At 41.9% G+C, this 72,089-nt stretch overlaps 1 long non-coding RNA gene across 1 annotated transcript; it reads right to left on the reverse strand.

Annotated features, from left to right (window-relative positions):
• Positions 1 to 11,458: 11,458 nt before the first annotated feature.
• Positions 11,459 to 35,856, reverse strand: LOC140595129 (uncharacterized). Its single transcript, XR_011996501.1, has 2 exons — positions 35,573 to 35,856; positions 11,459 to 14,533 (listed from the first exon to the last, which is right to left on the reverse strand). It is a non-coding gene; the product is annotated as an uncharacterized lncRNA (long non-coding RNA).
• Between the last annotated feature and the right edge of the window lie 36,233 nt (positions 35,857 to 72,089).

Raw genomic sequence — 72,089 nt, forward strand, 5'->3', positions numbered from 1 at the left:
GACCGTTTTTATTTTATTATTTTATTTTACTTTATTATTTATTTTTAAAGATTTTATTTACCTATTTGAGAGAGAGAGAGAGAGAAAGAGAGAGAAAGAGGCAGGAAGGGCAGGAAGGGCAGAAGGAGAGGGAGAGAGGATCTTGAGCAGACTCCGAGCTCAGTTCCCTTTGGATGCAGGGCTCCATCTTATGATCCTGAGATCATGACCTGAGCTGAAGTCAAAAGTCACTGGCTTAACCAACTGTGCAACCCAGGCACCCCTCTTCTGGACCATTTTAAATGGTCAAGCTTGAATTGTCACTAAGCTACTGAATAGCAGAGCATGGAGAGTACTAGAGTACCAAGCACATAGTTCTAGATGCCTTTCCACTGTGTCACTAATCATCTGGATGATTTTGAGCTAACTTTATTTATTTTAAAAAGATTCTGTTTATTTATTCATGAGAGACAGAGAGAGAGGCAGAGACATAGGCAGAGAGAGAAGCAGGCTCCATGCAGGGAGCCCAATGTGGGACTGGATCCTGGAACTCTGGGATCACGCCCTGAATCGAAGGCAGATGCTCAACCACTGAGCCAGGCAGGCATTCCAAGTTAACTATCTTTATATATAAGATTTGTCTTTGCTCACTTTTGCAAAGGTCCTAACTCCTCCCTCGGGGTTATGGTAACTCTTATATACCATAATGTGTATGGCATGTCCAGTTTTGTCTCTGACATAAAATACATGGTTAATAAATATGGATTCCCTTGCATGATAGCCGCATTTCTTTTATGCATTCAATTCTTTTGAGTAGGGGACTCATAATTATAGATAACTTTTATTGATTAAACTTCTTTGCTTTCTCGATGGCTTCAGGAGTTTTGATGAGGATGACAGCGTGAGAGATCTGGGGCAGTGTTCCTAAAAACAAGATCACCTGGGGATCTTATTACAAAGTAGAGTCTGAAGCCAAAGGCTGAGCTTCTGTAGTTCTAAAAAGGCCCCAGGTGATGTAGGGTTGCAGATCACAGACCGTCCTTCCCTCAGAGAGATCTAGGAGGAGGCTGGATATGTTATATGTGTGACAGAGACTGGCCAGATGCTTAGGGACTTATTCATTCCTTGTGGACCATCTGGGACGCAGAGTCCCTTGCCATACAAGCCATATGGCTGGTGTCTGGCCAGTGGAATGAGGGAGGAAGTGGTGGGTTCCTGGTTATAAGCTACCCAGTGATATTCTTCATTGTCTCTCCTTGCTTGTCAGTGTGCTATCTATAAAGGATCTAGTGGAGGATTCCCAGGAGGGTCTAGAAGATGATAGAGCCGTAAGAGAGAAGGAGCTGTGATCCCCAAACCACTCCTTAGAATGCCATTTGCTCCTTGGCATTTGCCAAGTTAGGCAAAGATCCAAATCAGACATACCCTAGGTTGTATTAATCCACCGAGATTTTGGTCATTTGTTATGACAGCCGGTATAAGCTCTGACTAATACAACAGGTGTGCTACTCTACTGATTCCCTTACCCTGGGGGTGAGCTGCCTGGCAGCCAGAACCTCTGGGCTCATTCCCTACAGAATCAAGCATTCTCCTTCATTCATTCCCCTGTGTTGGCAAAATATTAACATTTTTCTGTGGGCCTGACTTGAAAGAGTTGAGAAGCATTCTCTATGAAGAGAGACCGGACTCCAGCATTAGGAAAGTCTGGCACTCCATCCATTATCGTCGCCTTCCTTGGCCTCAGTGTCCTGCTCCACTGACTGTGGCTGTATTATAAGACACATGCTAGAAAACCTCAGTATGCTTGGTCGTGTCACGGGGAGGTAGATGGCAGTTGATTGTTTTATGGGAGCAGGAGAATCAGCACAGACACAGCATAGTGGACGGCAGAGGCAAAAACAGCCAGAAGACTCATGGGCTTGATTTACAAATGAGGAATGGAACTCATTTTGAGAAATCAATTGGGTGTCATGGAATATTTATGGGCCCCCGCTCCTGGCAAGCATTTCATTCAGCGAACGCACCCTCATTTACAGCCCAGCTCCCAGAGCTGGCACATGATCTCTGGCCCCCTCTCCTTCTCACCATTATGAGCAAGGTTGCTGGCTACTTTCTCATGGAACTTTCCAATTCTCCTTGAACGTTCTGGAATAATGGATTTTGTTCTCAACCATCAGACACCCTGGCATTTAGCTGAGTTTCAGGGCTGTCCTTGTGGGTGGAATCATTCAGGGCCTGTGCTTTACAGGCAGAAACGTATTTCATAGAAATTGTGGAATCGTAAACTCACGGTGCTGGAAGCTTAGCACCTCTATGCTTGACCTCTTCATTTCACAGATGAGGACGCCCCAGACGGGAAAGTCACCTGCCCAAAATAGTCTTACAATGGGACTAAGCCACCTCTCAGTTAACCACAGAATGTGATATCCATTATAATTTCATCTCTTTCTATGGAGAGCAATGACCACCAATGATGGGGTGGCATTCAGTAGCTGTATTTCCTATAACCCACTGTGCCTAGCCAAAAAGATGCTCCATAAATGCTGCTGAAATTAAAATCCCTGTACCTTTACCTGTTATAAAGTGGATCCTCCCAAGCAGATATCATGAAATATTTAGGGGGAATGTAAGAAAAAAAATGTATGCTATACAACATTGAGCAGAGAAAGGGGCACAGTTATTCACTGTTGGATTTTTACCAGATAAAGACATGTTCTCATTTAACTCTCTAAAGAGTTAATATTTTTAAGATTATTCAAAGAGGTGAAGTGGTATGGTGAAGCAAAATAAGTAATAAGGTAGAGGTCACAACCCAAAGTAAGATGTTCTGTGAGAATTCTTTTGCATTTTAGGGCTTTGGATTTGAAGATTAGGCCTTGGAGGACAAACTTTTCTGTCTACCTATAAAAACACACCACGTTCAATAATAAGGTTCTTTACTAGAGAACAAAAGCAGAGTTTCTTCCCTTTTTTCTTGAAGAAAGCCAAGCATGCCTGCCTTTGAGGAATAAGAAACAAGTGATTCTCTTTGTTGATTGAAAATAAATGATCTTTCCTTTTAAGTCTGTGGGCAAATAAGCTTTGAAAGGGAGTCCAAAGTATTGTAGACAAGGACAAAAGCATTAGAATCTTTAGATGAGGTCACTTGGCCCTTGGGAGGAGCAGTGGGCTCTCTTCCTGGCTTCCTCATTTCTAGAATAAGACAATCATATTAGACAAGGTTTGTACTTCCTTCCCACTGGAACATGCTCTGATGGAAAGTTGATGAGTTAGGTAAGCAGTAGCACAGTAAGATGGGTTTTCATGACAAGTACTGGAGTCACATGGACCTGGATTTGATTCCTGATTGCTTGAGGAGTAATCTTGGGTAAATTGCTTAACCTCCTTGAATCCTGAATCTCTCTCTTTTAGTTTTTCTTAAAATGGAGGGAGAGTATAAGAAAGACCTATCTTGCGAGGTGATTGTACAGCTGAATAACAGAAGGTTAATTTCCTCAGTGGGCGTGTGCAGAGTACCTACTATAAGTGGCTTGTCCCAAGTCACAGTATCTACCAGAGGCAGAGTGAGTACTTGAACCCATGTGTTCAGACTTCAGTGCATTAAGCTTCACATTATATTTAAGGCAGTTAGATGATATTAAGGATGTCAGAGATGACAAAAATAAGAGTGTTCAGACTTGCTGAGGAAATTTTTGCTCACGTTCTCAGTTCAGCCTGCCATTTACCTGCCCCACTTCAAGCCCCTGTGTTCTTGCTTTATTCCCCTTTCTAGTCTCCCCATCTCCAGTGTCTTCCTTGTAATGTGTACTCCACCCTATAGCCTGAGTGATCTTCCTAGAATGAGTCTGGTAGGTCACTCCAATGCATATGTACCTTCCAGGACTCCCTGTCAGCTAAGAATAAAGCCCAAGATCTTTGTTGAGGTGTCTCAGGCAGGGTCTAACTGGGACACTTGAGTATTAAGTACAGAGGATCTTGAATGGAGGGAATTAGTTATGGAGGTCATTGCATTGCTGAGAAGGCAGGCAAGGGACAGAGGCAACCCAGACATTGGTGATGGGGAGCACTGGTGCCAGCCCTAGGCCAGAGGGCTAAAGGGAGGAAGAGGCAATATTATTGGATCTCAGGGACTAATGTAACCTGAAAGATGAAACCATGATGGGAAGGTGAGTCCCATGATAGAGGGAGGCATAGAGGAGACAACAGCCACACCAACCTGCCATTGAAGCAGAGAGGAATGGGGAGAAATACCACAACCTCTCCATCTCCTTACTGCTACCCCACCCACCTTTCCCATTGTTTGAGTCTAGCTGGAAACCAGCTGGTACAGGAGCCTGCAGGGCCAGCCTCCCGAGGAATGAGAGCAAAACAGGAAGGATGAGGACTAGGTCTGAGAACTCTTTAGCTTAGGACCCATACTATGACTTATCAGGCCCATATCCCACATCTCAGGACTCAGCCTCCAAATCTCTCTGCTGTTGGATACCTTTAAACCTGATAAATACTCTTCCCAAAAGTTTCTCCTCCTGACTACCAAGATACGTAGCAAGCTTCTCAACTTTCAAGATGGGGTTTTTTATTTTTATTTTATTTTATTTTTTCTTTTTTTTAATAATAAATTTATTTTTTATTGGTGTTCAATTTTCCAACATACAGAATAACACCCCGTGCTCATCCCGTCAAGTGCTGGGTGGGGGGTATTTTTTTTTTTTTAAGATTTTATTTATTTATTCATGAGAGACTCAGAGAGGCAGAGACATAGGCAGAGGGAAAAGCAGGCCCCCTGTAGGGAGCCTGATGTGGGACTGGATCCCAGGACCCCAGGATCATGATCTGAGCAGAAGGCAGATGCTTAACAACTGAGCCACCCAGGTGCCCCTCAAGGTTGGGTTTTTTAAACATCAGTTCCTCTTCAAAGACTTCCTTGAACATCAGGAAAGCAGCCAGTCAGCCTCACTGAGTGGACTCGTCATGATGCACTACAATCTGTTTTCATTCACATCTGCATCTTATATTTGAAGTGAAAGACTCTATCTTCGTTATCTTGAATCCCCAGTACTGAGCATAGGAACTGGTACATAGTAGATCCTCAACAAATGTTTATGGAGGACGAACGAATGGTGACCGACTTCTCTGATCCAGAGTCAAGGTAATTGGACCCATAATAGATGAATTATTTGTCTAAATCCAATAATCACTGGTATTAGTCAACTAGGACAGCCATAAGAAAATATCAGACTGGGTAGCTTAGACAACAAAAATTAATCTCTCACAGTTCTGGAAGTTGGAAGTCTCAGATCAAGGTGCTGGCAGATTGGTTTTCTCCTGAAGACTCTCTTCTTGGCTTGCAGGTGGCTGCCTTCTTGCCATGTCCTAACATGGTCTTTTCTCTTGCGTGTACCTCCCTGGTGTCACTTCTTGTAAGGACATCTGTCATATTGGAAGGGCCTCATTCTTAATGACCTCATATAACCTTAATTACCTTGAAAGAATCTCTCTCTACCTGCAGTCACTTTGGGAGTTTGGGTTTCAATATACGAGTTTTGAGGCAACACAATTCTGCCCATAATACCACCCCTCTAAGATATCTTAAAAGAGACCCAGATGAATCTTGTTAGGAGTCTATTCTCCAAATGGTAGATCTTTGCTTTGAGGGTGTCCCCCAGGCCCAAATGTCGGGATCTTCCTTTGGCTTCCCACTGTCTACTTGCTGGTTGGTCAGAAGACCAAGCCTGCCAGGTCACCGCCATGCTCTGGGATCCACAGAGGAAAAGTGAGCCTCCCCACACTGTTCAGAATTCTACTGTCTGGCTATTCATTATTTCTTCAGACTTTAATAATGATCTCAGTTTGAGATGGGAAAGAATAATGAACCATTCATTCACATTCAAGACACTAATTAAAAAGGCACAGTTTTGTTTTTATGAGTTGTGCTGATGACTTAATTATAGCAAGACCTTGTAAAAAAAAGTCTCATTTTGAGGTTTAAAAACAACTGTAAAAGCACATAGTGGCTGCCTTGGGCTTGTGGGAGGATAAGGAAGAAGCAGGTAGAAAAAAGAGTAGGAGGTGGGCGTTTGGCTTCTAGTTCCATCTCTCCTCGTAATTGGCAGAGTGACCCCCAGCAAACCACTTCACCTTTCTGGTCCTGTTTCTTCCTAAGGAAATATGAATGAAGTCTGTCAGACGGTGGGAGATGATCTTGACCCTCCACAGAGGCATCATTGAAGGATCATAAGCTATGTCAAGTTACTGACTGTTGAGGCTGGTCCTCCTTTTGTTTGGGGTAGACCATGAATGATAACACTATGGCTATGGTTAATAATCTGAATGGCTGTCACTTGGAAACTGGAGAGAATATTATTGGATGATAAGCCTGGATCAAAGTAAATGGGAGCAAGTTAAAGAGGAAAGAGATTGGCATATACTGGACACCTTCCTTAAACAAGACCTCTCTAATGGTCTTACTCAACCTTCTCCACTGGGGTAAGCATTATTTCCCCTGTTTTGTAGATGAGGACTCTCAGGCTGTGAGGGTTGAGGCAGCTTACCTAACGGCGTACACCTGGTAACAGAAAAGTTGAAGTTAGAACCTAAGGCAGAGGGATCCTACAGCAAGTGTTCTCTCCACCACAGCATATTATTAAATGTGACTCAGGTGAATTAGTGGATAAAAGAATTTTCTAATAATTCCATCCAAGAACAAAATGGAAAGCTCACATAATAGTATGTTCCAAACCCTTAGGTGCATTGAATCAAACATCTAGCACCTCATGGTCAAGTGTGCTAGAAGGATTCGTGCCTCAGCATGTGGTGTGGCGGATACTGGCAAGATATTGAATTAGTGTGCTCTCTTTACTTACCAGACACTCACCGAGACCACTTTTGTCTCTTACAGTTAGGTGAAATGTAGGACTGAATTCTGGCCAATGAACGTTGGTGGAATTCCAGCTCCAGGCCTGGACTGTGAAGTCTACACAAAGCTCCTCACTCTTTCTTTTTTCTGCATGATTCCATTGGGAGATTTTTGGGGCATGAAGTATGGTTGAGTCTAGATGAAAGGGGTCTAGATTCTCTCCACACCCCTTAACCTGTGTAAGAGTGTGCAACCAGCAAAAGAATGAAACCTTATCCTGTTAAATCACTATGATGTGGAGTTGTTGATAATGGATGTTAGACTATCTTGTCTGGTACAGATGACCTCTAGTGTCCCTTTACCCTTGGCTGTTCTAGGATTCAGGGAAATTAATTATAATCTAGGGAAGCCCTAGGCAATGTAAGTAAATGGTTGGAGAAACACTGGGAAGCAAGGTAGGTAACACTTTCTTTTCTCTTTCCACGCCTCGGGCAGATTATTTGTACCATCCACCACACTTCAGTGAAAAATTTCTTTGTAAACATTTATTCATTTATTAATTCACTAATTTAATTAACAAACATTTGTTGTGTGGAAAGTTCAGGAACTCTGTGCTCTGGAGACTCGAAATACAAAGATAAATGAGGCAGTCATTACTCCCAAGGAGCTGGCATGACCATAGGCTTTGAAGGGACCCCAGATGAAATTCTGTTTAACTGCTTTCCTCTCTCAACATGTGCCCCTGAGCAATCTTATCAGTAAAAGACTTTGTTTACAAATTGCACCCCAGTGACTGTCAGGTTTCCATTTTTATCCTTGAACTCAGCAGGTACAAAGGCAGAAAGATTGGGAATTGGAACAAATGTATCAACATTTAAATTATAGAAATATCAAATGTTTGTGCTTATATAGAAACTCTTTCATTTTCAAAATAAAACTGGGAAAAAGAAGAGAGTATGACAACAGTCATAATCAGCATGGGATCCAGAAGAAGGATGCTGTGAATCAGGAGATGATGCTTAGGAGAGAGATGAAGACAGCAGTTGGACCAGTGAAGAGAATTTGGGATTTTAAGTGCTTTCATAGGGAAGACTCGAGTTTCCACTTATCCTAAGACACTTATCCTAAGTGTCTAAGAACAGGGCCTATTACATGTCCATAATGAATTATTTGAATGAATACACACATGTATATATATCATATATACGTGAAAAACATACATGTCATACTTACATGATTAACAAAATTATAATAAGGTAATAAACATATATTAAATGAATTCATTATTCCAGGTTACTGTTTCAAGCATGTTTGTCTTGGATCTGCCATATTGAGGCTCCTTTACCACTAGCAACCCAGGCCATATCCTGATTCTATTTTTATTTTTTTATTTTTATTTTTTCTGATTCTACTTTTTTTTAAAATTTTTTATTTATTTATGATAGTCACACAGAGAGAGAGAGAGAGAGGCAGAGACAAAGGCAGAGGGAGAAGCAGGCTCCATGCACCAGGAGCCCGACATGGGATTCGATCCCGGGTCTCCAGGATCGCTCCCTGGGCCAAAGGCAGGCGCCAAACTGCTGCGCCACCCAGGGATCCCCTCTGATTCTACTTTTAAAAATGTCAGTGCGATAGAGATCTCATTATATTAGAGGGGCAGAGAACAATAGGAGGATTCTCATGCTCTTTTTTTGCTAATAAACACAGTGTGAAGAAATATTGAGATATTACTGGTGCCATTTCCAGCCTTCACCCTAAAGGTAAGATTCTTCAGAATTTCAAACTTTAATTCCATAGACCCTGCCATCCCTTCTTTGGTGACTGGGGGTATAGATGACAGAAGTGTCTCCTATGGTTAAATCTCTGCCGGCTCAACGAGGGTGCCATCCAAATGGAGTGGGATCTAGGGGACGGTTCCCCTCATAGCTCTGAGGACAGAAATAAGGGACTCTGAGTTACATCTCATCTTGTCTCTACTGTCTCCCTCCCCATGTGCCTGCCTTATCTTACAGAGAAACATTACATTAGCAAGTGAGCATGGCCTCTAAATAAATGTTTAGAACATACAGGTTAAAAGTCAAGACAGTGTGGTACTGGCACAGAAACAGACACATAGATCAATGGAACAGAATAGAGAATCCAAAAGTGGACCCTCAACTTTATGGTCAACTAATATTCGACAAAGCAGGAAAGACTATCGACTGGAAAAAAAGTCTCTTCAATAAATGGTGCTGGGAAAATTGGACATCCACATGCAGAAGAATGTCACTAGACCACTCTCTTTCACCAGACACAAAGATAAACTCAAAATGGATGAAAGATCTAAATGTGAGACAAGATTTCATCAAAATCCTAGAGGAAAACACAGGCAACACCTTTTTTGAACTCAGCCACAGTAACTTCTTGCAAGATACATCCAAGAAGGCAAAAGAAACAAAAGCAAAAATGAACTATTGGGACTTCATCAAGATAACATGCTTCTGCACAGCGAAAAGAAACAGTCAACAAAACTAAAAGACAACCTACAGAATGGGAGAAGATATTTGCAGACGACCTATCAGATAAAGGGCTAGTATCCAAGATCTATAAAGAATTTATTAAACTCAACAGCAAAGAAACAAACAATCCAATCATGAAATGGGCCAAAGATATGAACAGAAATCACACAGAGGAAGACATGGACATGGCCAACAAGCACATGAAGAAATGCTCCGCATCCCTGGCCATCAGGGAAATACAAATCAAAACCACAATGAGATCCCACCTCACACCAGTGAGAATGGGGAAAATTAACAAGGCAGGAAACCACAAATGTTGGAGAGGATGCGGAGAAAGGGGAACCCTCTTGCACTGTTGGTGGGAATGTGACCTGGTGGAGCCACTCTGGAAAACTGTGTGGAGGTTCCTCAAAGAGTTAAAAATAGATCTGCCCTATGACCCAGCAATTGCACTGCTGGGGATTTACCCCAAAGATTCAGATGCAATGAAACCCCGGGACACCTGCACCCCAATGTTTGTAGCAGCAATGTCCACAATAGCCAAACTATGGAAGGAGCCTCGGCATCCATCGACAGACAAATGGATAAAGCTGTGGTCTATGTATACAATGGAATATTACTCAGCCACCAGAAATGACAAATACCCACCATTTGCTTCGACGTGGATAGAACTGGAGGGTATTATGCTGAGTGAAATAAGTCAATCGGAGAAAGAGAAACATTATATGTTCTCATTCATTTGGGGAATATAAATAATAGTGAAAGGGAATAGAAGGGAAGGGAGAAGAAATGGGTAGGAAATATCAGAAAGGGAGACAGAACATAAAGACTCCTAACTCTGGGAAATGAACTAGGGGTGGTGGAAGGGGAGGAGGGCGGGGGGTGGGGGAGACTGGGTGACGGGCACTGAGGGGGGCACTTGACGGGATGAGCACTGGGTGTTATTCTGTATGTTGGCAAATTGAACACCAATAAAAAAATAAATTTATTATTTAAAAAAAGAAAATAACCAAAAACAGTAAATACATGAACTAAGGAATAGAAGAAAACATTTGCAAACCACTTATCTGATGAGACTAATATCTAAAATATACAAGAAATTCCTACAACTCAACAGCAACAACCAAAAAGAAAAACCTAATTAAATAACCCATTAAAATAGTGCACAAAGGGTTTAAGCAGTCTTATCTCCAAAGAAGACATAAGAATGACCACCAGGTATATGGGAATGTGCTCAGAATCACTCATCATCAGGGAAACACAGATCAAAACCACAGTGAGATATCTCCTTGTACCAGTAATGATGGTTATTATCAAAACAAAACCAAAACCAAAAGATAACCAGTGTTGGCAAGGATGTGAAGACAAGGGAACCCTCGTATGCTGTGGGTGGGAATCTGTATTGGTAAAATCATTATGGGAAACAATATGGAGTTTCCTCAAAAAGTTAAAAATATGTATCTAGCACCCCCACTTCTGCGTATGCATTCAAAATAATTGAAATCAGTATCTTAAAGAGACATCTGCACTTTCTGTTTGTTGCAGCATTGTTCTTAATAGCCAAGACATGGGAACAACCTAAATGTCCATCAACACACGAATGGATAAAGAAAATGGGTTATGTACATACAGCAGAATATTGTCCTGTCTTAAAAAAGGAAGGGAATCCTACCATTTGTAACAACATGGATGTAATTGAGGACATTTTGTTGAGTGAAATAAGCCAGTCTCAGAAAAACAAATATTGCATGATTCCACTTAGATGAGGATCTAAAATGGTCAAGTGTGTAGACTAGAAGGGAATAGAAGGCTGGTTGCCAGGGCCTGGAAGAGGGGGGGAAATAATGAGAAGTTGTTGTTCAAGCAGGATAAAGTTCCATTTATACAAGATGAATAAGTTGTAGAGATCTGCGGTACAACATGGTCCAGAGAGTTAACAGCGTGGTATTGTGCACTTAAAATTGTGTCAAGAAGATCGATTTCATGATAAGTATTCTTACCACACATACACAAAAAAGGATGCAAGAATGAGCAGACAAGCACCAACCTGGCATGGACCTACCAAGCTAAGGTTTCTTCCAGAGGCCAGGCTAAACCCTGAAAAAACTTTAGCAGGGAAGGCACACAGGCTTATATGGTCATTTATTTACTTGGTTTTGTTTGCATTCATCTCTTTCACAAACACACGGTGGCTCTTTGCTACATTTTATAATTCACACAGAACTTCCAGTTATGTTTTCTCATTTTTCCTCTCAATAGTTTTATGAGCTAGTTGAGTTAGATGCTACAACTTCCATTTCACAGGCCCAGAAAAATTTCAGATTTGTCTAACATCATAGAGTTAGTTGGTTACAAAGACCTTCCCCAAATTCAGGACACTTGGTTGCAATCCGCTACACGGTGAGGTCCCTCTGTTGGCATACAGAACTCAGAGTGCTGCCTAAATGGTTAATGAATGAGCAGAATTAAAGTAGAAATCTGACCTTCACACAGCAAAGGAGGACAGAAGCTACAAAAGTGTAGGCACCAGGTTACATGTAGCCTAGAGAGATTATTAAACAAACCGTGATAGGACCCCGAGTGCATCTTTATATTGCAACATTGACAGTCATCATTATGGCAGCTTTGGGTGTGCAGATTCTAGAAGGCTAACTGAAAAAAGCTGCTCTGTCTTCTGACTCCCATACATGGCCTACTTTGTATGAGTCCCTGATGAACCTACTGAATGGATTCTGTACAAAGAATGTTACAAAGTAAGGGTTATTAATACAACACATTCTCCTGTTGGGCAGGAACACGGATATTCATGCAGTGTGCAGGTGAACCGTGGAGGGGTTGGGAGAGAGTTGTATTTGTGGAGTATTACTTTATGCTGAGTGTTCTGCATATGTTGTCTTTGTGACAGTCTGGAAAAATCGTCATTAAAGACTGTTGTTCCAGAGGATAAACCAGAAACTTACTAGGCATGGCTTTCCGCTCCAGCTCTGCCCTTTCGAGTATTGTGATTTGGGGTAAGTTGCTGTGCTGCTCAGGCCTTCTGTTCCCTTGATGTAAAACGAGCACCCACATATATACTCTGTTGGTGTCATTGTTGTCAGCATCCTACAACTGACGTGGTGAGCAAGAAGCTGCTCCGTAAACCCCAAACGGCTATCCTCACGTGTAGAGGAATAAGACTTGATGTTGTGTTTTCTGTTTAGAAACAATGACGACGGGCACTGAGGGGGACACTTGACGGGATGAGCGCTGGGTGTTATTCTGTATGTTGGTAAATTGAACACCAGTAAAAAATTAATTTATTAAAAAAAAAGAAACAATGAGAACGGTTATCATTGAGATCAAGCCTTTTTTGGTGAACTGCTGAAAAAGGAATGCAGAAAATTATAAAGGTCCGTTTAAAAGGCCAGATTTGTCCTGTGTGATTTTTTTTTGTAAGCAGTGTGTGTTAACCACGAGTGTTAGTATAAGGTGGGAAAGCAGAACAAAATAAGTTTAGTCTACGTTACCTTGAATTAGATTGGAAGTGACTTAAAAAAGGAGTGACTTATAAAAATTATATCTTCTCTAAGAGTTATGTTTTATCACTTTATGTGATTACCTTAAACATGTTTCCCAAAGTTTAACAACTTACAAACAACAGAGGTTCGCATTTCAGATGGCTAAAGATAGCTCTGTAATGAAGCAACTTGGCAGTAAGGCAGCCCTTCTTCTTTCTTTTTACACCGGATGCTAGGAAATACACCCCAAAAAAGCTATGTGAGTGGCAGGCAGAAAGGTCTTTCCGAGAACTTTCCTTCCCCATCTTTAGAAGGTAAATTACTTCTTTAAGTCTTGGGGTTAAAGAATCAGGGTACTTATTCTACCTTCAGAATATGAATAACCAATGCAATTTATCTCTGAGTATTTGCCTTGTGATTTTTTTTTAATTCCAGTTATCACATTCTTAAAGGGAGAATCCTATCTCTGGTTTTATATTATCTCTTTCTAGGCAGTGGGAGTTAGGATCACCATTTTAGCCATCAAAATAATAATCACCATCTGTATCAATCATCTACTGCTGCATGACAAATTATTTCAAAATTTTGTGGTTTAGACAATAATAAATATTAACGATACAGTGTCTGCAAGTCTGCAGTTTGGAAGCAACTTAGCTGGGTGGTTCTGGGGTAGGGTCTCTTGTGAGGTTGAAGTTAAGATGTAGGTTGGGGCTAGTTCCTTAAAGACTTGGCTTGGGGCTGGACTGGATTCATTTCTACTGTGGTTCACTCATCTGGTTGGCACTTGGTATTGGCCATCAGTAGGAGGCCTCAGCTCCTTATCATGTTGATCTCTTCATAGAGTTCTTCAAGTGTCCTTATGACATGGGGGCTGACTTCTCACAGAGTGAACAATCCAGGAGAGCAAAGTGGAAACTGTAATGTCTTTCACTGTCTGAATCACGGGAGTCTGGGTCAGTTCTATTTAACATGGGAGAAGTCTATTCGAGGGCTTGAGAACCAGGAGACATGGATCATTTGGGACCATTTTGGAGGCTGTTAATTAACCACATCACTGTGATAAATTTTTGAATGAAGGAATGACTTAAGAAATGAGAAATACACAAACATTTAAGAAAAATGTTCTCTAGGTGGATTTTCTTACAGGAGAAGATTATATTTGTAGATCTTCTTTTTTCACTCCTGACATGCCATTTTTTAGTTTTTAGTTGGAAGGAGGCAACAATAATTTCTATCTAAACTTAATGTCAATTAACACAGTAATTACAAGACAGTAGCTAGTCTCACATGATAATTGATGATAATTGCTTCCTGCTTTAATTGGTATATAAACAAGACTATGCACTAGGAATCCAAACATTCCTTCAAAAGGAAAAAGAAAATCAAAGAAGAAAATTTGTCAAAGTCATTTGTAAGCTGATAAGAAGCTAACAAATCCAGCCTACATGTCTACAAGGCATCAAAGCAGCTGCTGGCAATGCTTGGCACTTTCTCAGAGCTGGCAAGGATTACGGAGGAAGTGAGAGCACCACGCTGGCTGGCATCGGCTCCAGGGTGCTGCTGAGATGTGTGCTGATGCCCAGCTGTCCACGGCAGTTATGCCAATGTGCTGAAGTGCTTGAAGGTTGCCAACGTGACAGACCAAAGTAGGCTCATTGGTGAAAGATGGGATGATGCTTCTCCTCCGATTCCACCTGTGCTGTCTGGAAAGATGGGTACAAAGCAGAGTGGGGAAGGGATGAGGATTAGTTGTTTTAGAGATGACACACTCTGGAAATGCACATCATAGCATCTGAAAGCTAGGGGAAGTGTAAGTAAAGAAGTCACGTAATTTAGGTACACAGGTTGGCCTCCATTTGCTAGGCAGAGAAAAGGGCCAATAAATGAGGCAGGGGAAACTTCTAGAAACCCAGCTGCATCCCCCTAGAACAGTAGGAGGATGGCAGATGGAAATTAATTAATATCAGTATATCTAAGTAGAAAGGAAATAAAGGAAGGTACAGAAGAAATAATTGTTGTCGAAGACTAGAGGCTTTGAGAAGCTGAGTAGATACAACATCTTGAGGGCAGCAGGCAGAGGTAGTTAGCCTCCCTGAGCCCTTAGGGCCGTGGGCTTTGGCAACATCCGTAGTTCTGAATAGTTCCTATTCAGAAATCCATTGAAGATGATCCCCAGTAGGAATGAATATGGGAATTGGAGGGAAAAAAGATGCTGGGAAGTTGGTATCTCAGATCCAGGCAATTCCAGTCAGGAAGGAGAGTCAACGACCATTGGGACACAGGAGCAAGAGATTGTGGCGGTGACTTTACTACAGTGAGTTGAAGGGCTTATTCAGTTCTAAACTAGGTATGCCAGAGACAACTCAGAAGGGGAAGAGAGATGACGTTTTCTGAAGTTGCAGGATGGGAGGGAAAAGTGCCTTGAGAGAGTTCTGATGACTAGAGATGCCACCATTGTAAAATTTGTAACTTTGCTAAATAGCAGCAGTCTCTCCAGTGCTACTGTCTGGAAGACGAAAATATGTGCATAGGTGGGTCCCTCCCTGACATGGCAGATGGTACCCTAATGTGGTTCATTATGGAACCAGGGACATCACTCCCAACTGTGTTTAGTTTTCCAGGCCAGGAACCCTGGGCAGCCATCGTAAGACTGTGCAACAACCTGGCCAGGATGAATCTAAAAAGGATACCCTTTTCTCCTCACTTTCTCTCTTTCCTCTTTGATGGCTATGATCCTTAGGTTCTAGAAACATCATTTTGTTTGGCAAACTGCCCTAAAACTGGAGATGTACTTGTTTTCTAAATTTCATGAGTGTGGGGCCCGGACTGTGACAACCCAATGCACCCTGTTAACAGTTTGGACTCTTGGTTAATGAAGCTCAAGGAGATTGTTTGCTATGGTCTTGAATGAGCAGATCCGAGGATGAACAGCCCAGACTGAACTCTCGAAGGAGCCTCGATGCTACCTACACTTCTGAATGAATAGCCTGAAATTGAGCTTAGTACAGCAGAAATGAGGGTTGCTAAACTTTAGATTCTTTTCACTTTCTCTTGATCAAGTTAATGTTAGTTGCTGCAAACAGCAAACCTTAGACTTGTCACATGAAATACCATTCGTGGTAGCGATGTAGTGGCTGCTCCATACAGGGGGCCCTGGTGGACAGAGACTCAGGGAACTTGGTGTCAGTAAACCAGCAGGTAGAGGGGGAAGTGAGAGAGATAATGGAAGATCATGCCCAGGCTTTATATGAGCCTGGCCTGGAAATGGGGGCTCATATCACTTCTGTCCCTGTTTCATTGGCCAGAACTCAATTATCCGGCCACATTTTGATGAAAGGGAGCCTGGGTGTCATAATTGGCAACCACTTCCAAATACTAACTATATATTATGAAAGGGGAGTTTGAATCTCTAATGGATGGCTTTGCCATAGTCTACAGACTGTTAACTAACAAAGGCAAGATAATTTGATTTGGGCTTTTAATTTCTTTAGACATTAAATTCTTCAGATTTATATTGCTAAGGATTTTATCCTGAGAGTTTAATCTTTTCCTGCAAATATGATAATGGAGGTGGTTTTATTCAACTTAAGGACATTTCTCTGTGATTGGTTTTAAGTTATCAGAGTATCTTCCTGATATTCTTAAATCATATCACAGAACCTCCAGAAAGCTCTACTGGACAATTTGCCTGAACATAATTAAAGGCAAGAGAAAGAATTAGGGGTATGTTTTAAGTTTACATACAAAGTTTTCCAAGTTCCTGTAGTGAGTGGATTGCTCATTCTGTTTTAGGACTTTTTGGGGCCAAAATCAGAACTACTCATTGTAGTTCCAGAGGGACACTCAATAGAACAATGGCTGGATATCGGAGGTGAGGTCTAAGACGTAGCTTCATTCCTGGCAGGGTAAGATTAAAAATTAAATCTGAATGGATTAAGAGAGCCCATCCTAGGCCTGTTAGGGATCATTTGTTTCTTCCTCCATGTTTTTGCTTTTAGAAGTCTTCGATGGAAGGAGCATTGGGTATTATATGTAACTGAGGAATCGCTAAATTGTACCACTGAAACTAATAATACACTGTAGTTAATTAAGAAAAAAAAAAAAAGAAGCCTTCCCTAAGGCACTTCTGCTGACCCCGTGGCCCTTACCTACTGAACACTGGGGTGGAGGGCCCTGGCCTCATCTCTCCTTTGCACGAGGTACACCTGCCAAGAGAAAGCATTCCAATGTATGTCCTTTGGTAAAGTGCATCATGCAGTAAGGGTCTGCATTTTGGAGGGAGGGAAGCTTCAATTCAGAGGAGTATCATTAAGTTTGTTTGGTCATACAGTTTAGCCATGTCCTCCTGCCTAATTTTTCTGGTCATACAGCTGGCATTATGATTTCCATCTGCCTGACTCCATATGTGACCATACGTCAGTTGGTTTGAACTTGAGGGATGTTATCTTTTGACCCCATCAAATCCACAACTATAAGCTGGATTGGAATCCTGGCTCTCTCATTTATGATCTGTGTAGTACTGAGAAATCTGTATGGCCTCTCTGAGCTTTGGTTTCCTGCCGAGTATATAGGGGCAGTAATTATCTCTTTACAGTAGTGTTGTGAGAAGTAGATATGACGGTGGCTGTAAAATGCTCTGTAGAGCACCTGGCACACAGTAAGGACTCGACAAATTATATCTCTTATTATTATGACACATTTTTTCAGGGCGATCTTATATCATGTGTGTGTTGCATCCATAGCACTGGGAAATAATTAGCTTTCCCCTTTCCTTTTGGTTATTCATGGTGACACAATAATCAGTACCTGTGTTATCTTCAAGTACCAGAAATTAAAAATTCAATGGGGATGGTGGCAGCAGTCTCAGAAAGATGGCAGGACTGGGAAAAGGCTTCCCATATTTCAAGATGCATTTAAGCTGGGCAACTTTCCAGCTCGCCCTACCCAGCCCAGTAAAAATAAGCACACTCATCCAAATGGTCCCCTCACACCTCCTTTTTCATGTTTTGCCCTGTTACACTTATGTCTTTTTCATTTACAGGTTTGTCTGTTTTTGACAACTCTGATCTTAACGGGGACGGAATCTATCTCAAAGTCTTTGAGACTTTGGTGCTAGCCTACAACCCTGAGGACAGGGGAGGCTCACAGTAGGTGTCATCTTTCATCCTCTCATGACACCTGTGTACATCAGAAGTCCTCAGACTGTGCTTCTCTGAAAAACATACCTGAGAAATAAGGTAAAGTTCCGTCAGCACCTGGTCATTTTTATGGGAATGGGCAACTTCTGGAGGAAAGGTATCTAAAATCTGTGGTGGAGATAAGATGAATAAAAGTCATGTATTGATCATTGCCACAGGAGGGCTATCAGATAAGCCATCTCAAAGCATTTCATCTTACACGATGAAGTAGTAGATTAGCTGTCAATTTTTTTGTAGACGCTCTTTATCAAATTGAGGAGCTTCTTTTCTATACTTATTTTGTGAGTGTTTTTGTTTTATATCACAAATGGGTGTTGAATTATGTGAAAGCTGTTGGATTCAATTCCCTAACATTTTGTCAAGGATTTATATGTCTATATACCTACGGGACATTGGTCTGTGGCCTTCTCTTCTAATGATGTCTTTGTCTGGTGTGGATGTGAAGCTTCTACTGGTTTCCTAAAATGAGTTGGCACATGTTCCCTTCTTTTTCTATTTTTGTGGGAGGGTTTGTATCGAACTGGTGTTAATTCTTCTTGGAACATTTGGTAAATTTCTTTTAGTAAAACCATCTAGGCCTTGAGATTTCTTTTCAGTAGTTTGAATTCAATTTCCTTAATACTTACAGGGCTATGCAGCTGATGAATCACTAAATTCTACCTCTGAAACTAATAAAAAAAAATAGTTACAAGGCTATTTATTTACTTCATGTTGGGTAAGATGGGTTAGTTTATACTTTTTGAGTCTCATTTCATCTATGTTGTCAAACTGTGTAGAGTTCATAGTATTTTCCGACAGCCTTTTGTTGTCTACGGGGTCTATAGTAATATCCTTGTTTTATTCCCAGTATTAATAAATTGTGCCTTCTCTCTTTTTTCTTATTTGTTTAATTGAAGTATAATTAATATGCTGCTATATGAGTTTCAGGTATACAGTATCATGATTCGACACTTCCATACATTTCCCAGTGCTCATCATGACAGATGCACTCCTTAATCCACTTCACCTGGCTCTCCCACACCCCACCCACCTCCCTTCTGCAACCACCAGGTTAGGTTCTCTGTAGATGAGAGTCTGTATTTTTTATTTTGTCAGTCTTGCTAGAGGTTTGTCAATCTAAAGACCTTTTATTTTTTTAAAAATTATTTTTAAAGAAACCAGCTTTCCATTTCATTGGTAGGCTCATTGCTTTTTTTGTTTTAAATTTTATAAATTTTGATCTTTATCTTTGTTATTTCCTTCCTTTTACCTACTGTGAATTTATTTTGTGTTTGTTTGTTTTTAAGTCTCTTGGGGGTGAGAACTTAGATTATTGATTTGAGACTTTTCCTCCTTTCTAATGTAACCTTGCAGTGCTGTAAATTTTCCTCTCGGTACTGCTCTGAGACTCATTTATTTTCATATGTAATATTTTCACTTCCATTCTATTAAAGATATTTTATTCCCTTGAGACTTTGTCTTTCATCCACAAATTATTTTGAAGTGGGTTGCTTGGTTTTCAGTGTTTGAAAATTAAGTGTTTAGAATTTTCCTGTTACTTTACTTTTATTGATTTCTAGTTTGATTCTGTTGTTGTCAGAAAACGTAATTTGCTGACTTAAACTATTTAAAGTTGTTGAATTTTGTTTTATAGCTGACAATATGCTCTATCTTTGTATATGTTCTGTGGGGACATGAGAAGAATGATGGTTCTTCTAGTGTTAGCGGGACTTGTGTATGCATGACTATTATATCCTGTTGCTTGATGGTATTGTTGACGTCTATATCTTTGCTAATTTTTTTGTCTGATTGTTCCAATCAGTTGTTGAGAGATGGTTGTTAAAATCTCCAGTGATCATTTTGGATTTGTCCGTTTCATCTTTCAGTTCCATCAGCTGAATCAGTTCCAAATATAGTTTTCAACTTTATTGTTTGGTGCATATACATTGAGGACTGCTATGTCTTCTTGGTGGATTTACCCTTTCATCATTGTAGAATGTCCCTCTCTGTCTCTGGTATCTTCCTTGAGTTTATGTAATATTAATAGAGCCACTTCTACTTTTTTGTTAATGTTTCTAGGGTATATCTTTTTCCATTCTTTTTGCTTCAACCTGTGTAATTATTATATTTGAAGTGATTTTGCATAGGCAGCATATGGTTGAGTCATATTTCCTTCTTAATCCACTCTCCCAATCTCTGTATTTTAATTGGTACATTTAGACATTTTACACTTAATATAATTATTATTATATTAAGCCTCACATTTGCCATTTTATTTTTTGTTTTCTCTTCTGTTTTTTTCTTCTTCTTTTCTTTGTCTTACTTCTCTGTGGGTTTCTTGAACATTCTTTAGGATTCTAGTTTTGATTTAGCTGTAATACTTTTGAGTCTGTGTCTTTATGTAGTTATTTCAATATAGTATCACACTATATATACTCACATATATAATATATCATAATATATAATATATATCATGATATATATCACTTATCATGTGTATAAATCATATATATACACATATATAATGTGTGTATATATATGATTTATCATAATCTGAAGGTGTCAATAGTTCACCAGTTTGGGTGAAAATGTAGAAATCTTACCTTTATGTCCCTCTGTCCTCCCGCCTTTATTAATATAATCATCTTAAATATTTCCTCTGTATACACTGAGAACTGCATCAGGCAGTGTTACAATGTTTACTCAAGCCATCAAACATAATTAAGGAAACTTAAGAAGAGAAAGAAAATCTGTTGTATTTTGAAACCTTTACTCTTTTTGTGTTTCTGTCCTCTTCCAGTTTTTCTAAGAGTCCTTCTTTCACTACTTCCTTTCTGGAAAAGGGAATTTAGCCTTTCTAGAGGATTTCCTTTAGTCAGTATTTTTCAGTTCTAGAATTTGTTTGGTTCCTTTATCTTCTATTTCTTTGCTGAAGTATTTCATTTTTATATTTGTTTCAAGTGTGTTTGCAGCTGTTCATTAAATAATTTTTATAATGATTACTACAACATTCTTGTCAGATCATTCTAACGTCATCATCACCTCAGTGTTGGTATCTATTGATTGTATTATTTTGCACTCAGTCTGAGATCTTCCTGGTTCTGGAAATGAAGTACCATTTTCAGTTGAAACCAGGATATTTTGGGTTTTAGGCTGGGAGAGTCTTCTAAGGATGTTACTTATTTTTTTTTTTTTTAGGTTAGTGAGCACCCTCTGAAACTAGTGTGATGGGTGAAGTGTGGTACCACCTCGTTACTGCCAGATGGGGTGGAACTGTGGCTTCTCCATCCAGCCTCCATTGGCATCTGTAGGTGAAGGAGGTGCTCCTTACTACTGCTAGGGTGTGGGAGTTCTGGCTCCCACTCAGCCTCTGCTGATACTGCATCATCTGGGAGGGGGGAAGACACCTCACTGCTGCTCCATCATGGCCTTCCCTGATCCTATGGGTGGAGTACCTCAGTATGGATGATCAGTTGTGTGCAAATCCTGACTCTTCACTAGGTCTTCTCTGACACCAACCCAGTGCAGTGTGGGAGAAACTTCTCATTACCGCCTCCCCTGGTGGTCCCCACTGACACCTCAGAGGAGGGGAGGGGGCATGGACAGAGGGGCTCACTGCTGAGTCGTGAGGAAAGACTTGGCTCTCCACTTAGCTGTCTGGCTCTACCCCAGCAAGGGAGCTGCACGCCTTATTCCAGCCTGTCAAGAGTGGAGTCTATGCTGTCTACATGGCCTTTATTGGTGGGACTGAGAGTGGGTTCAACAGCTTTTTTCTGTGGTGTTTGGTGAGAGTAGGGAAATCATTGCAAGTTTGCTATCTTGCTAGGTGATCCCTTTTCATGTCCTTTGGCTAAAAAAGAGCAGGTTTTTCATGGGCCTGCTTTTTTTTCCCTCCCCTCCCCCTCCACCCATAGGAATTCTGGGTTGCTAGTTTCTTCAGTATCCAGTCAAGACTATAAGAGGCAAACTAACAGGCAAACCAAAATAACCGGGGGATGTATCACTCTATTGTTCCTCGGTCATGATGTTCCTGGCTTGTTCATTTGTCCATCTTCTTTCTACCCTTCAGTCTCTTTTTGTTTGTTTTATGTACAGCATCGAGGGTTCTTAGTTATACTTAGTAGGCGGAATAGGATAAAGTACCTCTCTATTCCACTTCCCTGGAAGCAGAAATTCTGCCCTTTTTTGATCATTAAAAGTGGGTTCCAGACTAAAACTCAAAGCCTGAAATCCATTTTTAGACTTCATATCAAATGACCTGACATGGGAGGGGTGTGTGATCATGTGTTCTGCATTTACGTTTCTCCTGGTCCTTTGGTGCCATAGCGTGTGTGTGTGTGTTAGTGATTGGAGATGGTAATCTTCCCTGTCCTAAAATGAGAAGACATTTCCTTCCCCCTCCTTGTCTAGGTCCAGCCTCTCTCAGTCTGGGGGAAGCAGAGATCCTATTTTGCAATTGACTATATATTAGTGATGAAGAGACATTCCTGGTCTGTCTCTTGACTTGCTCTTAGCAATTTCTTCCAAGATGGTGGCCTCTGAGGAGGCGTTTGTATGGTTTCCTAGGGGGTGTGCTTTACCCTGGCCATCTCAGAGGGAACAGGATCCACTCTTACCAAAAATGCTGCTCTTCTCACTTATAAAGCTTTATAAGATTCAACAACAGAAATACATGACACCCAGGTAAGTTGGAATTTCAGATAAACAACTAGGGCTGTTTCAGAAGTGTGTCTTACGTGATATTTGAGATGCTTCTAGTAAATAATTATTTGTTTAACTGAAATTCAAGTTTAACTGTATGTTCCGTACTTTATCAAGCAGCCAAACCAGCAAGGACAATTGCTCCTGCCCTTTCTCCCTCCCTTTGTAGCTCGGGCGGGAGAGTGGGATGCTTGAAGACTATTGTACAACAGGTTCTTCAGCCTTCACAAGCCCTGGGAGAGAAGTCCAAGTCTAATTGTTTATAGTCATCTTTAGAATGTGGGTAATTAGGGCTTCCTTGTTCTCAGCTCTAAGCCTTAATTCCTTGGAAATAAGAAGAGTCTTATTCAGCATCCCATTATAGGGAAAAGGATTACACACTCTATAATCAAATGGTAAACTAAATGCAATCACACTCCAAAATATATAATTCACGTTGTGAATGTGGAGTGAGAGCAGGAGAGAACATGAGGGAAGGCTGGATGTCTTTCCCAGGGCCTCTGAGCCTCTCTTTCCTCATGAGAAGACAAGGTGATTAAACTAGAAGACATCTGAGCGATGCCAGGTATTAAATGGGTTACTTTCTAGTGCTTCAGAGTTCTGGCTAAGAACCCACAGCCGAGGACAATCATAAAAAGAGCTGCTAACATTTACGATTATGGGCAGACACTGCTCTCACTTGTTTTAACCTTAACATCACCCCTGGGGTAGATACTATTAGGTTCATCCCCTTTTTACCAATAAAGAAACTAAGGACTCGAGAGGTAAAGCAAATTGGCCGAGGTCACATGGATGGCAAGTGCCCCGTGGGGTCAGAGGGCCCATTTCACCGTGAAGTGCACACACACATCCAGTGAGCATCGCCGTGCGTGGGAGGAAAGGCTGGAGAGCCACTGTGGAGGTGTCTTTGGAGACAATTCTGAAAAGCCGAAGACTTGGCAATCTGTCGTTCCCTCACCCCATAGAGGAGGGGATCGGGGCCCCCCAATCTAAGCCAATGATGAAGAACACGAAGACAGGACCAATTTGGATCCGGTCTGCAATAGCAGGGATTGGCCTGAGGCTTGGTGAACATGCAGGGTCGCCCTGCGGGTGTGGGCTGGGGGTGCTCAAAACCCTCAGAGTCCTCCCACCAGAAAGAGCTGGCCTTTGAATGTCTGCCGTAACAGGACACTTAGCAACCAAGGTGGCCTCACATACTCAGGCTAAATAAAGATCCTTTTTGCCTCTTTCCTCTTTCATTCCTGCCTGGACACGGGAGGAGCCCAGAGGGGCAGGTGGAGTGGAGGAAGACGTGGAGCGTGGGGTGGGAGGGAGGTGGAACCAGCTGTGCTCCCTGCCCCTGCTGAGGAGTGGGAGGGTGCCCAGAGCCTGGGGTGGTCAAGTAGGCTGGGTTTCCTGATTTCTGCAAATCCAACTGTTGTCAACAAGGTAACAAACAAGTAAATAAAACCTGCTACTGCACCTTATCAAATTACCTTGCTCAGTAAGCTAGTGAGCTGTTTGAGAGACAACACCCTCCTGCCCCCACCCACGTGTCTGCTTCCTTCTTACCAGGATGAGGCGGCTGCCTGTGGTGATCTCTCCGCTTCCTCCCCCACTTCACCATTCATTCATTCATTCATTCACTTATTATTAATTTATTTACTTTAAAATTTTATTTAAATTCAATTGATGCACATATAGTGTGTCTTTAGTTTCAGAGGTAGGGTTCAGTGATTCATCAGTCTTATAGAAGACCCAGTGCTCATCCCATCACGTGCCCTCCTTCATGCCCATCTCCTAGTTACCCCATCCCCCCATCCCCCTTCCCTCCAGCCACCCCCAGTATGTTTCCTAGGCTTAAGAGTCTTTTATGGTTTGTCTCCCTCTCTGATTTTACCACTTCCCCTTTTAGACAGAGGGTAAATCAGTGTAGCCCAGAAATCCACCTCCCAGAGGTTTAAGTTACGCACAGGCATAGTCTGGGGATAAGCTTTCCTTTCAGATTTAAACACGACTGTCTGAGGCCCCACACCATGCGGTTGTTCTCTCCCCTGGGGTTTCTGAGATTCCTGTGGTGATGAAGTGCAGCGGCTTACACACGCCCCTGCTCACTCACCTCTCCCACTTTCGGCTCCCCGAGGACTGTGGGTAGCCCTGGGCACCCACCTGCCTCCCAGAGTACAGGTGCTCTTTCCTTCCATTTGCCCAGGCTAGCTTCTGCTTCTCACTCTCTCACTCTCTTTCAAGGTGCCCCAGATGCTTTCAGGAAGCTACCAGTCATGACATGCTTTCAGATAAGGCTTTGGGGCGCAGTTGATCATCAGGGGGCACAGAGCAGCAGCACCAGGGTTCTACTGAGTGCCAGGAGCCAGTGCCCTTCAGCTCCTAGCAACCCCTCCTGCTGCCGGGTTGTTGGGGGTCTCTAACATAACCGCCCTCTACTTTTCTCCCTGTGTCTTAGCTTCCCAGGTTGCGGGGTCCTCCCATTAGGGTATAAAGCACACTGTCTCTCTCTTTGCCTCCCCTTCTGCTCATCTGGACTCGGCCTGGGGCACACGACTTCCTTCACCAAAAGGACACATCAATGTGTTCTCATAAACAGTGACACTGTCTCATCTCAAGATGAATCACGCCACGCCTGAGAAGGGAGAAGCAGCGGTGGGCTGTCTTAAATAGCGTGTTCCTCCCCCCACCCCAGCACATTGTAGGAGCCTGATAAGGATAATAATAGTACAACAATATTTCCAGAGCCATGAATTCCAGAAGTGGAGTCACTGAAAGCTCCCGATGTCTTGCAAATTGACTTTACCAGGAGAAGGCTATTGGTTGCGTATTCTGAAACAGGTACGGGTGGCATCAGTTTTCTTGAGTTTTGGGTTCCTTTGAACTAGTGTGTCCGCAAGGTGGCCTCCCTCTGTCCCATCAGCCTGGGTTCACTCTCAACATGACATTCTGTTCACACCACATCCGTGTTTTCCAAGCACTGTCATGTGTGTCCCCACACACACGTCTCAGGGCAGTGCTGTGAGAGGCATGATCCACAACCACTGGACATAGAAGACAACTGAGGCATAGAGCCTGAGGTCTGTAACTGATAGGTCCGGTTTAGGGCATTCAGATTTTCTGTCTTCAAATCCCTCTCCACATCTGAGATAAAATATGCAAACAAGTATCATTTATACACAGCTTAAGATAGGAGAGGAGGTGGTTCTTTGGGATCTGGGGTGATCCATTAAAGTCTTTGTTGAATTGGTGAGGGCCTTGAGAGGGACAGGCTTGCAACGTGCCTGTGCTTATCTCAGCGGGGGACACATGTCGCATATGATTTGTATGCGACCCATCCTGTAGCCAAGTACCTGTGCTATATTCTTGTTTTGTCGTAGGCACAGCATGGAACAGAACTCGAAATGCATTTGTAAGAATAATACATTTCAACGGGGATATGGGAGGTGATGTTTACTGAGTGCTGAGGGCTTCATCTCTTTTTTTCCTTACTTAATCTGCAAAATAATTAATGGCATTTTACAGACAAAGAGACTTAGAGAACGAGAGCTTATGTGATTTTAAAAAGGGAAATGTCCGTGAATAATGGCAGTAGCAAACATTTATTGAGCATGTAATCTCCTCCACACACTTTACATTTTCTATCATCGCAGTCATTGTCACCAGGATTGTACAAGGGAGGCACAGGATGGGGGCGGGGAGCTCGAGGGAGCCCCTAAGTAATGCAGAGCAGTGAGGCAGTGGGAGCAAATGGGTCCCCTAAAATACTGATGGATGCGGAATTCTAGAACAAGGCTTGGGGGGGGGGCGGGCAGCATTGGGCTTCCTCGTGTTCCTCCAAGTTAGTCCTTGGAGAAGCCCACTTGGTATTTGGGGCCTGTGGGTAAGACACATGGAGGATGATGTCCTTTCACTTATCCTGGTGAGATAAGGACCAAAAAAGGGATAGGACTTGTGGTGCTTGGGCTTTCTGATAGGTTAGCTCCACTCAGACAAAATCTGTATGGCACCAGCTGTTCTTCACCAGTCTGATGCCAAAGACCTGACATTCTGCACCTTGAGATGTGAAGGTTGTGCCACGTAACCCCACATTTCATGAGATGGTGAGAGGTGTTCTCATGGCCACTTGGCCACACCGGTCTCTACTGGGAGGTCCCCAAGCACTGGCCCAAATAGTATGCTCCTCCCTTCCCATATCTCCAGCACCAACGTGTCTTTAGCTAACTATACTTGGGTCCCCTAGGGGTAGCTGAGGGAGGCCCAGGTGCAGCTGAGAGCACCTAAGTATAGCTGAGAGGGCCCAGGTGTAGCTGAGGGGGACCCAGGTGCAGCTGAGAGGGACCCAGGTGCAGCTGAGAGGACCCAGGTGCAGCTGAGAGGGACCCAGGTGTAGCTGAGAGGGACCCAGGTGCAGCTGGGGGTGGGGGCCAGGGACAGCTGAGAAAGGGTCCAGGTGTAGTTGGCTAAGGATGTGTTGGTGCTGGAGATAAAGGAAGAGAGGAACATTCTACTTGAACCAGTGCTCCCAGTGGGCCACAGATCCCAGCAAGCCCAGTTTAGCGCCTGAACCTGCAGCTGCTCAGCTCAGTGGAAGCTCCGGCTGCACGGCTTTGAAGACTGTTTACTCGGCGGGGCAGTCTGGTGACACAACTTCCTCCCAACACATCTGAGGTGATGTAGCGAAACTTCGGGAAAGTGAAGCGGTGCTGGGAGAAGTGTATAACCTTTAACAGCCTGAATAAAGTTCACAGACGTTATGAACATTCTCAGGGAAGATAGAAAAGAAATGTTACAGTGGCTGCAGGCTTTTTAAAGTTAGATCAAGAATCCTGATACGCTTTCCCCGAGCCTCTTCTTTTAGCTTTCTCTCAAGGTACAAAGTACGGAAATGGCAGATATGTATTCCCCTTTGGGGAATAAATGCAGGTAGCATGCGGGTAATGTTAAATTAATGTTCCTTCCACACATTTATAGAGGGCCTGTTATTTCCCAGATGTAGTTCTGGGAGCTCAGGAGGATGAACAGAGAATAGAAATTCCTTATGGAATTGAAAGTATGGAAGGGGACACAGCTGTGTACACAAATCAGTGCCGTGTTGGGGAATAAAATGTAGGTTGTGTTAGAGAAGTGAGCAAAATGCCACGAGAACCTAGTTGGGGGCAAGGACATCTGAACAGGGGCGTGAGGGAAGTTTCTTGGAGGTGGCCTCTGAGAGGAGGGTAGAGGGGTTGCATGACAGGTAAAGGTTAGAGACACAAGACTGGGGGAGACTGAGTCTTGCCTGTCAAGCATCCAGTGGCCCCCTTTGCATTTCCAAGAGAAGTACGTACAAGGAACAAGAATAGGAATCAGAACCAGTTGACTAAGAGCCACGCCGTGTGCAACACCCAGTACAGAGATCTCTCTCAAAGGCTGAACTGGAGTAAGCAACCAAGGCTCAACGCAATGATGGGGCTTTTCGTTTTGCTCTCCCTCACCATCCTTCCGCCCCTCCACCCCATATGTGATTCTAGGCATCTGCACACTCAGGTTATTTGCAGAGAGAGAGTGAGGGTATTCACATGAACTCGGGTCCCAGTTAGTCACCTAATTACATGGAATCTGCAAGAGGGAGGCAAAGCAGAAGCAGGCCTGTCCTGAGACACCAGGGCCTGCCACCATCTGCTGATCATGAGCATGCCTGGCCTTAGTGATGACACCACCACCGTGCCCCAGTGAGCATAACCTGGCCAACATTTCAATCGTTGGCCAGGGAGATGGCCAAGTTCTGTAAGAGCTGGGAAAGGTTGCACTGAGGCTCACTCTTCCCACCCTGAAGGAGCCAGAGGAAAATGCTCCCTTTTCTCCAGGGAACAATAAGGGAGAAAGGCATCCCCACCTAGGAGGGGAGCACATGTTGTATCCCAGATGTGTGAAAGAGCAGGTGGTGTCTGGAGACACACGGGTGTCCTACTACCAGAAGGATGAGGAATGCACTGGGGTAGCGATGGGAGATGCAGGTTTAGCTGGAGAGCAAGATCTTTCCTGCTCATGCCCTGTTCTCTGTGGTTCATAGGCTCTTTGTTTGTTTACATTTTATTTTTCATTTATTTGAGAGAGAGCACAAGTAGGGGGAGAGAGATAAGCAGACTCCTGGCTGAGCAGGGAGCCTGATGCAGGGCTCGATCCCTGGATCCTCGGATAATGACCTGATCCAAAGGCAGATGCTTAACCAACTGAGCCACCCAGGTGCCTCTCCACATTTTTTAGATTTTTCATTTATTTGAGAGAGAGAGTCCAAGGCTCTGTGAAACATACTTTTTTCATTCATCTTTCACACATGTCAAGAGGCCCCTTTTACAAATAAGAACACTGAAGCTCAGAGAGTTATCCTAAGCAACACAGTTGTAATTGGTTGAAACTAGTCATCGGATTGTATTTTTCCTGGTCCAGTGCTCTTTCACTCATACATAGTGCCTCAAAGCCAGAATATGATCATCTGTTAATTCTCAGGGACTAAAATATAAAGTATAAGAATGTACCCACATACCTACTCACACTTATTGACTTAGGCATGGAGCCTGAATAGGAATACTAATCATTAACATTCTGGGTCTTTCTAGGATTATGCCTGCTGTCCCAGCATGCTATCTGGTTCATCGTGTATCCTGGGGTTTTGATTTTTAAGTACTGTTATTAATAATAGTTCCAATGAAATCATCTGGGCGGGTTTTATAGAGTTCATTTGTTGTTGTTTTTGGCTTTTTTTTTCTTTTATTGTTTTTGTTTGTTTATAGAGAGTGTGTGAGCAGGGGAAGGGGCAGAGGTAGAGACAGAGAATCTCTAGCAGACTCTGCACTCAGCATGGAGTCCAGTTTGGGGCTCCATCCCATGACCCCGAGGTTGTAACCTGAACTGAAATCAAGAGTTGAATGTTCAACCGACTGTGCCATCCAGGCGCCCCTGTAGGGTTCCATTTTGTCCTCCTAATTTCTACCACAGTCTCATCTTTGCAGTGGATGGAGTTCTCTCCTGTGGAGTTCACATGTGGTTAAATCTGAAAGGCAGTCTGCCGTAATCCACCTTTCTTGACCCTTTCCAGGAGCCATTTAGGGAAGACAGTCAATTGAGATCTGACTCAAGGGATTCCTTTGGTCATGCGTGGCAGTGGGAACCTGTGTACCTTCCCGCCACTTAATGCACCGGCCAGCTGTGCTGGGTGCTATGGCAGGTACAATGCCCACAGCTGTCACAGTGTCAGTGGGGATGTCAGCAGAGAGCATGGGGAAGTTAGACTACAATAATACAAGAAAAAAAATATATATATATAATGTGGAGGCTGCAGTCCTTCCACAGAGAATATGAGAAGCGATCTGAATGCCTTTGCTCCCTTGGTTCTGCCATTTATTATAGGGTGTATGGCTACAATAATTTTATTGCTTTACATTTGGTGAAATTTGGTTATTTGTTTTAGAACAAACTGTTGATTCCAGCAATAATCCCCAAAACTAACATTCAAGGGAAATTTAAATATAATCTTAGTTTTTCCTAAGAGGCTCGATGGTAAACATGTCCGTTGTCAACATTTACTACCTACCATGGGGCTGAGAATAAAATAACTGACCATACAACATCCAGACTTTAACAGATCTGCTGAGAAAGCTCCATCATCTACTTCAGAATGCAGTAATTACCTTAAGGAGACGGTGCCTGAATGTGGTGACTTTACCCAAACAGCTGCAGATGGCACAATTACTCTGGAAAGCATGACCTTTCATCTAGATTGGATGATTTTACTCATTTGATTCCACATTTTCCTGTGGCTGTGTGAAAAGGGAAAAATAACTGCTAAGTTTCCGCCTCCATCAAAAGAACTTTGCAAACATTGAAATGATATGGAGAAAATCAATTAATTTCTGGGATCACTTTCTCCATCTAAACATAGAACAAAGTAAAGGTTTGGAAGCTTAGTTCTTCAAAGACAGAACCCCTAATATGATTGTGCATGCTATTATAAATTCAGTGAAAATTCAAAACTGAAGACAAAACTTTTTTTTTTTTTTGGCGGTGATATTATGACATTTTAGTGAAACATAGTTTTGTAATACATATAGTGTTATTACATTAAAAAAAATCCAACAATTATGAAGCCAAAATATACTTGGAATTGGTTGCAGTGCTACCTAATTAAAAATGTTATTCAAATAAGTAACTAGAATTGTCACCATCTAATCTATGTGCTTTCCTTCATGGCTGCTTCACATTGATCCAATTTAAAAACCTTTGAAACTCCGAAGAACCACTTTCTAAACAAACCTAAGTGCCTGGCAGTACTTTAGAACTTTTATTATCTACTAGTCCTCTACACTGTGGTATCATGTGTTAAAAAATAACTTGGAAGTCTTAATTCAAAATACTGAAAACCTGAAGTGTTTGAAGCTTCAAAGCAAATTGCAATGACTGTAAGCAAAGCTTGCAAATAGGGAGATGTTAAAATGGATCCTTGCAAAAGCAAGGGGAGGACTAAAAAAACTTAAGTGGAGCTCAAAGCATGTACTGTATTTAACTCTGAAATGTTAAGATTGCTCCTTGTGAGAGAAAAAATATCTTCTGGTGTGACACTTATTTTTAATTGGATAAATTAATAATCTGTATTAAAATGGAGTAAGATAGAAACAAGCCTATAATTTTGCAGTTCTTTTTCTTCCAAAAATATTTTATTTATTTATCTGAGAGAGATATAGAGAGCATGACTGGGGTGGGAGGAGAGGAGAGGAAGAGGGAGAGAGAGAAGCAGACTCTCCACTGAGCAGAGAGCCCAACACGGGGCTCGATCCCAGGACCCTGAGATCATGACGTGAGCAGAAGGGAAATGCTTCACTGACTGAGCCACCCAGGTAGCCCTAATTTTGCAGTTCTAAATTTAGCAAAATATTCAGAGAATCAAAATAGAAACTACTTGTTTGACATAGTTTGTCTTATAAGCAAGCATATATACATTGTTGAAAAGCATTCTGCTTGGGGGCAAACTGGCTGTACTGATAACAATATTTATGCCAACATTTTTACATATTTCAGCATAAAAATGGAATAGAAAATATTTTTCATTTAGCAAAATTTACTCTGAGCTTACTAGAGTATCTCCTGGCCTATATATAGTGAGAGAGGTTTCTCAATTAAAATGAAAATGGTCTCCAGAAAAGAGACAATTTTTGGGTCCTTGTAATCACCAATTTACTATCCACACACTGTATCTTTGAAAAAGATTTTGGGCAACTTTATGAACAAACTAGTGAGACTTATAAACATATTCTTCAGAAAATACCAGTAATGCTGTATTAAAGTCACAAATGCATTTGATTAAAGAGTGTGCATATGTACTAAGAGAAATTCTGTTTTTAAAATTTTTATTTATTTGAGAAAGAGAAAGAGAGAGAGAGAGAGAACACACAAGTGAGGGGAGGGGCAGAGAGAGAAGGAGAGAGAATCTCAAGCAGACTATGCTGAGCTCAGAGCCTGATCCAGTGCTCAATCCCATGACCCTGATATCATGACCTGAGCCGAAATCCAGAGCTGGCTACTTAACTGACTAACTGCCCAGGTGCCCTGAAATTCTTCTTATTTTTAATACTGAGATAATATAAAGAGATTTTAAGTGTTTCTGTTAAAATACATAGACACTTGATGTTGACATTTTTATTTTTATTTTTTTTATAAATTTATTTTTTATTGGTGTTCAACTTGCCAACATATAGAATAACACCCAGTGCTCATCCCATCAAGTGCCCCCCTCAGTGCCTGTCACCCGGTCACCCCCACCCCCCCACCCACCTCCCCTTCCATCACCCCTAGTTCCTTTCCCACAGTTAGGAGTCTCTCATGTTATGTCTCCCTTTCTGGTATTTCCCACTTATTTTCTCTCCTTTCCCCTTTATTCCTTTTCACTATTTTTTATATTCCCCAAATGAATGAGACCATATAATGTTTGTCCTTTTCCGATTGACTTATTTCACTCAGCATAATACCCTCCAGTTCCATCCACATAGAAGCAAATGGGGGGTATTTGTCATTTCTAATGGCTGAGGAATATTCCATTGCATACATAAACCATGTCTACATTTTTTAAAAAAATTTTTGTTTCTGAAAATAGTTTTGGTATAGAACTCTTTCATAGGCCAACTGATATAAAGTCTCTTTCTTCATACATATATACATTTATTTATGTACACATAGATATATGTGTGCCTACACATGTATGTGATATACATGTATAAGTCCATGTGTATATGTACGTGCACATATGTGTATATACCTATGTATACATAGAAATGTGTGTATATGTAAGTGTATGTGTGAGATAAGAGAGAGATCACCAGTAAGATCGCCTGCATAATGAACTACTATAGCCTGATCCCCAGGATAAGGAATCACAAATGCTGATGATGTGGTGTTGTTATTACTCTAAGGCTATTATTTGCATATCGTGTGATAAACAAATGAGTCAACGTGGGATATTCCAATACTGTCTTTTCTGATCTCTTTGAAAATCTGGATTCTCAGCATGTAAGAGAAGAAGTACTAATATAAGGTAAGGGATTTAAATAAAAAATCTGAAGCCCGGAATTTAAGCCAAAACCATCAGTATGTATTTACAATGCGTTTTATTTTAAAAATTATTCCTTAGCCCAGTCCTCTGAAATGGTGTGGAAGTAGTCACCTTCCCGGTGTCAGTGAGCATTCCTCATGCCTAGGTTGTGGTTTCCAAATACTATTTCTCGTTAAAAGGAAGTAGAGCTTCTTGGAAATGTCCAAGATCAGCACAAAGTATATTTCAAATGAGCAGATGAGGAAGTCATCCAATTGCTAGAGTAGTATTTAAAGGACAGATGACCCAACTTGCAATGGTTCCTGCTGACCAGAGTGGGAATCTGAGCAACAGTAGGGATAACCTGTAAAACAGGACATCTAGTGTGTTCAAGTCCTTGCGCTTACAGTGACACAAAATGTATACCTTACCAGGTGACCTGTTGGTACACACCCTTGAATCAAATCATTTGAAAAATGTGAAAGGAAGAGAATGAAGTATTTAATCTGCCTTTTCTCTATGACTGTACCAATGAGTTACCAAATAGTTGATGAAGGGAAGTTTCTCTGTGTGAAATTGTTCCAGTTAGTATGTGAAGAACAAATGATAAAATAGAATATCACCATTTTTCAAATTGTAGTAGATCTAGGCACTGAACATTGGTGCCTGCTAATGTCATAAAAGGGCCCATCAGACAATGTGTCCACTGATAGTGGAACACAACACCACCTGTGAAGCATTCTTGCCAAAACCACCAAATCTGAATCTGATCAAGCTTTCAGCTCCAACTATAATTTACAGAAAACACAGAGGACGGAGGAAAAAGTTAATGGACATCATGTTTGATGGAGCCTTCAAAATATAGACTGTAAGAATCTCTGGAAGATAAATGAACTGTTCTAGGATGGAGATGAGAGATGGAGGATAAATGTGTAAGCCCTTAAGAGATAGATTAATCAATTGAGATATATGGACACTATTTATATATGATTAAATATGTAAATTGCTTATACTTTATATATATACAAATGCATGTATATTTCAAATATATGCAAGTGCATATATATGTATATATTTTGTATGCACATTTGAGAGTGACTATATTTGATGATATTAAAGAATACTGCTAGGTTTTAGGTATGATAGTATTGATAAGTTTTAAAAATTAAATCATTATTGAAATGCCTTCTAAAATACTTCTAGACAAAATGGGAGTAATGCATTTATTCATGTACTTAAGCCATCATTTCTGACAATAACAAAAAACACATGAAGCCAGAATAGTCTTGGAAAAATCGAGATTCTGAGGTTTTTTAGATAAATTAGTACTTGGATTTCTAGAAAATTCTGGCACTTGATAGTTTTTTTGTTTTGTTTGTTTGTTTTTTGATATTATTCTTTTTTTTTTCTTTAAGTAGGCTCCACGCCCAGCATGGAGCCCAGTATGGGGCTTGAACTCACGACCCTGAGATCAAGACCTGAGCTGAGACCAGAGTCAGATACTCAAACAACTGAGCCACCCAGGAGTTCCTGGATCATTCTTTTATAGAAAATATCAGGAATGTGAGAATGTGGAGTGACAATTCAGCAACAATCATTTGAATTTGAATTTTCAAGACTCTGTTTCTGCTTTTGTAAACAAAGGGGCTTCTCTAATTAAATGGCTTCCCTATGTTGATACTCCCTGACTCTAGGCCAAACACTTGTTGCCAATAGATGTTAGTTACAAAGCATAATTTTTGCATGGTGTTTTACTTTCTCAAACAAAACAAAACATGTTCATTCATTGTCGTGAGTCTTAGGAATTACATGTAGAAAGCCAGGGACATTAGTCCCTTTCCATGGATGTAGAAACCAAACATACTGTTTGGACTTGCCCCAGGCTACCCAAGTCGACCCAGCTTTCCTGGTGTGGAGACAGTCACAGTGACCCACCGCAAACACTGCTTAATCTCCCACCTTACTTTAGATCCCAAACTCTGTATCTAATTGAGGGAGACACTGCACAACAAGACCTTTCCTGTTCCAATCTTGCTTTTCCCGATTGGATCACTCTGAAGAAGGAAATAGTCTAAAAAAGAAGAAGGTAGGAAGGGAGGAGGGAAGGAAAAGATGGGAGAGATGGAAGAAGAAAATAGGAAGGAGACATTGACAGATACTGCACTTTTTCAAATATTGGCCAAGACCTGTGACTTGGGCATGATGATCCCTACATTATAGATGAGGGATTGAAGGTCAAAGCCAGACTGCCCAGAGTCCACCCAACTCTCAGACGGCAGAGTCAGGATTTGAACCCAAACAAATACCCTTACTTCAAAGTGAGATCTGTTCCTTCTTCCACTCGTTGCCTCTGGAGCTCTCAGCCCAGCCTGTCCCCAACATCTCCGCAGCTGGCACCCACACACTGAGATCATCTGCATGTGGTCTCCACACCCTCTGGAATCGGCATTCTGCTTCCAGTGTCCCTTCCATTGCTCCTTGGAAACAGCAAGTTCTGTTTTTAGCAAAAGATCTGTCAAAGACATCATGTGTCTGGGCTGACAGCAGAGAGAACTTCTGTTGGCTTCCATCTGGGAACCAAGCAGTTACAGATGGGAAGACTTGCTGCAACCTTGAAGATTAAAATAAGAAGACTTTTGCTCACAAGGTTAATGATTAAAAAGAAAGAGAAATCCAGGGCTGCCAGGCAGTGCCATACATCATGGCCATTTAAGGTGTGGGCCGAGCTGGGTTAATGGGCTCTGCACCTGCTCCCACCTCACTGCCCCCTACTCCTTCCCCTCCATGTCCACAAGACACAGGGACTTCCATTTATAAAGTGCTTAATCACATTATTAAAGCAGCATATTTGCAGGAGAACACTACTCAGCTGCATTATAGCAAGCCACCCCTATCCCCAGGAGATCTGGATGGGATATAAACATTGTTTGGACATAATATAAAATTACGAAGTGTGTTTAATGGTTTAAATATTTCACAGTTGCAAAATCTGAGATCAGGCAAGCTTAAATGGTAGATATAGTGTCACTCCACCAGCGGGTGACTGGCAGCTTGTTTCAGCACAAAATGCCCTGAATTTCCGATCAGACTCTTGAACTTCCATGCTAACTTGGACAACAATTGTCAGTGTTATTCCTGGCTAGCAAAGTATTCTCTCTGGATCTCAGCTTTTAAATCTATAAATAGGGCCTAATGTGACCAGCCTTCCTGAACTGGTAGTTATTTAAAGATAAACAGAAGCACCTGGGCGGCTCAGTGGTTGAGCCTCCGCCTTCAGCTCAGGTCATGGTCCTGGGGTCCAGAATTGAGTCCCACATTGGGCTGCATCTCCTTCTGCCTGTGTCTCTGCCTCTCTCCATGTCTCTCATGAATGAATAAATAAAATCTGTAAAAAAGTAAATGATAAGCAAATGCAGACTTTTGATTTTTAGTCAGGTATGGAAGTGTCTTAGAAGTTGTCTCATGGTCACACAAAGAGAGCTGAACAGATTGAAAATAAATGTCTCTTAGATCCATCTGAGAACTGAGGTCCTAGGACAGACCGTAGCCACGCCGCCCCCTAAATTGAAAAGGTTGACAGGTGGCTACCTAGAGGTACAACTTACTGGAGTAGAAGGTCCATGGCAGGAAACTTCACAGAACCTGGCATCTGTACTGGGGTAGGAAAACTAACCTGTTAATGATGAAGTTTTGGAGGCTTCATGGGGACAAGTCTGAGCCTTAAAAACTCCAGGGGGCCCTAGTCTTAGGGGAAGCTCCCACACTTTCGGGAATCTTACCTCCAGGATCCCTGTCAGGTTCCCCTAGTGAATACTGGAGAAAGTCCCCTTTAAGCTTCCAGTGTGGGGAGGGGATGAGTAACCATTTTGAAATACACCTGTTCTTCTTGACGAGACCTGCCTCAAGAGAAACTAGTTAAGCAAAGCCTAATCTGCTGGGGTGTTTGCTAGACCCTAACTGATCTGAGGGAGGCAGAGTACCAACTCCAGCACCCTATAAAATTTCTGGCCCTCCTAAGGGTGGGGGGAGCACGGTGAAGGTCACAGGTCACAGCCTAAGGATGAGGCTTACTAAAAGACAGAGACTTGGGATCCCCGGGTGGCTCAGCGGTTCAGCGCCTGCCTTTGGCCCAGGGCGTGATCCTAGAGTCCCGGAATCGATTCCCGCGTCAGGCTCCCGGCATGGAACCTGCTTCTCCCTCTGGCTGTGTCTCTGCCTCTCTGTCTCTCTCTCTATGTCTATCATGAATAAATAAATAAAATCTTAAAAAAAAAAAAAGACGGAGACTTAACCATAGATCAATGGAATGTTTCCTTTTTAAAAAAGATTTTATTTATTTATTTGAGAGAGAGAGCCATAGGATGAACAGAGGGAGGGGCAGAAGGAGAGGGAGAAGCAGACTCCCCACTGAGCAGGGAGCCCAATGCATGGCTCGATCCTAGGACCCCTGAGATCATGACCTGAGCTGAAGGCAGATGCCTAACCCACTGAGCCACCCAGACACCCCTAGAATGCTTCCCTACTCCCCACACCTCGCCACATCAGTAGGGCTTCTGCAGAATATTGGGGGAAGGAGACCATGCATGTGGGGATAAAATGGGATTATAAAGTACATATAAATCAAAGTTTTTCATTCAATGTTGTATTAGGATTCTCCATAGAAACAGAATCATATATATATACATACATATATATATATATATATATATATATAGAGAGAGAGAGAGAGAGAGAGAGAGAGAGAGTTATAAGGAATTGGCTCATAGCATGATGGAGGGTAAGAAATCCAAAATCTCCAAAGCCTATGTCCCAGTTCAAGTCCAAAGGCCAGAAACTGCTGTAGAGCCAGGAAGAGCTGATGTTTCAGTTCAAAGGCCATTAGACAGAAGCATTCCTCTTATTTGGGTCAGACTTTTATTCTCTTTAGGCCTTCAACTGATTGGATGAGGCCCAGCCATATTAGGGAGGACAATCTGCTTCCCTCAGTCGACTGGTTTAAATGTTAAAAAACACCCTCACAGAAACAATCAGAGTGAAGTTTGACCAAATGTCTCAGAACAGAATGTTGTCTGAGTTAACCCAAAGGTCACAATGCACCCTACACCCCGTTTGGTTTTCCATCTCAAAATATACTCAGCACATTGAATAACATAAATGACCTGTAGATTGGAATGGGCCCAATGATGACAAAATATTCCAAATCATGCAAGGCCAGCAACATAAAATACTACTAATATACTACTACTAATACTACTAATATAAGTTACACAAACTTCTCTCCATTATCACTTTTTTTTTAAATGGAAGATTAAAATCTCTAAATTTCTTTCCACTTAAAAGTTAAAGTGCAATGAAACTAAAAGGCCACAGTTATTCCCTTCTTGATTCCATATTTGCTTTGTATCTAAGCTGGATGGGGGTGGGGGGTGATCATCGTGCCTGTCTCACAGGGGCAGTTCTGGTGATTAAACATCAGCTGACTGTGCAATGTTCAGCTTGGCGCCTCTTGAGAGCCTGGCTAGTGAATGGCGGGGCTCATGACAGCTGTACCTTCAAGAAACAAGTGAGGCTTGTATCGAGGTGGTCTGGTAACATGTAGGGATGTAGTTCAAGGATGGGACGCTGGATTCCAGAGAAGGAATCCAGGCACCCAGCAGTGAGGCCTAGTTGGCATGATTTCCCATATAGGAGTGGAGACCAAGATGGCCTGATTTTAGTCTAGGTGCCAGGACTAGGCTTGACGGCCATTGAGGGTGTGTGTGTGTGTGTGTGTGTGTGTGTGTGTGTGTAGTACTGGAATTCTGTCTCCAGCATTGCAGCTGGCCTGGGAACCAGGATGGACCTGAAAACACACGTAGGCAGGTCAAGAGCCTTGAAAAAACGGAAGTCAACTGGGAACCAACAATCGCGTGGGTTCTGGAAAGATCTTACTCTCGTCTTCCCGCTGAAGAATGAGCTGTTTCAAACAGCAAAGTGGCAAAGCTTAGCTGTGAAATTCAGGCTTCAGGGCGACTGCATGGTTTAACCTTGCACACACAACCCAAAGTAGCCTTACAGCTCAGCGTGCACTCCCTTCGAGGCTGAAGAATCTCCGCATCACAGAGGAAGGGGCCCACGAGCCCTGCTAAGTTGCAATTTTAAAAGCAAATGTGTCAGCAACAGAAGATGGTGCTCCAGGGAGCATTTTGGTCCCTCAAGCCGGTTTTGGCTGAGTTCTGCAAGCAAACACATTTCCATAGGATCTGAGCTCTTCCTGGGCAACGTGAGAACATGGCCAAGAAGGACTTTGTTCCCTCCAGACTCTCTTTGCCTTTTTAGATAATGCCTGCTCCTTCTCATCTCCTGCCTATAACCTGCTCGACACCTGGAGTGCCTTTCTCCTCACATCCTGTCCTAACTGTTGGTTAGTTCATTCACTTCTTTGTTTACTTACTAATTTACTCCAGCACACATGCCAGCTGCTCCGTGGACACTTTCTTCTCTAAGCTGCCCAGTAGAAACCAACATCTCCCATTTTTGAGACTGGAATGATACTATTTACCCCTCATTTTAATACCCAGTCACAGTCCTGGACAGGAACCTCTCAGGGAGAGAGTTCCATGTGTATCCACCTGCCTTCCCCCAAGCCCACTCAAAGCCATGGATTGAAAATGCTGCTAAGACCACCCATGGGGTCCTGTGTCATCACCGTGGAGAGATGTGGGGGACTTGGTTTGTGCAACAGATGGGCATCCTTGTGGATAGCCAGGCAGTGCGGAGCATCCACCTGAGGTGAGGCTGTAAGTCATCCTAGAATAAAGTCCTCAATACCTCCCTCCCCAGCCGTTTCACATTCTGTGCAAAAGGGAGAACCAGGAGGAGGCTAGCATGTGAGTTATCTGTTGCCTGTGTGTGCCTGATGTAGTGGGAGCTCCTGACGTAGGGGGAGCTCCTGACGTAGGGGGTGCTTCACTGACTTTACTGGGTGAGTCAATGGATCTCCACTCTTCAAATTCCCAGAGTGCATACACCTCCCTGGATGTCCCAGGAGCCAGTATTAAGTCTGCAAACCTGAGTTTATTTTCTGAGGCAGAGCCAAGTAAATTTTTCCCTTCTTTCCAGAGTCTCCTTCAAAGCATACCCATCTTAGTCCTTTTTGGAGGGAAGGAAGAACAAAGGGAGGCAAACACTATTAGAAGGAACCCCAGAGAGGGAGACGAGCCTGTCCTTATGGGGCTTTCAGGTGTCATGCTCCTGTCTTGTGTCAGGCCCTCTGCTGACTTGCCACCTGCTCACTGTGGGAACTTGGGCAACCTCCTCATGTGTCATGCCTCCCTGGACTCTGATGCCCCCTCTTAGCTCAGAGAAGGATAATGAAATACTGAGGACTATATTTGTTTCATGAAGGGTAGCCACGATAATGTGATATGACGACAAAGCCACCTGAGGCAGTCTGTGGCTCCTGTCACCTCCTCCTTCTCCCCGCCGGCCACATCCGCTGTGTGTGTCTCCTCCTCCTCTTCCTTCTGCCTTGAAATGTCGGTTAAGTGCTGAGTCCCTTGACACATTTGAAAAAATGTGCCTCCTTCCTTTCGTCTTCCCTTAGTCTGGGCCCTATCCCTTCTCTGCGTCTTCCCTGAAACACTTCTCCCACCCTATCACATTCACGGCCTCCCTCGTACACGGGAGTGGTTTCAAAACTGTGTTCCAAGGAGCTGCACTGTTGCAGGGGGACATCTCATGAGTCACAGTCCTGAATGTGATGTTGGTGATGGAAGTCTTATAGGATCCCCTGTGGGGGAAGGAGAACAAAAGCTATTTTGAAAAAAATTTATGTAGGGTGCCTGGGTGGCTCAGTGGTTGAGCATCTGCCATGGGCTCAGGGCGTGATTTAGGGTCCTGGGATCAAGTCCCGCATTGGGCTCCCTGTAGGGAGCCTGCTTCTCCCTCTGCCTGTGTCTCTGCCTCTCTGTGTCTCCCATGATTAAAAAATAAAATATTCAAAAAAAATATTTGTGTAAACATCTTTATATATTATTTATTTATTTACTTAGTCTTTAAATAGTGAGATTTCTTGATTCAATTAATCATTTTCCACCTGTCTGGTAGATTGAGATTGAAGTTCAGTATTTCTGAGGAGGACATTAGTCTGGATGGCTGGGACCGGGGGAAAGAATTTAAAAGGTAAAGGAGCCCCTTTGCACCTTTTAAAAATTAGGGGGGCCATCTGCAGATGTTGCTTACTCGAAAAAAAATCCGTAACATAGAAATTTAAAAATGCAGGTCAGTTGGGGTGCAGGGAGACAGAGCCTTTTGCTCTGATGCAAAGGAAAACCAATAGGAACATAGGGACGTCAGACGATTGTGATTTGGGAACTGGCTGGGGAGAATGAGCAAAAGAGGGAGCCGGGGTGTGCAGAACACATTTCTGCTCTGAGCTGTGGAGTTTCCCTTCTTTTTGGGGGAAGGCCTGTGAGGATGAAGTTGGTTTAGGAGGAACCTAAGCTGGGACCCCTGGGTAGCTCAGTGGTTGAGCGTCTGCCTTCAGCTCAGGCCATGATCCTGGGGTCCTGGGATCAAATCCCGCATCAGGCTCCCCACATGGAGCTTGCTTCTTCCTTTGCCTGTGTCTCTGCCATTCTCTCTGTCCCTCATGAATAAATAAACAAAATCTTAAAAAATACAAAAAGGGAGAACCTAAGCTAAGCCACATGGCATCTAACACCGAGAGACTGAATGAGATTACTCATGGATGGTGAAGATACAAGCATTGCCCCGTAAGATACAAGCACTGAGTCCCAGGACCCTCCAACATGTAGAAGTGAAGGAGAGCCTAGCCTGAAGAATAAGCTAGAAGATCTGCTGTCCTGGAAGCCCAGAGACAACCGTGTTATAGGAAGAAGGAGTGATCAGAGGCTGATACTTCCTGAGCAGTCCCTTGTTAGGTATCTTTTTAAAATGCAACCCTAAGGAACTTGGAGACATCGTGTGGTTTGGCACCTGTTTCCAATCAGAAGCAGCCTACTTGACGAGACAAAATCTTCAAGAAAAATTCCAATATCCATTCCTGTTTCTCAGTGATCATGGAAGGACAGTTTTATTACCCTCCTGGTGAAACTTCTGGAAAGGCTGCTTTCTGCTCCCTGCACCTGACCTTCTAGCTACTCCCATGCCCGCCCTGCTGTGCCACTGCCCCAGCTCCAGCGCTACTGTCTTGTCTGCCCCCTAGGGTGCCTTCCCTCCTTCCACGTACCCCCTGCTCTTCCTGGGCAAGGATTTGGCATCTCTACTTTAGTCACTTCCTTCTTTGAGCTTCTCTTTATCTGCTCAGCCTCTGAGTCTTTATCACAAGAGATCTGGGGGCCAGAAGGTGAAGGCAGAGATTCCCATGGATGTCGGAGGAAGGGGAGACATCAAGGATCAAAGACAAGGTTCATTCAGTAGATACAAGGAGGGAGAAAACCCAAATTCCTGTAGGTTTATAAATCCTGTCCCCATCAAATGTGTGTAAGACTCCAAAAGGAATTTTCTCTGAGAATGATTAGTAATCCTAAAAAGCATGTAAAAAAAGTTAATCAGTTTTCGGATTCACACTTTTTGAAAAATAAGTTCACAAAAGACACATGACATTTTTAAAGCCCAATTATGATTCAGAACCTTGCTTGGAGAATATTAATGAATCATCTACTTATCAATTTTTTTCAGACACTTAATTCAGTTCTTATAATTTAGTATTTTAATTACATGAAATAAATGGGTATTTAAATGTGGGGAATGATTGTGGCACCTCATACTGAGGTTAACTTAAACGTACTGAGATTACCTTAAAGAATGTTATATATGGTTTTCTCTACAGTTCTTCCAGAAGTGTTTATCCATGGCCCTAAGATAAGGGGGAGGGTCCACACAGATTCCTGAGTTTATACTACTGGATGTGTGTAATTAGAATGGGTAGGTGCTAATCACCATAATTTACCGTAGTTAAAATAGGCTGATCTATTTCTTCCACAAATACAGGAACACAGAAGTCTCAAAACAAATAAGAACTCACAAAAGAAGAAATAACATTTGAGATTGAATCCCAGAACTGATAAACAGCGGACACAACACACATGCTCATTGCCTTATAGACAAGATATGCAACCATTTGGGTGACCAGCATTTCAAAACATGATTTTAAATTTTTTCTTTTTTTTTTTTTTTTACATTTTTTTGATTTATTTGACACAGAGAAAGAGCACAAGCAGGGGGGGAGCAGCAGACCGGGAGAGGGAGAAGCAGACTCCCCACTGAGGAGGGAGCCGATGCAGCTCCATCCCAGGACCCTGGGATCATGACCTGAGCTGAAAGCAGACAGACACTTTACCTACTGAGCTGCCCAGGTAGCCCTAAAATTATGACTTTAATAATTATTATAATAACAAGTTAACTTCCATTCTTATAAAGCGTGTAGCTTACATGACAGTTTCACCAAAATCTCATCTTATCTTTATTGAAACCGTGAGACAGAACTTTTAAAATTCTCTTTTAAATAATAAAACAGCAGTTCAGAGAGATGAAGACATTTACCCAAGAAAGTAGAATTAATGTAAGGGACAGAGAAGGATTAGAAGTGAGGTCACCTGACTCTAAATCCTGTGTTATTTTCTTCTATACAAGAGGATTATAGCTGGCTTATTGGTTATCTTGAGTGATTATTTGGAGGCAAACACAGAACTCATTTTCTTTAGAAGAGTCTCTTTCTTCCTCTTATTGACATGCAAAACAATTTTGAGGCTGAGTGTTCTCCCTGTCATTAGATGTCCATTACTCTGTTTTCTCTTCCTTCTCTCTCTCTCTCTCTCTTTTTTTTTCCCGGAATAATATTTTTTTAGTTTAAATTCAATTTGCCAACATATAGTATGACACCCAGTGCTCATCACATCACTTGCCCTCCTTAATGCCCGTCACCCAGTCACCCCATCCCCCCACCCACCTTCCCTTCTGTAACCTTTTCTTTGTTTCCCAGAACCAGGAGTCTCATGGTTTGTCTTCCTCTCTAATTTTTCCCCATTCAGTTTCCTTCTGATACTGCACCAGTGTAGAACCTTCTGTGCTTTCAGGTTCACCATCTCATTCAGAGCCTCTGAAAGGTGAGTGTGGCAAGGTATATGATTTTCACTTAACAGAGAAAGGAATTGGAACAGAGATAGGCTAAAACAGGTGTCCCAAAGGTCCGCATTCATTAGTAGGAGAATCAAGGCGATAGTAGTGCACACCTCACCTTGTCCTTAGAATCACAACTCAGTTCAGAATCTTACCATTCTGGTGGTTATTGAGTGAACTCTCTGCTCACAGACCTTCCCATCGTATACAATGGCCTGCACCATGATTCATCCCAAATTAAAAATGACCTTAGAAGGAAAGACCTACAGATTTGGCCTCATCAAAAGAAAATAACAAATTTCCTATGCCACGAGAATTTACTTAGGAAAAATATTTGTCATAGGCAAAGTGAATAATCATGTGATAGAAGGATCTCCCACAGATCAGTAGGAAAATGAGGAATGGGGAATGCAGAAGCCATGAACTCAACAGTAGATGAAACTTTGCAAGAAACTAGGAAAAAAGTGTTCCACCTCACTAATTAATTAATAATCCAACCCGAGCAAAACTAGGCATGCTGCTATAACCCAATTCTGGCGTGGATAAGCAAAGCAGACCACACTGGGGACACTGGAACCCTTCCGGGGGAGCCACTTGGCTATATCTGTTAAATGAAATGCCATTTCCTTGGACCCAGCAATTTATCTAGCTCATGGATTCATTCTTTCCTTTAATTGAAGTATATTTTGGGGTGCCATATGCCAAGATAGTATTAGGTGTTGGAGACACAGATGTGAATAAAACAAAGTCCTTGCCTCTGGTTTAGCCTCCTGATCTTGAGACACTCAGTAAACAGGAAAATACGTGATATAATGTTCAGTGGTAATGCGCGCTCTGGTTAAAACAAGCAGGGAAGAGACAGGGGGAGATATATGTAGATGATGTAGATGGTGAAGCCGGGAAAGACCTCTCTGAGGTCTTGGTGAGGATCAGTAATGCAATTTTCTGGGAGAAGAACTGTCTGAGCAGAGAGAAGAGTAACTGGAAAGGCCCTGAGACAGGAACACACTTGGTGTGTTCGAACAGCAGCATGGGCCAGTGGGGCTAGAGCCAGGTGATGCCGTTGGCATAAATACTTGGATGAATGTGAAGATACATATTTATGAGGATTTCATTTGGTGACAATTTCAGGTTGTAAATGCCCATTAATAGGAAAAGGGTGCAGTAAATTCCAATGCATGTGGCCATGGAACATCACGTGGGGCTGAAATGGAATAAGGTAGATCAATGAGCATTAACAGAAGGATGTTCAAGATGCAGTGGCCATTGGACAAGAGAAAGAGGTTACAAGATAGCATCTATACAATGGGGCCATGCCTATTAAAAGACAATGTATATCGTACAAAATTAAATATATACTTGTAAACCACAGAAACACAAATTATGACCTTAAAATAATACTAACCTTAGGCATTGGTTAAAACAGAGAGAAACTGAGTATTCCAAACTATTTAATTAAATAAAAAACATTAAGGGGAATGGACTCATTGACATTAGTGTTGGTCATAATGCCTCCACTCCTACTCTCTCTAACCCTCTACTGCCGTCTCCCTTGCCCCCTTTCTGGTGAATTTCTCCTCCTTTCACTCATGCTCTCTGAAACCAGTCCAACACTTAAAGCAGAGTCTGCTTCCCTGTTTTTCACCATTATCACCTGACAGGTTGTTTTCAAGCCTATTTTCCCTGATGGTCCTGAGCTAGTGTGGGCTTCACAGGCGTCGTCTTTGTACCAGCATCTGGGTTCTCGGTGCTTTCTTGCGGAAGTTCAAAATGGCGGGATGAACACTCAAGTAAACCAGAACACAGCTGCTGGGAGAAGTCGTGAAGCTGGCATTTAGGTAATAGTCATGTCAATAGCAATCTGAATGAGGTGCCAGCAGACCTGTTCCCATTCCACAGATAAGAAAATTGAGGCTCTCTCAGCAAGTCCTTGACTTTAATCTCACCATCCTGTAAGGTGTGGTCTGGAGGAGGTCTGCCTTCCTACACTTTCTGTTCACTTTGGATGCTTGAAAACCAGCTCAGTCTTCAGATTCACCCTCAATGACATGAGCCTTTTTGTATTATCATATTTAATCTTCCCTGCCTTTTATGATAATTGAGCAAGATAATGGATGAGAAAGGTTTTGCAACATAGGTTTTATTATAATGTCAATTTCATCCGCCTTGGGAGGCCCTCAATAGTGGGAGAAAGAGCACTGGATTTCTAAATTTCCAAATTTCAGGGATCTGGGTACAATTCATGTTTGGCACTCATCGGCTAGGTGCACAGCTACCGCTTCCTTCCTCCTGCCTATCTCAGGGTTTGATTCTGGTGGTAACTCAGCTAAGACCCTCTCCAAAGTCATTATGCCTAGAAGCATCAAGGGTCCTGTTCACCTCTGTCTTTGTTGATTGCTGATATGGCCAAATTACGGGGTATCACATTGCATCTCATTCTGTTTTCATCCCCATTTTCTGGATTGCAATAGAAATGCAATTCTGACACTAATACCTGGAGTTAGGCCAAACTTCACCAATGAGGGTCATGATCCTACATATGACTGTCCTCACTTCATATGCTAGATTCAAGCTTGGGTTTTGCAGCTGGCTACAAATTTAGGACTCAATAAGTCACTAGAATGACTTGTAGAATTCAAGAGAGTGCTATAGGTATTATTATCATTTTATTATTGCAAAAAGGATTCGAATCAGGGCCAGCTAAAAGAAGAGACAGAGGGAGGCCTGGAAATGTCTCAAATAAGAACCTTCTGTGTCGCATCCCCTTGGAGGCAGGAGGGGACCACATGCCCTCCCTGCATATCAACGTGTAACAATATATCCAGAGGTCTCCCATGCTTCGGTGGCCAGTTCATGGTGGGGAATTTACCATGTGGGCATGACTAATTAAACACTGGCTATGAGGTTGAACTCAGTCTCCAATCCTATCTCCTTCCTGGATGTCAGGTGGGACATCAGGCTGATATGCAGCTCAAATTGATCCTTGAATCACAAATTTTATTGTAAAATTAATTTCTTGTGAGCATTCTGTTCGTCTCTTGTATAAAAAATCATTTCCTATTTCAATTTCATGAAGACATTTTTTCTGTATCTTCTATGATTTTGAAAGTCATATTTTAGGCATTGATCCATTTGGAATTTATTTGTCACCTTGCTTTTCTGAGCCTCAGCACCTTTCTTTGTGAAATTGGTAGGTTGGACTACTTAATCTTTAAGATTTGTTTCAGCTTAAAAGTCAGTAATAAAAATATCCAGTATTTACAGATTATGTGCTGGGACTTGTCCTGAAAACTTTACATCTGTTACCTATTTGAGCTCATTTTCTCACTCTTTTCCAGGCCTAGTGAGGCTGAGCGCATGAGCTAATGTTGGACAGCCGGTAACAGTGGAGATGGATTTGAAACCAGGATAGACACACACACACACACACACACACACACACACACACACACACACACAGAGGAATATTACTCAATAATCAAAAAGCATGAAATCTTACCATTTGCAACAACATGGATGTATCTAGAGGGTATAATGCTAAATGAATAAATCAGAGACAGATACTGTATGAACTCGCTCATCTGTGGAATTTAAGAAACAAAACAAACCAAGGGAAAAAAAAGACAAACCAAGATACAGACTCTCAACTCTAGAGAACAAACTGATGGTCACCAGAGGGAAGCGGGTGGGGAATGGGGGGAGTAGGTGTCGGGGATTAAGAGTCCACCTAACGTGATGAGCACTGAGTCATGTATGGAAGTGTTGAATCACTGTATTGTACGCATGAAACTCATATAACACTGTATGTTAACTATACAGGAATTAAAATAACCAACTTTAAATAAGTACATACATACACAAATACATAAATGTCTTTAAAACTCGAGTCCTGAAGACAACCTCCGATAGATGAGAGAGGAGGCAAAAGAGCAGGCTGGTTAAGCACTGGTCACCCAGAAGTAGACAACGTAGGTTTGAGTTCCAGATCTGCTCTTTCCCAGCTGCCCGATGACTTTGGGCAACTGCTCACCTTCTTTATGTCTCAGTTTCCTCTTCTGAAATTGGGGGAAATTAGAGCACAGGCTTCGCAGGGTCATTGGGAGTACAGAGCGGTGCCGGGCACAGACCAACCATTACAAAAGTGTTTGCTATTATGACCGTGAGTGCTCATCAACAGTGGCTGCCCTGCTCTCCCCAGTTAGCAAACCTCCAGAGACGGTGTGGCTGACCCTGTTGACACCTATCGGTCCTCAGGAAATTAGCAGGGATGGACCCGGATCCCTCTTGGCCTCCCAGTTGATCCCACCTCCCCTGAGTTGGCTCCAAGCCCACCTGACTCTAGAGCTCCTCCTCTGCCATGATCTAAAAGTCTGAACCATTAACCTTTCCCTGCCTGCTTTGGATGTGAACTTGAACCACCTAATTCTTAGCTCCTTGCTGGTCATTAACTCTTTAATGTGTTCAAGGAATTTCTCTTAACCTTGCGGCTCATTAGAACGAATGATTTTGTGAGGCAATAAACCAACCTTGCCTCTAATGGAACCAGATTCCAGCAAACCCCCCCCCCCCCTTTAAAAAAAAAAAAGAGATCCTTACAAAGAAAGCTATTACGGGTTTTCAGAGATTGATTTTACTTAAAACCGAGTATGTATGAAAGCGGGCAGAGTGGTTATGACATAAATTACTTTGATATATTGAGTGCAAAGGCAAATGCAATTTCTTTCTCCCTTTTAGCTTTCTGTGTTCAGCAGAGGGGTGGTGATTTATCTTTTTATCCATTTCAGTCTGACGTAGGTTGCTTTTAACTCCAGGGAAGAAGGGACAGATGGCCTGTGTTGGAGGGACTTGCAGGAGGAGGATAGAAAAGAAAAAAAAGGAAAGAAAGAAGACCCCTCTCCTGACCTGTGGGCCCCCACAGGATCCTATCTGGCTGTCCTCCCCTCCACCTTGGCTGGCCCACTGCGGGGAGGGGAAAAGACAAACAGCAAGTGCAAGAAACATCTCAAACGGAAATCAATAAGCAGTTACTGTGTAGTTATCTTAAGCTCAATTTTTGTATAACAAACCATAATTACATATAATAAATATCAAGCCGTCCTCATGGAGGAAACAAAGAATATATTCCATTATAATCTAATTTTCATTTCTTTTTCCCAGATCCCGTGGGTCCCCCTTTGGATGCTTCTAGGTCCACACAATAGACACTGAAAGTTTGCTTTTTGTATGTCACAGCCCTCGCTACTCTTATTACTGTTTCGAGAAAGTTATTAATCTTCGCTCCTGTGGATACTGAACATTTTCTTTGAGGCTCTGCCTCTGGCACCAGGTTGTTGAAGAGGTTTTGCCCTCACCAGCATGCTCTGCAAATTTCTGACTTTCTGGCTTGATCCCTGCAAACAAAGATGGAAATGCTGGACTAAAGAAAGCTTGAGGAGGTGTTATTGTTGCAGGACTTCTCAGAGGCTTTAATATGCTGCCCTGCTTTGTGGATCTCTGGGGGTGATACAGTGTGCCACTTCTGAAACTTTCCACCAGGAGCACTTTCTACAGAGTGTCTCACAGTGATCACATCCTGTTAAAGATACTTGGGGAGAGGCTCGTCCCTTTTGCAAGGGTACAGAAGGCCTTTTCCAAGAGAACCTTGCCCTCTCATCTAAACTCAGCTTTTTGTCTCTGTCCCGCATCCCATTCTGAGTTACAAGCAGCGTGCAGGTCACTGTCAACCCCGAACCCAGTCCTCTTCCCCCACCTGGGCTCACACAGCACACACAGGTTTTTCTTCTTCAAAAACCACTTCTCCTTGCGCTCCTGGCAAATTCTGACATCTTTTAGAACCCAGTTTTGTGGTCACCTCCTCAGTGAAGCATCCCCAGGCAGACTTATGAGAACCCCCTAGGATTCTGATAGCCTCTTCAGAGAGAGAGAAGAACACAGGCATGTGTGTGGCAGCCCAGACAGGTGCTCAGTAACACCGCCCAGTAGGAGAACATTACCCAAGTATTAAAACTTGCATAAAATAGTGTGTTTGGAACAAAACAGAAAAACAGTCAGTGAAAACCCTTGGGATATAAGAAATAGTGAAAGGGATTATTAAGGGAAAGGGGGGGAACTGAGTGGGAAAAATTAGAGAGGGAGACAAACCATAAGAGGCTCCTAACTCTGGGAAGTGAACAAAGGGGTTGCAGAAAGGGAGGTAGGAGGGGGGGATGGGGTGACTGGGTGACTGACACTGAGGAGGGCGCTTGATGGGATGAGCACTGGTTACTATACGGTATGTTGGCAAATTGATTTTAAATTTTAAAAAAATGTAAAAAAAAAAAAAAAGAAAATAGTTGGAGCTTGGAAAACGTTTTGGAAAGCCACTGAATTAAAGGGTATTTTGGAAGAGCAGTAGACAGCCAGTGAGCTGTCTATAAAGGGCATTGGGAGGGTCTCTTTGCTGAGGGGCCTCTTATTTGGCTGGGTGGACTTTGCAGGTTTGGGGTGACAGCTGAATCGCTCCAGGCAGGAGCAGCTGGGCACCGTCCCCCCAAACCTCTGAGTCAGCCTCCTCCTGTCTCCTCCTGGTAAAAGTTAAACCTTGCCAGCAGCATGTGTCAGTGTCCAGTGATTGTCCCTCGGGTGGAGGGGAGTGACATACTCATTCACTGAATCCGACCAGAAGCCAACTGGCAAGGAAATCTAGGTGATGAAATCTGGGGAGATAAAAGTCTTAGGACAGGGAAGCACACAGAAGGGCAGAGAAAATATAAGGATCGGGTAGATGGAAGAATGGAGAGGGACCAACCTGCCTTTCTACAAGGTTCTATCAGTTTACCCTTCTGCAGGGTATATACCACCAGTGTTATACATGTATAACATGCCTATTTCTTCTCCAATACAGTATCTTATCAAAGTGTTGAACCATTTTCTGTCTGATAGTTGAAACATGTAACACTTATTTGTGTATGTGCATTAATGATATATTTTTAATACTTTAAGATCTATTTATATGTTTATTCTTTGAACATCAGTATTTTCACATCCTTTGCCTCTCTGTTCCATTGGAGGGACTTTTTTTCTTATCGGCTTCCAGCGCTCTCTATAAAGAGAACCAACCTTTTACTTCTGTGCCAGCTTTTAGAGATCTTTCTGTTTTCCTTTTGCATTGTTTATATTTTTTTTTCTGGTGCAGTCTTGTTTTTGTGTTGTCAAATTTATCATTTTTTTCATGCAGTGTGGATATTATGCCACACCTCTTCCCTCTGTATGTTGAGGTTTTATATATGTTTTTTTCTAGTAATTTCATTATTAAAAAAATATATATATATATCTTTGAACCCAATGAAATTTACTTAAGTATAAAGTTTGAAATATTCCACTCCAAATCCTTACTGCTTTTCCTCACACCAGCTGTTGAATAAACACTTCTAATCTCTTGATTTTTTTTAAAATTTCATTTTTATCAAGTGCCAAATTCTTACATATGTTTTGGTTTAATTCTGGACTTTCTACCCCACGCCTTATTTTGCCAATTTGTTCACTCCCCAGCTCCACTCTGCTGAGATGACATACTTTATTGTGAGGCAGACCATAATTTATATTTATTTATATATTTTTCTACCATTATTGCATAAACTTGTGTATTCTACTTCGGATTAATTGTGAATGCCAGTAGGGTGTTTTTCAGTTCTTAAAAAAAAAAAAAAAAAAAACCCACAAAAAAAGAATAGGAGGTAAGGGGACCATTTAGATTCTTCTCCATTTGCTAACACAATTTTCAGTAGTTTGGAAAAAATCTTCTTTTTTTTTTTTGCCTTCAGACTTTTTTCAGATATTTATCATAGATTTTATTTTTTTTAATTACCACCTGGTGTAATTAAGAAATGAGATTTTGGCAAGAATTACTACTTTTGTAACAATTGTTGGCCTATGGGTTCACCCAAGGATTGAAGAATGATCTGCATTTACAGAAATCTAGCTTTTTAGGTCCCTAATTCTAGAATGGAATCTAATTCTCCATGCTCAGAGTTGGTATTCAAAAGCCAGTTTTGTGCTTAGTAGTTGAGGGATCTTTGGCAAAGTTTTTCTGTTTTGTTTTGTTTTACTTCCCCTGTGTCCTTTTTTTTTTTAAATATAAAATTAAGATGATAATGGGTAATGAAGAGGATTATCACGCATTATAAAATTGAGTTCAAGCTCCAGACTCAGCCTTTAGTTGTTTGTGACTTTAACCAAGTCCTTAACCAAGTCCTTTAAACTCCCCCAGCCTGTTTCTTCATCAATAAAATTGGACATAGCCATTTGGAATAGTAAATCCTCTCTTATAAGTTGGTTGTAAAGGACCAATCTGTGTTTCTGGTCTTTCTAATATACCACACAAAATGGAATTTATGATAGTGTTAATAGACCTGGTTGCTGAGGAAGGAGAGAGAAAGACAGAGACAGAGACAGAGACAGAGATACAGAGAGAGAGAAGGGAGAGGCACTTGGCTTTACATCCATTGAGGAGTTTGGGGTTTGGACACCACATCAACCTCTTGCTCCCTTACCCTGCCATCTAGCATCCTAGACCAATTTTGCTCTGATGCCCAGGTAGCACACGTACTACTCCCTTACTTGATTGGATTCAGCTACATCTTCAATCTTGCTAAACTATATAGCACCACAAAGCCAACTCCAAGAAAGGTTAACTGAGGCCCTCGGATTGATTGAAAGTGGTTGTCAGTGGTGGTGTCCCTCCCACATACAATGGGTTTTCATTAGGATTTTGTTGTCTTCCTTAGAGTGGTTGAAAACATTCACATGATGGATTAATCAATTTCTAAGTTAATGCATTCACATGTGGTAATGACTTGCTCAAACGCCTCTCTGGCTGTCTGAATGGGCATTAAGGAATTAAGTAGGACAGTGCAGGAACCCCACATTCAATTAAAAAAGAAAGTTGCAAAGTGTTTTTATCTAACCTAGGAAATGAACCAAGGCTGATAATTTCCTTTCACCCCACCATGATATATAAAAGGTTAAAAAAAAAAAGCTGAACCCATAAAAAAATATAACATCATTTACATCTTCCAAATTGCAGTGCTATTGGATGCATCATTAACTATAAATGGGTTGCAATAAAAACATTAATTAGTATAAAAACAGCCCCAAAAAAGCAAGGTTTCAAATTCATTTTGGTTCTTTTCAGAAGGATAGAAAGTCATATATTTATATATTTACATATAACTAGGAATAGCTAAATCATTTATCTGTAAAGAATGCAAAAGGAGGATATAGAGAGAGAACCAACCAAAGTGACCATTTCCATAAACCACAACTGCATTTCAGTCATGGGCGATCCTTCTCCTGGTTATTACACTCATAAAATGCCCATAAAAATGGCATCATGCAGTTCCATATTTATAGTCTGTCAATGTCCCACAGATCAAATTGGTTGAGTTTACAAGGCAAGAGATGATTTTTTCCCCCCATTTTAAGTGCTATCCCTCTCTGTGTCCTCTGGACTCTGCATGCCGCTCTGCTCCTCTGATAATTTTACAGGCTGGGGCACACTGACAAGTCTGTAATTAAAGCTTTGATGGTGGTGGAGGGCTCTCTGAAGCCCACACCTCAGCCCATCCTGCTCTCATCCATTTTATAGTTTTGAGTTCAGTGACCAGCTGAGCTTCAGCTGGGAGGAGGCAGTTTGGAATGGAAAATGATGTTTTGGGGATGTTCCCATTTGCAATTATCACTGGCCGCCGAAGGCTTAGGTAGGTCAGGGTCTGTCACTGAGGGACGTGAATATTCTGGCTCAGCACACTGGGTCTATGGGATGCTACAGGTATTAAAAATAAAGACCTGCTGCTAAATAAAACTTTTTCACTTCTGAGCGTTACCTCTTTGAAGAATGGGGATATTCCTCTTTTCTTTTCCTTATGGCAGGAGAAGTAAATTTGAGGAAGCAACAGTAAAGTTCCAGAGGAAATTTTGGGGGAAGTTGAGACTTTGCAAGGAGAGTCCTTCTCAAGGGTAGAACTTCATCCACATTACTGTGCCTGTTCTTGAGGGAAAAGCTGCCTATGTATCCCTTCCCTGCTTTGAAGTGTTCATCTTCTCTCTCATCCAATGCTGAACCCAAGAGAAGAGGCCACACTGCAGCAAGCCACAGAGCTTCAGGCCACCCATGGCAGCCTGGTAACCTGCATGCCAAAAGCCTGTGATCACAGACCCAGAAATATTACCCTTCAAAAGCCATAGTCCCCAGTGCAGTATGCTGGGGTCTGAACAATGCGAGTGAGCATTTTCATTTGTAAGATGTCAAGAGCCCATGAGACCTGAAGCAGTTAGGTACAGTTGAATGGTCATCTATGGGAGATAGGGTGGGGAAGATGAGTCCCAAAGAGCCTGTGTCCAAAGGACTAGAGGTAAAAACTAATCCAAAGCAGTTGATTGGTCGCTTCCTTTTTTGTGTCCTCTCTTCACACTATGTCGATTTCCATCCTGGTGCTTTTCAGACTTGGTTGCACTTCTAAACTAGAGGCTTTATGTCACTATAAGACCTTGAGGGGAGACAATGTTTGTTATTTTCCTTTCTATCCCAAATAACCAAGGTGGTGCTTGGCTCGATAGAACACCATGTAATAATGGCCAATTGATTAAGAACATGAACAGTGGAACCAAATAGACCTGGGCTTCAGTCATGATCTACTACCTACCTATTAGGAGCTTGCTCAGCTTGAGCACCAGGATATTACTAATAAAATTATTATTTTAATTAATTATTATTGCTAACATGTATTCATGTTACATGTATTACATGTATTCATAATTGAATAACATTCAATTCAGTGTTAACTATGTGTCAGGTATTGATGAGTTTTTTACATGTATATCTTATTTAATTCTCATTTAAAAACTTTGTATCATACATATAATTTTATCCCCATAATTCAGTTAATAAGTAGTAGGGCATACATAATACCACTCATTTAAATTATAATATCTGACCCATATTAGTTATTTAATAAATATTGACAAATAGGAATGCCTGGGTGGCTCAGTGATTGAGTATCTGCCTTTGGCTCAGGATGTGATCCAGGAGTCCAGGGATTGAGCCCCTCATCACGCTCCCCATAGGGAGCCTTCTTCTCCCTCTGCCTATGTTTCTGCCTCTCTCTCTGGTCTCTCATGAATAAATAAATAAAATCTTAAAAAGAATGGACAAATATGTAAAGTACTTAAATTGTTTTTTATTTGTTTGTTTTTCCATCTTAGTTTGAGTAAGGAAGTTAATGTTGAAGTCAGATAAACAGAACCTCAAGTGTCCCCATGCATTAGTTATCTATTACTATGAAATCATCCCAAAACTTAGTGGCTTGAAACAGCAATAAACATTTATTATCTTACATAGCTTTTGTGGGTCAGAAATCCAGGAGCAGCTTGGCTGGATGTTTCTGGCTCAGGATATCTCATGAAATCATAGTCAAGATTTTGGCTGGGATTGCTCTCGTTTGAAGATTTGCCTGGAACTAGAGAGTCCACTTCCAAGATGGCTCACTCAGATGCTTGACAAGTTATTCTGATTGTTGGCAGAAGGCTCCAGGTCCTTGCCATATGGATGGTTCCATAGGGCTGCTTGAGTATGCTCACAACATGGCAGCTGGCATCTCCCAGACTGGGTGATCCAAGAGAAGGCGAGGAGAAAACCACTTACACTTTTATGACCTAGCTTTGAAAGTCATGCTCTGCCATTTTTGCACTATTTCTTTAGTTGAAGCTCTATTCGAGATCATGAAAATTAGGAGGCAGGAATCACTGGAGGCCATCTTGGAAAGTGGAAACAGAAAGATCACAGGGTCAAATCTGTGTGTTCAGGACTGAGGGTGTAAACCATGCAAAAGTGACAGAAGCCAGATTTTAGGTGGCTCTGGGTGTGTGGTTCTGAATGGGGAACATGGCTTAAGTGGTCTTTCTTCATAGACACATACCTTCTCTGAAAACTTGTATGCTCTTTTTGAATGTTTGGATGGGTAGAAGTAGAGAACATGAATGCATCTATCTCAGATATATTGATAGGGAAGGTGTATAAATAAGTCAAATTCTTCTAAATAAAATTTGAAAGTTAGTGATCTGGTTAGCAAAGATGCAAAAGACAATGTGTTGCTGATAATACCAGTAACTGGCCCAAAGGTGGTGTTGGTGAATTGAACCTACAATTTCAGTAGAAATAAAAGGGAAAAAAAGGCATAGTATTAATCAGGAAGTATTAAATACCTGGTTCCAAAAACCAAAATTGCTATTCAGCAATATCTTGGGGGTGTGTGTGTGTGTGGAGTGATGATATTTAGATCAGAAAATCTGGGTCAAATATATCCCCCCAAGGAATTAACAAGCCTTTATCTTTCTTGAGCAAAAAATAGTAGAGAAGGGAGAAAGAGTGAGAAAGATTTTGTATTATTTTCCAGGTCAAGTGGTTGACCCGCACTCATGGTTAAGTTCAGAGGCTGATTTTGCAGTGGCTCATCAAATTATATCTTTAAGTTCAGAGTCACAAGGGACCTTCCTCCCACTGACACTTTTTTTTTTTTGCAGTCATACTGAGGAACAAAGCTGGTTCTGCAATCCAGCATAATTTATTCTTCATTAGTCTAAGCTATGACTTGTTCATGATTACATTCAATTTCAATGTTTACAGATTCATTTTCATAATATTTCCTCTGGGTTTATTATTTCCATTTGTAAAAATTCACTAAGTCCTCTAAATCAGGGTAAGCTGGTGTAATTTGCCAGGGGCCATTGCTCTGACTCACTCTGGGCCTAGAGCTTTGCAACAGCAGATAGATGATGCTCTACTTGAGAGAACTTGACTTTCACACCCTGTGGAGAGCTCCTCAGGGGCTCTTTTGCTTGTCTCAGTCTTCTATGAAATAGGTTTTATGATGTGTTAGGAGGTGAGAATGGGCTTTGAGAAAACAGGTGGTTTGGACATGTCATGGATAACCATGCTTTGGTTTTCTCAACATGGTGTTTGCTGGGGCATGGCTTTCTCCCTGCACCAGACCATCCGCATGGTTACCATGGCAATTGCCATGTTAAGTACATTGTAAAACTCTTCTTAATAGTTGTGGGTTGGTCAATGTCTTATTTATTTTTCTGTTTCTATATATTGCTTCTAAAGGTCTAGGTTTGGAAAAATGGGCATTTGTAGGGTAATGTATTCAGTCACTCCTTTGTCTCTTCAGGCCACATTTTCTAAGAACATAGAAGGTATTAGGTGCCAGGTTGGCTTCCAAGGATACAATATTTTTATTCTCCAGTTGTTGAGAGTCAGTCTATTATTGCTTCCCCGTAGCATCTTCCACTCTTAAATTTATTTTATTTTATTTTTATGTAATCTCTACACCAAACATGGGGCTTGAACTTACAACCCTGAGATCCAAAGACACACACTCTACAAACTGAGGCAGCCAGGAACCCCAGCATCTTCCAATCTTATACATTTGGTCCATCAGCAAATAAATGATAGGGTTAATTGCTGTTATTAATATATCTATATTAATGCCATTTTTTAGAAGTTTTCATCATGTCCTCTTTGGATAAGCTATATGGATTTCCTCTGATAATGGACATGAAAGTATCCATTCTATGATTGTCTAAATAGGCCCCCCAAATTGCCTATGAACATATATTAGAACCAAGATAGTCTTTAAATTTCTTTCCCAAGACCTTGACTCCATGGCAGGCTTTATTAATTGAGTCTATTTCAGTCTAAAGTAACAAAACACCTGATTTCAACTGACTTGACCGCAAAAGGGAACATATTGCCTTATGTGACTCATCCACCCAGAAACCCATCTGACTTCAAGCATGATTCCACAGGTCATCAGGATGTGGTTCCTTTAGCTCTCTGTGTCTTGGCTCTGCTTTCTCGGTACAGATCTCATTCTTTTTTTTAGAAAAGATTTTACTTATTTATTTGAGAGAGAGAGACAGAGATAGCGAGAGAGAGCATGAGCAAGGAGGAGAGGGAGAAGCAGACTCCCCGCTGAGCAGGGAGCCTGATGCAGGGCTTGATCTCAGGACCCTGGGATCATGACCTGAGCCAAAGACAGATGCTTAAGCCACTGAGTCACCCAGGCACCCAACATCTCATTCTCCAATAGGTTTTTAGAGTCACGAATTGGCTTAACGCAGCTCTTAGACTGCACCTTACCTGGTTCAGATCCAGCATGAAAACCACCATGTGAAGTATGACCACTCAAAGTCATGAAATTCCCTCTGACTGGATTAGGTTAGGTCATGAGCCCACTGCTGGGCCGTTCTGTTTTTTGAAGCAATTCCAGCAAATGATTTTCTACCTTAAAAATTACCTCAAGGGGGCAGTCTTCTATGTTTCCCCTCAGTTCATTTCACTGTATCATGACTGATGTTTAAGATTAACTAGCTGTTACTTTACTCCGTTGTTCCCTAGCATATCCTTCCTTCTTATCAGATAAGTAGATCTAAAGCTTGGACTTTTTTTATTTTTTAACAGGGAGCCCAGAAGTCACTGCTCTTTAAAGGTCGATTGTCCCCATTTGATTTTGACAGCAGCTCCTTGTCAGCAGAGTGTGAACCATCTTTAAAGCTGCTTTTCAACAGTGTCCCAACTATCCAGGTGTACTACCATTTCCCCAGCTGCCCTGGACCTTCAGCCAGTCTCTACCCTTTTTCAAATGGCACTCACAGATGCATGACTTCAGGAAAGCTCATTTGCCATCTGTAAAATGGGGATAATAATGCATATCCTCCTGGATGTGGAGGGATTGCATGTGAATGTCCTTTGTAAACTGTGAAATGGAACTCAGTTTTAAAAGGGCACTGCTGTTAAAGTGAAGCCAATATCTAATGGAAGGGCTAAGATCTGGCTTATTTCATGTAAAGCCAGGGAGTTTCTGAATTAATGTGCTGCCACCACCGCTGTGCCTAAGCCCTCACCAGCCACCATAATGTGCTCCTCTGTGACTGATGTCAAACTAGAAATAGCTGGGCATGGTGTGCTAAATGGGGTGGCTTCCAAAGGGACCATTATGCTTTACAGGATGTTTCACATTTTCATTCCTCAGATAATTCTCTGCTCTCCAAAATCCAAGACTTGACTTAACCAGTTTCCTGAGCCTGGGATGTTCTTCCTTTCTACAAGTACTTGCCAAAGTCGTTTTCTCATGCCTTTCAGAAAACTCCATCAATCTTCCCTGCCCTAGCCCACTCATAGAGAAACCTCCAGGTCTTCCCATATCAAAGACAAATTTCTTGGTCTTTTTTAAAAATTATACCGGCGATGTCTTATCTCTCTTTTGCTGATGATTTAAGTTCTTGAAAGTCTTTCTTGCTAGATATTTAATGCTTCAATGTCAAGGATTGCTTTTATTCACCTTTATATTTCCAATGCCTGGCATGGTTGTGATGCTTAAATCAGGAAGGAAGGAAGGAAGGGAGGGAGGAAGGGCAGAAGGAAGGAAGGAAATCAAACAAATATATGTGAATGAGAATCCTTTTCTTGGCTACCCTGCACACTTTTGCAAGGAAGAGAATTAATTTTCATACCAGGTCATGAAGCAGCCTTGCATCTAGGCCGTGTCCACCCACATATACTAGAGCTTATATCGGTAGCACCCCTTGAAAACAACAGACATTAAACCCATAGCTATCTCTCCTTTCCCTGGGCTTCACTCCAATCCCACCCCGTTGTTAGAATGCTTTATGGCTTACCTGGAATTGTGAGACCTCTATCCAGCTGACCACCTTGTACTTATCATATTACATTTAGCCTTTAAAAAAATTATTTTCTGCAAGTCTGTGTTCTGTACTGGATCATGAGCTGTGAACCAGAAGGAAGTATATTGTGTACTTTTCTGATTCAGTGATATTAGCTGATATCTCAGTGAGATTTTAGGAAAACAGGTAGGGACCACAAGAAGCAGTAGAGGTAGACATGTCAAGAGATATAGATGCAGAGATAAAGAAACAGAAATATTTCATTGAGGTAGGATCTGCCCACCTTTGGCACATGCAGGAGTGTACACGTGTGTGTGTGCATGCACAACGTTAGATCTCCTGCATCAGAATTACTAGGCTTCACAATCTCATGTGAAGGCATGATTTATATCCCTGTTTTTGTGGAAGAAATAAGTATTTATCAGAAGACAGAGTCCAGGGGCACCTGGGTGGCTCAGTTGGTTAAGTGTTGGACTCTTGGTTTTGGCTCAGGTCAGGATCTCAGGATGGTGAGATAGAGCCCCAAGTTGGGCTCTGCACTCACTGTGGAGTCAGCTTGAGATTCTCTCTCCCTCTCTCTCCGCCTCTCCCCCCTGTGTGCACACTCTCTCTCAAATTAATAAATAAATATTAGAAGACAGAAACTATTTGCCCAAAGTGTCCAGTGGTAAGCCAGGACTCAAACCCATACTAGTTGCAATTGAAAAACCATGTTTCTTTCATGAAGCCATCTTTGTTCCCTAGCCTGACTACAACCTGGTTTCAAAATCACCTCTTCCCAAAACCCCCTTCAGTTTCTTCATAAACAAGGTGCTCCTTTCTCTTCTTTTGCCTTTCTTCCATAATCCTATTTAGTCAAAGTTAGACTTATCCTGGGAATATCATCATGTTGGCCCCGACAGCTTCATTATATGTGCCAAAGACATCATGTTAGAAAATTATACATTCTGGCAAGAAAATCTCCACTGTATCATTTTCAGATCAAATCCACTGAGAGTTTTGCATGTTAACGGATCAAAAGAAAACCCACAGAACGTCAGTGAGGTGTCACTCCTCTAATATGAAACCTCTCACCGCTACTGCTGCTCAAATATTTTTTAAGCAAACAATTACTTCACACAATACATCTCTCAAATTCTGTGCTCCCCAGTTGAAACTAGAGTCCACATAAGAAGAGGAACCAAAGCAGGACTGTCTTTTTTTTTTTTTTTTTTTGCTGCTATAAAAGTGATTGTTTATTCATTTTAAATAGGTAGTAATGTTGAAATATGCTATAAAAATTGAGAAGGTGGACCAGGGTTTTTATTTCAGTGGGCAACCACAAGTCACTCATTCAATTTTTCCTAATCACAAAGAAAATGGCAAGAGCTATTAACAAGGATGAAATTTTTACTTTGTAATTCAACATTTTTTTAAAGATTTAATTTATTCATTCATGAGAATACACAGAGAGGAGAGAGAGGAGAGAGGCAGAGACACAGCCAGAAGGAGAAGCAGGCTCCATGCAGGGAGCCCAATGTGGGACTTGATCCCGGGTCTCCAGGATCAGGCCCTGGGCTGTAGGCGGCACTAAACCACTGAGCCACCAGGGCTGCCCTGTAATTCAACATTTTAAGATCACATTTTCCATGTGTTTTAAAAAATATTTTATTTAAAGTCAATTTGCCAACATATAGTGTAACACCCAGTGCTTGTCCCATCAAGTGCCCTCCTCAGCCCATTACCCAGTCACCCCATCCTTCTCCCCCTCCCCTTCTACAGCTGTTCATTTGTTTCCCAGAGTTAGGAGTCTCTCATGGTTTGTCTCTCTCTCTCTCTAATTTTTCCCCCATTCAGTTTCCCTCCTTTCCCTTATAATCCCTTTTACTATTTCTTATATTCCATATATATATATATATATATATAACCACATCTTCTTTATCCACTTACTTTAAAAATTTATTTTAGAGTGTGTTTAATTTACAAAGTCCTACAGTTTTCTGAGCCTTCTACATAAACCACTCCTATCCCATCACCCATTCTACAGAGACAGTCACGTTGAAACCTTTCTGTTCATTTGTCTAAATGACCTATTGCCTTTGTCCACTCAAACGGCCATCACAAAATATCACAGACTAGGTGGCTTGAACAACAAACATTTATTTCTCACAGCTCTGGAGGATGGAAGTGTAGGAGCAGGAGGCCATTGTGGTTGGGTTCTGGTGAGGCATGCTTCCTGATTCCCAGACAGCTGTCTTTCTGTTGTCTTTCTGTTGTGTTCTTATGTGGGAAGGGGCCAGGGAGCTCCCTGTGGTCTCTCTTATCAAGGCACTAATCCATCACGACGTTGTCTCCATCATGACCTCATCACCTCCCAAAGGCCTCCTCCAGTACCATCCCAGTGGGAATGAGGTTTCAATGTATGAATTTGGGGAGAACGCAAACATTCAGTTGGTAGCACCTGTGTATATTGACACCGCCCCATTATTTAGTGTTTGTCCTTTCACTTCCCATAATAGAACATGAGGCTTGTTCGCTTTCACACCCCTGCACATGCATACTCCATGTTCCCACCTCCCCAACACATAGTGTTTATGTGATTGAGATTTCACTACACAGATGACATTAACAGCTGATGCCACGTATACTCTGTTCTGTGTACGATACCATGTATATTATGGTTATTTCCTTTTCCTACCTTATGTTTCCTTTTCCTCAAAGTTATTATTTTGTTTGATTTGCCTGTTTGCTTACTTTTTATATAACGTTCTTACGAATTCTAACCAGATTCTGCCCCTGTTGTACAAATCTCTCAAAATATTTGAATAATTAGTCTGTGATTTTATCTCTTTTGAAAGACACTCTCCCACAGCCTTCTGGTCTGTTTTCAATTCCCCTAGTTGCTCCCTAGATTTACGGTCCAGCTGTCAACTTCAGTGCTTCCTTTGCCATCGACCTGGGGATTACCCTTGCCTCTCTCACAATGAATTCTCAAGTGTTTTTAATCTTATCCTACCCTTTCTTTGGCTTATGCCTTAGTTTGGGTGGAGCACATTTTCTTTTAGCTTCCTGGTAGTAGGTGACTTGGATGAAAAATACTTGAGATATTCCATAACAAATTTGTTATACCCTCATACTTAATTGATTACCTAGCACTTGACTCTTGAACAACATGGGTTGAACTGCATGGATCTACCTATATGGGGATTTTTTTTCCCCTGATAAATACAACATAGGACTGCAAAGAATTTTCTTTTATGATTTTCTTTTCCTTTCACTAGCTTACTATATTCTAAGAATACAGTCTATAATACATATAATATACAAAATATATGTTAAATGGCTGACTATGTTATTGATAAGGCTTCTGGCCAGCAGTAGACTGTTACTAGTTAAGTTTAGGGGGAGTCAAAAGTTAGATACAGATTTTTGACTACATGAGGGTCAGCACCAGGCCCCATATTTTTCAATTATTATACTTTGAATTCTAGGATGAAATACTTCTGACATCAGAATTGGAAACTCACTATTTCATATCTTCTAGATTTCATTATTACTGGTGAAAGGCCCAGTTCTAATCTATTCTTGATCCTTCACATGAAAATGTTTCCCCCTTTCTCTTTGGAAGCTGATGAGATCTGCCTAGCCTCAGAGTAGCTGTATTCCCTTTCTGTCACTGCATGACAAATTACCATAAACTCTGTGGCTTGAAACAACACTCATTTTTTGGTCCACAGCTCTGTAGGGGCATAAGTCTGTCATGGTATGGGTGGGTTCTCTGCCCAGGGCATCGCAAGACTGAAATCAAAGTGTCAGCCTGGTTCAGTTTTTGTCTGGACACTTTGAAAAAAATGTCTTCCAAACTCATTCTTGGAATTTGGTTCCTCCCTCTTATAGGACCATTTCCTTCCTGCTTGTCAGCTGGAGATTCTTTGACATATGACTTCTTCCATATTGAGGCCAACAGCAGTGTGTCAGATCCTTGTGTGCTTGCAGTGTCTGTCTTCCTTTTCTGAACTGGTCAGAAGAAGCTGTTTCTCTTAAAAGGCTCGTGTCAGACCGCTTGATGTTAGATCAAGCCCACTGGGGTCATCACCCTATTTAATGTCAACTGTGCAGGTAATATAGCCTAATCATAGAAATAAAATCCATCCTATTCCTAGACCAGGGCAGGGGCACAAGGAAGGGGGATCTTAGGGACCCTCTGAGCTCTGCCTGCCAGGGTCCTGAAATACTATGATGATGTGCCTCTGTGCACCAGAGTGCTCCCCCCACCATGCTGAGCTTTAAGTGGACACCTTCAGTCTTAGAATTCCAGTCAGGGAACTGAAGTTCTCCTGAACTATTTATTCCCAACTCCATTGGTTAGTTCCATTTTCACTGTTCTTTTGCAACATCTGCATTGGTCCTCCAATCTTCTTATTGTTTCTTTCTTGTTTCTCCTATCTTAGCTTTTGTGCTTTACTTTCTGGGAGAATCATTTAATAATTTAATCATAACTCCAAGTTATGCTGCCCTTTTTATTCATTTCTGAAATTATATCTAATTTCCAAGAGTTCATGGTATTATCTTCTTTAGAAAATGTGTATTTCTTTTCATGTATCAGAGGTACAGGATATTCTGTGATCTGTTCAGGGTTGTTAATGACAATTTTTCTTTTAACTTTCTTTTTTATTTTTTAAGATTTATTTATTTATTCATGAGAGACACACAGAAAGAGAGAAAGAGGCAGAGACAGACAGAGGGAGAAGCAGGCTCCATTCAGGGATCCCGATGCGGGACTCGATTCCAGTTTCCAGGATCAGGCCCTGGGCTGAAGGTGGCGCTAAACCGCTGAGCCACCCAGGCTGCCCTCTTTTAACTTTCTTCTCTAAGTTGTTTTGTTCTGTTTGTTCTCATCCTTATCTTTTTTATTGAATGCTTTTTGAATGCCAGGGGATCCATGAGTGTCTGGCATATTTGGGAATCAACACGTGGATAAATCTTGTTTATTGTATTTCACACTATAGCTTTGTATGATGAGTGCAATTGAATGAGATGTGATCCTGACAGAAACACATGATTAATACTCCCCTAATTTTGTAACCTGAAAAGAGTGGGACAGGGCATAAGAATTTTTTTGTTTTTGCTTTGTTTCGTTTTGTTTGTTTTAGAGAGAAGGAGGTAGAGGAGCAGAGGGTGAGAGAAAATCTCAAGCAGGCCCCATAGCCAATACCCAGCTCAATGGAAGGCTTGATCTCACAACCTTGAGATCATGACCTGATCCAAGATCAAGAGTCGGACACTTAACCAGCTAAGCCCCCAGGCACCCCAAGAACTTTTTTGTTCATTCACTGGAATAATTTGTATTTCAGCCTTTTAACCAAATAGGGATGGTGTAAGGGAGGACTTTAAGAGTTTGAGGGAATTAGGATAGACTTAGTTGGATTAGATTCCTAATACTAGAAGTCCTCAGCTGAAATATGTTGATCAAGTCCATGAACTTCTTGGAGATTCAGTCTTGCCATCTGTAGAGTATCATCTATCACATAAAGTTGGTTTGTCACATGAGATGACACACAGAATGCCTTGCACGTGGAAGTGATTCTGTGAATCAAAGCCATTGGTATGGTGAAATGTGTTACATGGTTCTTCTTACTACTCTCCTTATTTATGAATATATTAGAATATCTTACACAGTTCCTGACACATTACTAATGTTCTTTATTGTCCATGTATTGGACTCTCCATCCCCTGGGGGATTGGATAGTGATTGACTGACTCATGGTTCTATAGACCTTCTACAAACCGTCACGTCAACCAATAACTTCACTCTATTCATTGTATTTCCATTCACATTATTTCATTTCACTTTAATTGATAAATTTTCTATTTTATTAAAAATAGTTCATGCACATGCAGAAACTGGCTTATATATAATATACAATAATTATATATAATATTACTATATACAATGTGGCATATATTATACATGTTATATATGTTTTATAATATTTATCTTTATGTAAATATAGATATATGAATGTTTACATTAGCTGTAAGTGCATACTTCATAATTGCCAATCTTTGCATATGAGTGAGCATTTCCTTGAAGCTTAGAGGACCACAGTAGTTTCTTGAGGTCAGTGTCATGGTGGCAATTTCATGGAGTCTTAAAGGTTGAATAGAATTTAGACATAAAAATAAGGGGTAGGTTTCACAAAGAGTGAAAGAAAAGCTGCAGGAAAGCACTAGCAGTGTCAGGGGGAGAGGCAAGCATTAAAACATTGCTCAGAGCCACCATCTTATCACAGTAGCCAAGAAGAAGGCTCAGACTCTTTCTACTACGTACAAAGGTAAATGCTTGTAGAGCATATGGTTTGTACATCATTCTGCTAGTACTCCCTATAGCAAAGGATTAATTTAAAGGCTGGAAAAAATCTGGTGAAACAAATGGGCACTACTTTGACCTTTTAATGGCAGAAAAACAGTTTTTGGTAGCACATACTTCAACAATTGTACTGAATTGAATGATTAATCAAACAAACACATTTTTAAAAAGATTTTGTCTATGTATTTGAGAGAAAGAGCATGAGCAGAGAGTGGGGCAGACTCTTCTCCAAGTGGGAGCCTGCCATGGGGCTCAATCTCAGGACCCCAAGATCATGACCTGAGTGAGATCATGACCTGAACCAAAGTCAGACTCTTAATTGACTGAGCCACCCAGGCACTCAGCACTCCTCAAGCAAACACATTTAAGCTCTAATTATCTGTTAGGTAGCATGCTTAACAGTTGTGATATGTTGATGAACAAGACAGACTTGGTCTGGGCCCCCAAGGAATTCAATCTGATAGAGACAAGTACACAGACCATCACAGTGCAGTGTAATAAATGATCGATTACCTATCAGGGGAAAGAATCCTTCTCATGATAATGACAAAACTAGCAAAAGCTTAAGAATGAATGTAAGAAATAAGAAAGTCCTACATGAAAAAAAAAAAAAGATACAACTTGGCTGATGGGCACAAAAGAAGAATCAGGCCAATGGAGAGACATAATTTTTCTGGAAGGAAAGAGTCAATATTGTAAATATGGCAGCTCTCCCAAAACCAGTCTATAAACTCAATACAAATCAAAATAAAATTTTGTTAGGATTCCCAATGGAACACACTAAGCCAACTGTTCCAGTTTGGGTTTTCCTAGAAACACCTGCAAGATGGAATTGGATTTGTATGAGATTTATGGTGATGGGGTGAGAGTGATAAGATAAGAGGGGGCAGGGAGAGGGGAGAGCTTGTGAGAGATAAGGGGGAGCAGGGAGAGGGGGGAGACCCTCAGGTCATGATTCATCTCTGACACCCGGGGACTGGAGGTAGGGAGAAGGATGATAGGAAGAGTCTCAATATACAGCCCTGTTCTGAGGCAGTTTTTGCCAGGGCAGTGGGAAATACCTGAGTAAATGTTGCCCACTGGCACAGGGAGAAAAAGATGGGCACTAGTAACCACGCCGTGTTCTCATTTTCCTGAAGGGTTAGTGGTTGGGGCTGTTGGTCAACTATGCTCCTTGTATAGAGTCCATTCCCCTAAATATGACCAGGGCAAGTGCTCCTGAAGGGGATCTGAGAGGAGACTTTCTGGCCTGCCATAGTCCATGCTTCATGCCATACGGATTCCCCATACTCCAGGAATCTTGTAGACCTCTTCCTGAAAAGAAACTTGCATGAAGGAGCTTCACGGGACAAACTACAGCCTCAGTTACTACAGTTGATTTGGGGGCTATAGGTAAGACTTATGCTTCCCTTCTTCGATGTCTATTTTAAATCCTCCTCATTCTCAATATCACATCTACTGGTCTTGGTGACAACTTGGTGGCGTGACCCAAACCTTCGTTTCTGAAGGAGTCCGAGCCCTTGCTAATCACACACTTTTCAGACCAGCCTTGCTGTACATGTCCAGGCATGATGACCAGGAGAGAGAACACAGGAGGCACCCAGGGGAATCATGTGTTCCATGCACATTTCTCCCCATTTCCAGTGTGTACAAGCAGCCCTGTATCCTTCTGCTGATCCATGTCTCTTCTAAGATTGTGGCCTCTTCTTCTGGTGGTCTCTAGGCACAAGAAAATGGTAGCAGCAGCAGCAGCTTATGGTTTGAAAGCACTCCTGATGTTGACTGGCAAGAGGGCACTGCCTTTGCAAAATACTCCTTGTGGGTCATTGTGACAATGGAAATTGGGGCTATTCCTACTTTCATCCTTGGTTCCTGAGTCTCTATATTCTTCGCACTAGGACACAGTGCCTACAGACATCTCTGCTTTAAGGCATAGACTACATCTGGAAGGATGGCAGCCAGTCCTTGCAGAGTGTTGTTTCCAAGTCGGCCCTTTAGTTCTGTTATCAGGAGGCTATTCCAGCGAACTGTGGTTGGCTACTTTGGGATGAAAAAGTATGTGATATGACCAGTGGGTTCTACAGTTATGAGCTCACTCCTGCATCTTTTCTGTAGTCAACTAAGTCCTATGGTAGAGCACTTTATTGCATGGACTCTATACCTCTGTGTCAAGAATTCCATGATCTTTCAGGAGATTATGGTGCTAGATAAGGCTCCTTAGTCAGGAAATGCAAACCTCCAGCCAGAATTGGCATCTATCCCTATGAGGACAAAACTGGTCATTCCAGGATGAAAGCGAGTCAGTGTAGTCAACTTTCCAGTCCCTGTGTTGATGATATATTCCTCTTTAAGAAATTACTCCAAAATTTAGCAGCTTAGAACAACAAACATTTATGATCTCCTAACATTTCTGAGAATAAGAATTCTGGGATCCGCTTACATGGGTCCTGCTGGTATGGAGTCTCTCAACCTGTCACCTGGGGCTGCCATGATCTGACAGCTTGACCAGAGCTGGAGAGTCCATTCCCCTAAATATGACCACAAACCTTTTGTGGGCCATGCCTCTCTTTGGTTGCTTCTTTCTTTCTTTTTAATTAATTCATTTTTATTTATTTGAGAGAAAGAGCACAAGTGGGAGGAAGGGCAAGTGGAGGGAAAGAAGTAGGCTCCCCACTGAGCAGGGACCCTGACCCCAGGACCCTGGGATCATGACCTGAACAGAAGGCAGATGCTTAACCAACTGAACCACCCAGATGCCCCCTTAGGTTGTTTCTTTTGTGTCATTGTGCAGAGCCTCTCATTATATGCCCAGCATCAATATGCATTGATCAGATGCTGCACATTGGGCATCATGCCAGCTTTCCTGCATGTTACTGATTGTGTCTTCATAGCTGTTAGTTAAGGAGGATTGTTATTTCAGTTTTACACCTCAGGACACTGGTGCCCAGAAAGTTGAACTAAGTTGCCAAAGGCACACAGGAAGTGGTGAAATAGGATATAGACACTGATGTTTCTGATTTCAAAAACCATCCTCTATGAAGAACTAAATTAAGTTGTATTTAATTCCTGAGTTGGAGTTGCCTCATAAATGACCTTAGTTGATAACCTGAATCTGTTCTCATGTCTATACAGTGCCCAGGTCTGCCGTGCATCCTCTGACCCCATGCTGTGGAAGTGTAGAGGTCTTCCAGGGTGACCTACCCAATTAGAAAAGAACCAATTGTGCTATATATTAAGCTCCGAGGAGAAAAAGACCCCTTCTTAGTGTCTTCACAGTATGATGTTGTGTTTAATAACCCTAAACATGAAAAATCAAGAACATAAAAAAATCCTAATTATACTCTCCAGGCATCTGGGGTCCAAGAATTAGCTACTTTGCTTTAGTAAAATGAGAGAACATTAGACTTAGCAGGAAACCAGAGATTCTCTAGTACAACTGGCTCTAATTTCAGATGAGCAAATGGGTTCCCAGAGAAGTAAGACGATGTGCTCAAGGCTACACAGCTAGGTAACAGGAGAACTGGGCATAGAGTCCCATTTGCTTGTCTCCTGTGGAAGAACTCTTGCACCCCAGCTATTAGCAGTTCAACATGAAATATCAAGCCAGCATGACTAAGATTAGAATTTGCTTTAGGCATTTATAGAAGGTGGGAAATAAAGGAGGGAGGGATTTCTGCTTGCCATACCGCTAAGTAGCTCCTACCAGACACGATTCCCTCACAGATAACCACTGTGTTCACTGTAGGGGGAAGAGAGCACCGCCTAGAAAGGGAATGCAAGCTGGCTGACTGCAGAGGGTATAGGCAGTGACATGGAGCAAATGACCTGTTATTCTGCATTCAGTCTGAGAGCAGGCCAGAGTCAACACTGCACTGAAGCCTGTAAGACCAAAACATAACAAAACAAGACATCCACCTGAAACATTTAAAAAAAAAACCTTAAAAACAAAACATGAAATTTATCATCTTTCTGGCCTGTCGAACCAAAGGTCAGAGATTGGGGTGACCACATTAACTGGGAGGGAGATACCCCAGTTAGTGGGTACCTCCCTCCCAGTTAATGCAAAGAGAGGGTCAAGCAGGGAAGCCTGAAATTCTAATTCTAAACCCTGCCCAGTCTCTTGGGTGACTCAAGAACTAAGCAAGTGTGGGACCAATTCTAGCTTAGAAGGAAAGGTAAACTGAAATCCGAGCTACCACCCAGGAGCTGGAGCTGGCAGTTTTAGTCTCATCAGATTAAGAACCTGATTGAACAGAGCAAACAAATGAATAATCAAATAAAACCACATTTCAGAAGAACATAACAGAATCTGGAGTTTCCAAATATAACATTAACATGGCCCGGACAGGATGAAATAATTACTCAATCGATGAAGGACAAGAGGTACCAGGAGAGAAGGAGCCACCCCTGACGTCAGCCAGAGCAGATCTGTTCATTTTCTCCTTATATTGGCTCCACAGAACGTTCCACTAATGCTGCTCAAAGGTGGTTTTAAAACCTTGGAAGTGGATGATTTCCAAGGTGGTTTCTATCTCTAGCATTCAGTGGGCCTGTTATCCAGTCTGTAGACTTGGAAGGAATCCTCAGAAAAGCCCTGCTTTGTAGTTTGTGACACAGATGTCTGCGAGAGCGAGGCAATGCTTCTAGAACTTTAATATGCACTCAAATCACCCAGGCTTTTGTTGAAAGACTGCAATGGGGCTCAGGGTGTGCCATTTCTAATAAGGTCAAGTAAAGCTAATGCTGTCAGTTCAAAAAATCACACTTTGAGTGGCAAGTGTCTTAGGGACACAGTTTCCTTGTGACATGCTGTGAGGCTACGTTCCAGTAACCAAATAAATGTGAGACTGCTGTATACCTCAGCTGTCCTTATGGACTTACAGAGCACATCAGACACTTCAACATCTCTGAGAAATACTGCAGAAATTTAAGTGTGTCGTAATTCACTATTTCCCCGAATTAATTTCACTACAAAATTTGTTCTTGAGAAAAAAAAAATTCTATAACACAGAACAGGTGCTATATAAAACATAGTTTGGGGACAATTTTTTTGTAAGGGGATACTAAGAGAAATGTATACATCTGTGTTGTATGTTCTTACTCAGTCCCTGTTTCTGGGTTATCCAAGAAACCACATTCTCAGATTTTTTTTTTACTTGAGAATAAATCAAATATAAGCCTCCTTAAATTGTGCTTGAAATTTCAAATGTTAAATCTTTGGCAGTCAGTTAAGAAAAATATGTGTGTCAGGTGTTGCCTTAAGTGGATAGGGTTGATGGTGTCAGCTCTGCTGGTCTAATCTGAAGACCTTGGGGAATACCTCAAGAAACTGATGATCCGCTGACTGTGCTCTCTACTGCTGATGACTTATTCCTCCAGGTCAACCCTCCCTTATCTCCTGTTCTAGAGTGAACACGCTAACACACGCTAGGGGAAGAGTGGCTCTGAACCCTGTTTCCTGCAACTTCACGAAGCTGATGGTACCATTGTCCTTCATGTCCATGGTCAGCTCTTCAGGGTGTTCTCACTTATCCCTTGACTTTCCCAACAACCCGATGATAAAACTAGGGGATGGATTATCCCTTCTGTAAAACAGAGGAGGGAATTGCTGCAGAAAAGGATAAATTATTTGT

Source organism: Vulpes vulpes, chromosome 13 (genome assembly GCF_048418805.1).
Source record: "Vulpes vulpes isolate BD-2025 chromosome 13, VulVul3, whole genome shotgun sequence".
Lineage (NCBI taxonomy): Eukaryota > Metazoa > Chordata > Mammalia > Carnivora > Canidae > Vulpes > Vulpes vulpes.